We start from the raw sequence: 72,089 nt of genomic DNA, 5'->3' as shown, positions 1-72,089 counted from the left end.
ATGATTAGTCCAACAGTGAGATAACTAATAACTTTATCGTTTTAGGCTTTTCTATTATTACTATTTTTTTAGAAAAATAAAACTTATTGCAATTACTTTATAAATAATATTAATTTATTAAAATAATGAAATATTAAATCTTGCCCTTGAGAAAATCTTCTTATGCTCAGACATAGGGTAACAGAACCTTCAATCAATTTTAAGATCAATGGAACCATACAAGAGAAATCAAGAATAAAAATTTTAAAATTCTTTCTAAAATATTTAAATATCATTGTGGTGTTTAAAACCACCACTATATTGATTGCCTATGTGAAAATATTTCCATGTCAGTCAGTATTGTTTTATAATGATTTTTAACGGTCATTATATTAAAATTATTAACAAAGTTATTTTTTAATTAACAAAAACATAAAACTTATCCAAATTTAAAAGATCAATGACTAAGGTTTGTTGATTGAGCCCAAAAGAACTAAAAACACAATAAGGACTAGTGCAATGCATTTGAAAGAAAAGAAATGGAAAGACTTTTTTTATTAGGTTGGGCCAAAACAAATTAAAATAGAATGGAAAAAAATGTAACATAATTGGGTCAAACCCAATACCTTTTTAAAATGCTAGTTTCTATTCACTTCCTTTTTTTTTTTACTTATACACCCAAGCAAAAATGTAACATAATTGGGATAAAAAAAGAAGACCTTGAACCATTGAGTAAAACTTTCATGTGCTGAATAAACACTAAAAATCTAAAATAGAGATTAAAAAGAAAGTGAAGAGAAACATAGTTTACCAACAATGAACAGTTGAGAACAAGGGACTAAAAACAAAAAAATACTCTATATATTACTTTTTATTAAGGCAAATTGGGAATATGGATAAAAATATTGGTGTGGGTGATGGAGTTATAAGATTGAGTTGGTAGCTAGAAGGAGAAGGGGAGAGAGAGTGGTTGTGGGTTCGAATCTCTCTCACTGATTACAAAAAGTAACAAACTAACAACAAAAATTTACTGCTAAAAATATTAATGTGGGTTATGTAAAGGTAACAAAGTTTGGCGAGTTAGGCGAAAGTTGAGGGGATTAGGTGTATGAGGTTGGGTTTTTTCTAATTATTCAAAGAATGTTCAAGTAAGGAATGCTGCCAATGGAGGGGGAATTGGTTACGGCTAGGAAAGTTGAGGTTGTGAATGTAGTATGTTTGGTTGTGGGTGTCACATAGGATACCTTTGTGAGGTACAATTGCGAGAGTTGGTAGTTGGGAGCCAAGAGATTAGGTTGCCAAGCTCTTTCCTGATTTGGAGAAGGGCTTGCTTGTCTTCTAGGTTGCAAAACACATTTTTTGTGAGCAACCCTTTGTATATTTATTTTTGGAACGTATATAGTACGTTCAACATAGAAATTAACCTTTTGACCTTCCAAGAATATATTAATTTCAAAAAGGGGTATTTTTGAAAAAATATATAAAAAATGTAAAAGGGAGGTGTATTTAGTAATTAAGTATGCATTTAGTGATTGCTAAAGAAAGAATGATTTAGCCCAAACAAGAAAAAAAGAGAAAAAAGTGTTGGACCAAGTCCAAACAAACGAAAAAGAGTGAGAATGCTAAGGAAAGAAAACGAATAATAATAAAAGGAATTAGGGCTTATTTGAACTCTAACTTAAGAAATTACTTGAACTAGATGAGTGGTGATGGACGGAGGTCTAAGTGATTGTGGCAATGACTCTCTTTCTATTTCTCAAATGTTCTCCCTTTTTCTCTTGAACATGGTGGTGGAGTGATGTAGCTCCAGGTGGAACTTGTAGACCTTGGATCTTCTTCATCAATGGATTTCTTTGCTTCTTGAGATCTGATTGCAGCGGAATGGAGAAGGAGAAAGATGAATGGAGACGCCACTTCAAGTAGAAGATGAGTCTAAAAGAAGCTCACCACCATAAGAAGTCATGGATAAGAGCTTGAAGGTAGAAGAAGATGAATGAAGGGAGAGAAAGAGAAGAGCATGAAATTTAGTGCCTCTAAAGAAGTCTGAACTTTGAAGTTTAATTCTCAAATGATCAAAGTTGAAAAAATGTACACACATGGCCTCTATTTATAGCCTAAGTGTCACACAAAATTGGAGGGAAATTTGAATTTCTATTCAAATTTCACTTGAATTTGAAATTGAATTTGTGGAGCCAAATTTTGGAGCCAAAATTTCACTAATTATGATTAGTAAATTTTAGCTATGGTTCAGCCCACTAATTCAAGATCAAGTCCAAGATTTTCTACTAAGTGTGCTTAGGTGTCATGAGACATGTAAAGCATGAAGGACATGCACAAAGTGTGACTATATGATGTGGCAATGAGGTGTAGCAAGCAAATGCTCACCTCCCCCTCTAAAATTTAATTGGATTGGGCTTCTCCCAATTCAATTAAATTTATTTCCAACCACACACATCAAACATTCACTTAATGCATGTGAAATTACAAAACTATCCCTAATACAAAAACTAGTCTAGGTGCCCTAAAATACAAGGGCTGAAAAATCCTACATTTCTAGGGTATCTTACCTATATTATGGAGCCCTAAATACAAGTCCCAAAAATAATGAAACCTTAATCTAATATGTACAAAGATAAGCGGGCTTATACTTAGCCCATGGGCCCGAAATTTACCCTAAGGCTCATGAGAACCCTAAGGCCTTCTCTTGCATCTCTGGCCCAATCTTCTTGGAGTCTTCTATCCAATGCCCTTGCGGGGTAGGATTGCATCATGGAGGCAAGGTGACAATGGTTGTTGGTGCTTGGTTGGATTATTTTAGCCCAGCCTTAATTGTTAGCTACGTGATGACCTATATAAGTCGACATAAATATATTAGGGTTGACCTTGTTAGCATTGATCACATAGGCATCACTTAGTTGAAACTAAATTAATATTAATGTTGGTTTTATGCTTGTAGCGAAAACTTGCGTTCTCTTTTTGCAATTTGTTGTAATGGTTGGTCATGATTGAGAGTGGGATTGAGCAAAAACCGGTTTTGGGAAAAATTCAAACTTAATTGGTTTTGAACGAGTTAAACTAGTTCGGTTTAAACCTGAATTTGCAAACTGGTTTAGTAAACTGGTTAGAAACTGAAATGGTTTTAAAAAACAGTTTTGAACCGGTTTGGAATTGGACTAGTTTCAAATCAGTTTTAAGAATAAAACTGGATTTCAAACTGGTTTTAAAAATGAGTTTAGTCATATTGGGTTTAAAAATTGTTTTCCTTTCTTGTTATAACAATTAACAAAGTTGACATGAATCAAAACCATATAATATAACATGTCAAACTTCTAGAAAGCCATAATTAAGAAACTTCGAAACTAGAATGACAAGAACAAGTTCTACCCTACCTAGGGTAGTTTGATGGTAGGATAAAATGACAAGGATTGACTTCCAATTTGTAATATACTTATAGCATATTTCTACAGTTTCTAACTAAATACCATTTCACTGCTACAAAATAAGACCAATATAATACAACAATTAGTCCTCATTTCAATGCTACCACAACACCATGAACAAAATCATTATATCTATAGACAGAATATTGACAATTTATTCTAGCATGGACTTACATCCAATTTACAAAACCAAAGCCATAGACTAATACATTTGAAATAAATATTCATCTAGAAAAGCCATGAACTGAATAATTATATCTGTATAAAATATTGAGCCTTTGTTATATAAGTTTTCAAGGACAAAATATTGTGTTAGTATGTTTTCCTTGTAGGCCATAATACAAGATTTAAAAACATCACTAGAATTCAGTTTGAGACTGCGCCTCTTCATTACTCAATATCAATTAACCAAGAAACAAACAACACTTTGTGTTAAATGAAACAAGCAACTTACCATTCCCTTAGCATGAATGTAATTTTTTTTTGCATCATATTGTTTGTTCTTCATATTAGAATCCGATAGCTTTGGATCAAGTGGAATTTCCCTAGCCTTACACTTCGTTAAGGATCTTGTAAAAATCTCTAACTAGTCTTGCAACACCATCAATTCTTAAAACTCTTTGCTGAAAATAAGTTCTTAAAAATAGAAAAACATAATTCGCTCTTGCAATCAATGATCCTTAGATATGCAACCTAAAATAAACATGATTACAATATACAATTGGTAAGAGATTTGAATTGGCTTCTTTGTTTTGATTTGGTGTTAAGACAACTTATGTGTCGGCTTCACACACACACACACACACACACACACACACACACACACACACACACACACATTTTTACATTAATTACCCTTCATAAGGTATTTGCACATAGGGAGATAGAAGTTAATGTATTAAATTCATAATTATTTATGGATCTATCATAAGCCATCATGTATTCATATGCATGTATATACGATAAATAAATAGAAAAATATGACAAGTATACTGCATAGAGTTTCTTGGTACTTTTGATAACAACTCTCAAATTTTCCAATGTTTCCTGGTGGTATTCTTGATCACCCCATGAGAAGTCAAACCTTGCCACTAGCACATGGGTAGAAAAGAAGAATGAGGATGACAAAACATATAACTCAGAAGCAGATTATGTATTTTCCCTAAGGTGAAAAAAAACTACCACAAGCAACAATGCAATAGGTTTTTTTTTTTTTTTTTTTGCATTTCTTTCCCTTTTGGAAAATTACTAGGCCATCCAATTTGGTCAAGCACAGTTGATTCTAATTGACTAAGCTATTCTAATTTTTGACACTATAGTAATAAAAAACTAAATAACAAAAAATTTCACATCTTACTACCCTCTATTGAAAGAGGAGAAATAATGAGATCAATATACTGATAAGAAATTACAATATGTAATGCATTAGGTTCCAAATAATGAAGAAATTAAAAAAAAATAGAAATTGTCAAGAGTAGAAGATATACCAACAGAAGAGCAACAATTATGAATCCATGTGAAACTTTTAGATGTATTTGGCTCATATCATCTAATACCTAGAGTTCCTGAAACAAATAACAAAGGAAATATTAGTGAAACTAATGGCGAATGACACAAACCATCAACACAAAAATATGTAATAATACAATTTTATTAAGGCATACATGTGGAAAACTACTAATAATGCAAACTACTAATAATGCATCAAAATAGAAACATGAATCAACACAAGCATTATAAGGTCCAAATCAGGTTCCAAACAAAGATCTTAAACAAAAACTACAAGGTCCAAATTAAGATAACTAACTGAGTACATAACAATCCTAATAACTAAAAGAAACTAAAAACAGTGTTCATCATTCTTCAATCTTCATTCAACATTAAGTGTAAAGGTTGAAGAGGCTGAATAATTAACTTCCAATGCTGGCATGAGGGAAGAAGTTTTGCAACATGAAGAAAACAACTTTTTAATCATAATTCATATATATAATAAGAAAATTAAACAATCTTTTACCTTCTTCAATTCTCTTAAACTCCAAAATTTCTCATTTTCATTTGAAGGCAGTGGTGATGATGTTCTTTTGGCCCAATCTTGTGTACAACCAAACATTTCCACCATTTGGGGAGTAAGAGAGCAACGATATGGACTTGAAACTCTTCCTCCACTACTAAAGGAAGACTCAGAGGCCACAATAGAGACATGTATAGAAAGCACATCTCTTACCATGCTTGCAAGATATTGGAATCAGTCTGAGTTTAGCTACCACCAACTCAAAACATCAAAATCCACCTGACTATCTCTAGCTTCATCCTGGTATTTATCTAATTCAAATTCACTAGATCCAGTTGATCCAAAAAAATAATTGTTTATAGCCATAAGGATCATCTTTGGCCCCTTGACTAAATCGAGCCTCCTGTGAGCTAGCTTCAAATTCATTTCCACCACCACTATACTTTTCAAAAATTTATTTGAAGCTAGATTCCACTTTTTCGTTCAACTTACATGTCACTTCACACCCTTCACCATCAAAACATTGAGTACTAAGTGTAGAAGCAAAGCTTCATGGTGAATCAAAGGTGATTTAAAGGTGTTTTGATGATAACAATGATGACGACAAAAGATGATGGCAAAGGTGATGACAAAAAGCTCAAAGATCAATCAAAGAACAACTCAAGTGAATCAAGAACAATTCAAGAGTTCAAGATAAGAATCAAGAAGAATTCAAGACTCAAGAAGAAAGTCTAGAGACAAGAATCAAGATTCAAGGTTCAAGATCTCAAGATTCAAGACTCAAGATTCAAGAATAAAGAGAAGACTCAATCAAGATAAGTATTAAAAAGTTTAAATAGCACATGAGTTTTTGACAAAACCTTTTACCAAAGAGTTTTTACTCTCTGGTAATCGATTACCAGTAGCAAAATGAGTTTGAAAAAGTTTTCAAATTGAATTTACAACATTCTAATTATTTTCAAAAAGCTTTAATCGATTACAATGTTCTGGTAATCGATTACCAGTGCCCTTGAACGTTGAAATTCAAATTCAAATGTGAAGAGTCACATCCTTTCACTTAAAATCCTTGTGTAATCGATTACACTAATTTGGTAATCGATTACCAGTGACTGTTTCTGAACAAATCAAAAGATGTAACTCTTCAAAAAGGTTTTGACTTTTTCAAATTGGTTTTAAGTTTTTCTAAAAGTTATAACTCTTCTAAATGGTCTTCTTGACCAGACATGAAGAGTCTATAAAAGCAAGGCTTTGGTTTGCATTTTCAATTAATTTATTCATTCAATACTTTTACTTTTCCAATCAATCCTTTACAAGCCTTGAATCTCTTTGAACTTCTTCTTCTTCTTTGTACCAAAAGCATTCTGAAGTTTTCTGGTTTTCCAAACCTTGAAAACTTGTGCTATTCATCTTTTCATTCTCTTCTCCTTTTGCCAAAAAGAATTCGCCAAGGACTAACCACCTGAATTCTTTTTGTGTCTCTCTTCTCCCTTTTCCAAAAGAACGAAGGACTAACCGCCTGAATTCTTTTGTGTCTCCCTTCTCCCTTGTCAAAGAATTCAAAACGACACAATCTGAGAATTCTTTTGATTCTTCCCATTCCTTAATACAAAAGTGTTCAAAGGACTAACCGCCTGAGAATTCTTTTGTATCCCCATTCGCAAAGTATCAAAGGTTTAACAGCCTGAGATCTTTGTCTCAACACATTGGAGGGTACATCCTTTGTGGTACAAGTAGAGGGTACATCTACTTGGGTTTGACTGAGAACAAGAGAGGGTACATCTCTTGTGGATCAGTTCTAGTGGAGGGTGCATCCACTAGGTTCAAAGAGAACAAGGGAGGGTACATTCCTTGTGGATCTTTGCTTGTAAAAGGATTTTTACAAGGTTGAAAGAAATCTCAAGGACCGCAGGTCGCTTGGGGACAGGATGTAGGCACGGGTTGTTGCCGAACCAGTATAAAAACTCTTGTGTGTTTGTTTCCTTCTTCTCTACTCTTTTACTTTCCGCTGTGCATTTAATTTCCGCTTTTACTTTCTGTTAAGTTTCTCTTCTACTCCATATTCTCTTAACAACATAAGTAAAGACCTTAAAAGAGTAATTTTTTAATTGGTAAAAGTTTAGGAATAATTAATTCAACCCCTCCTTCTTAATTATTCTGAGGCTACTCGATCCTACACTAAGCCAATTCATGAATTTTAGTTTGTATGTCGGATGCAACACAAGAGAAATCATTAATAGCATCTTTATACTATCAATATTGCCCCAATACTTATCATCTTTCTTCTTCATTATGTCAACAATCGCTTTCATACTCAAATTCACATCCTTGGAAGTAGACATTTGCTTGATTCTCAATCCAATACCAAAGGCCTCAAACATGTACATAGTGCTAGTAACATAAGTTGAATAAGAAATCCATAAAGTAGCACCATAGAAAACCTTCAAGAATGACAAGATTGAACACACAAATTCTCAATCATTATATGTAGTAGCCATGCCCATGAACTTTTAATCTCTTAGTTCAAATGCTACAAATTCCTTTTGATGCTTTAACCTAGCTTCCAACATCAAGTATGTGGAATTCCATCTGATTTTTACGTCTAAGTGAACAAGGCCTTATTTTTAATGTTTTCATGCACAACACATTTCTTGAATGTAGCCATTCTAGAAGGGGGTGATCTTACATATTTGACAACAACACGAATTTTAGAAATTACATCAATATTCTTTTTGAAACGTTCTTGCACAATCAAATTTGTAATGTGTATGCAACAATGCACGTGAAGATGATCTCCATTCAAAGCTAGACGATTCCAAGACATTAGTCTCTTTCGCAAATATTCGATTGCTTTTATATTTGACGTGACACTATCAACTGTCAATGAAAGAATATGAGTTAGGGCCCAACTACTTAAGCAATCCTTAATCACCTTAGCCAAATTCTTTCCCGTGTGACTTTAGACTTGACAAAAATTTATCACTTTCTTTTGCAACTTTCTAGTTGTTGTCAATGAAATGTGCTGCTAGACTCATACACTATTAGAAAGTAAGTTTTTAACATTGGTTATTTCAGATTTTCAACATTGGTTATGAACCGATGTTGAAACTACCAATGTTAAAAGTATCAATCTTAACATCGATTATGAAAACCGATGTTGAAATTCACTTTACAACATCAATTTTTACGAAAACCGATGTTGTATGTAAGATGCATAACAACTTCAGTTTTGACAAAATCAATATTGTAAGAGCATTACAACATCAATTTTTAAACTGATGTTATTTTGCTACTATACAACATCAATTTTGGCCAAAATCGACGTTGTATGGTGCATTACAACATCGATTCTTCCGAATCGATGTTATTTCTATATTTTTTTTAATATTCTGTCTGTTTTGTTAATTAACCCAAACCTGCAAATTGAAAACAGAACCAATCCAGACAATATCCAAATAGTGCACAATATTATATTAAAATTATTATTGAATAATTACTATCAAATAATAGAAATACTTAAAGTAATGAAACAATAATCTTAATACATAAAATCATTGATAACCTAAGTTGAAAATGCAGCATATCATAAAAATCACAAACAAGACAACCTAAAGGAGAAAATATCTAATTAAGGGCAAACATACCTATATGTTGAATTGGATCCATTTAGACGTCCATAGGAATACACATAAAAAATTATAAAAATCAAATTCAAGGTTTATTCCCATAGGTTTTAATTAAACCATGATTCGTATAGGTTTTAATTATAGCCTTAGAATATATATTTGACTCAGTTAGACATTCTATGCATAAGTCTTAGACATAGACATGCACTTTTACTTCATAATTTGCCTTCTAACTTAATGTTTCTAGTTTGGCATCTCTGAACACTTTTCTCTCATATTTAACTTCTTTTCTCATTTCTAATTGGTCACCAAGAATAGACTTTATAGCCAACACAACCTGATGGTGCTTAATATGCTAAAAATGACTTCCAAACTAGCATTTTGTGTTACATAATGGTCAAACAACGTAATTTCATTCCCTAACTTGGTTGTTTTGGTTTTGTATGTTTAGATACATTCACACCAAATCTAGGCTCAATTAGAATCAACAATTAATGAAATCTCAAAAGTATGCTCCAATTCTTTTTGAGCTTCAGCTAGGCTAAAGAAGTTCATATTGAAGAAAACAACATATTGATAGCATATTAGGATAAAACATTGACAGAGGGCTTAAAAGTACAATCAGGAAGGACATATTAATAAGGAAAATGAAAGAACGAGAATGAAAAATTCAAACCCCAAACATCATAGACTATGAATATAATATTTCCCCAGAGGTTAGAAGTAACATATTCTTTTTTTTAATCACTGTATTTCCTTGCTCAAACAGCAAGAACATTGAATGTAACCAGTTTGCCAACCATGACTGGCAATAATCTAACTAAATGAGCCCAAATACCATAAATTTCCTAGGCATAAAATCTGTCATTGCACATAAAAAGAGACAATTATTTAGCTGGATAGAGAATAAAAAAGAATTGATATATTTAAATAAGCAGCAATGGATTCACTTCCTTTTTTTGGAATAGCCTTGTCATCAGATTTGTAACTCTCAATTCCCTTAAGTGCAGCCTTCTCAAGAGGATCACCAACCTGGGAGAAAGTAAGGAATATATTAATAAAAATAGTGTCAACTGTCTACAAACAATAACAAATATAAAAGGAGCAAACACACAGAGTCCTTCTAACTCTAAAGCCACTGGAATCATGAATACCTTTTGTTCAAGCTTGATAATTATCAGGTAGAAAGCATGAAAAATATCTATAACCTAGAAAAATTAGGATATGGAGTGACAAAATAGTGGAAACAGAAGTTTTATTTTGATTCCAAAAACACAAAATTTCTATATCATCTAAAAATTGATTTACACATTTAACATGACATCAACGAAGTAACTTTTTGACAGTATATCAAAAGTAAGTTGATTCGAAGAAAAATATTGTACCATGGCATATATTACTTGATTATAAAATCGGAATTCAGTTATACTCAAATTAACAATGTGCTAGTGATAAAAAATATATTTCAGTTAATAAAAAAGTATAACACATGTTTATAACAAAAAACATTAGCAATATCTTTTCAAACATTTATTATATTTTAAAATTTTTAATTAACTAGAGTTTTAAAAAGATTTATTAATATTCTCTTATTTTAAAATACTCATGAGAGTATAAAGCAAACTATATTGCTCACCCTCTTGAAAATCCCTGTCTGACACCTCTGAGCAAACTATATATTTTTTTTATAAGTGACTACGTGTATATGCTATGTAATGAAAAGTAGAGATGTAGACACCTACTGCTATTTTGATATAATTTATTTTTATTTATACAACAAACAATAAAAAAACTTAAAGCACAAAGTAGATTGATTTTCTTAAATTTTTTGTATTATTTTCTAATTAAAATTAGTAACATTTATATTAGTCTTTTCTTCACCCAAAAAAAAAAAATATAACTCCATTGTGATCCCTCTTGAATTTTTTTATACAGTATATAACCTTAAAATTGTTTTTTAGAGCAGTAACTTTAATAATTTCTTTTTTTAAAGGGACATTAATAATTTCATGAATTATATATAGTAACTTTTTAACGTAAAACCATGATTATGAACAATGAATGTTATAGGTAAATTATTTTTTATATGAAAATCTGTATGTTCATCATGGAAATGGAGCCCCTGTAGTGACTTTACCACTCCATGAGATCCTAGCCTTTAAATAAATTTTATTAATATAATTAATTTCTATTTTAAAGTTGAGGTTTAAAAGAATAAATGGTGAGATCATGAAACTTGATAATGTGAAGTTTTTTTGTTCACTAGAGGGCCCGTTTCCGCTCAATACAATTGCAAGGTCCAAAAACTAAGATTGAATTTAATCTCGAGCACAGAGGCATACCAGCTTATTTTTTGAACAAATGACCTAAGTTATCTTAAGAAGGGAGGGTTGAATTAAGATACAAAAATTATTCTCAATTACAATTTAACTCTCTTTTTGAATTAACGATGCACCCTTAATATGAATTACTCAAAAGACAATTCAAAAATAAACTTCTTTAAAGCAAAAGATAAATAGCAATAAATAAAAGAAGTTTAAGGGAAGAGAGAATGTAAACTCAGATTTTATACTAGTTCGACTACCCCCCCCCCCCATGCCTACGTCTAGTCCCCAAGCAACCCCCGCTTGAGATTTCCACTATCTTGTAAAAAGCTTTTTACAAACTCTAAACCACACAGGGACACCCTTCCCTTGTGTTTAGATATCCTTATAACTTAAGAGACCCTCGGTCTCTTAAACAGATCTCTTTGAATAAGAAAAAGAAGAATTTTCTCTCTTTAAGAAAAGGATATTACAATTGAAGATCGATCAAGATTCCTTATTGAATTTGCAAGTGTTTTGGCCAAGGAATATTTTGAGAGTGATAAGACAATTTGCTTTTGAGAGGATAAAACAATGTTGTTCAGAAAAACTCTCTGGAATTTCGTATCCCAAGTCACCTATTTCTAGGCCTTTAATGGCCATTCAAAAACTTCTTGAACAGTTGTGACTCTTGGGAGTTATTTTCGAAGATTCCTTACTGGTAATCGATTACACAGTTAGTTTCTAAAGAGTTGTGACTCTTCAAACTTGAAATTTGAATTTTTATGTCTGGTAATCAATTACACAAATGTTGTAATTGATTACAGGCTTTTAAAATTTAAATTCAAATTTCTAAAAGCTGTTACAAACAGTTTTAACCTCTGGTAATCGATTACATACTGTGTGTAATCGATTACAGCCTTCTAAAATCAAATTTAAAATTTGTAAAATTGTTTCAGAAATTAATTTGGCCACTGGTAATCGATTACATCCTTTGGTAATCGATTACCAGATAGAAAATAGCATATTTTTGAAATCTCATAAAGCTTTTGTAAAATATCCTTTAGCCAAACCTGTGCAGCATTAATTAAGGAATCTTTCTAGGATCCTAGGAATGAAGTACATCGTTCTTCTTGAATTTCTAGATTCTTGACTTGAATCGTGCTCATCTTTGGCATCATCAAAACTTCACATCATATATGCTTCTACAATCTCCCCCTTTTTGATGATGACAATAATCTGAAATCAAGATAAACGATATACAATTTGATAATGCGTGCTCACAACCTTTACTCCCTCTTAAGATTAGAATTTATGCCTAAGTTCATGATAAATTCTACCCTTGTTCTCTCCCCCTTTGGAAACATCAAAAAGGCAAAAACGTCTGGAGAAAGGAACTAAGACAACATTAAAATCATAGCACAATTTATCCATAAACTGATTCAATCCATAGAATAAACCAAACAAGTCTTAATCATCCAAAGCAAAGTCGAAAATAACCAAACACAAACCAAAACATAATGGTAAACATCTAAGACAACCGTAACAAAAGTACGAAGCAATAAAAGCCAAAATACAAGGCTAAAGAAATAACCATAAAAACTAAGAAAATAGAACATAATAAACTAAGAGTCGGCCGGGGGATTGAAGCAACGCCTGATGAAGCTCATATCATCTTCAAGCTTAGTGATACGAGTATCCATCCCATCCAAGCGAGTATCCATCGCATCAAAATGCTCACCCACAAATGCTCGAAGATCGCTGAGCTTTGTGAGGACTTTAGTCAACAGAGAAGAAGAAGCATCCCTTTGTGGTGGAGGAGATGGGGTACGTTCATCAGGAATAGGTGGTGGCAAGTCTTGTTTGCGAACTCACTGACCATTAACATCCTTCCGATAACCAAAGGAGGTAACAACACCGGCACCAATGGAGAAAGACCTTTTAACCTTGACATATGGTTCATCATCCAAAGGAACATTGAAATGATGAAGAAAAAGAGTAACAAGGTGGGGATACAGGAGAGGTGCATTGACCCGTAATGCCTTATGCATCCGATACCGAACTAGATGGGCCCAATCAATCTGACGACCAGTTTGAAGGGCCCACAATAGAATCAAATCCTCCTCAGAGGCTTGGGCAAGATTTGAAGACCGAGGAAGCAAAATACGAACAATGATATAGTGCATGATGCGACAATCAAAAGTAAATGACCCAACAAGTAATCTGACGGTCATGTCAGCCTGGTCATTGCAGACTATTCTGTGAGCATCATGACTTGAATAATCAAATTTCCAATTATCCACAAGAGTGCCCTCAAAAGGAACACCTTGACTGGGCAGTTTAGTCAATGAATAAAACAAGGAATGATCAACAACAATGGGAATATTATGCACCTAAAAATAAAGAACACCATTCTGAATTTTCAAATTATTATAGAAAACTTTAACTAATTCAGGAAAGTAGGGAAGTTTGAGAGACATGAAATCAGCAAAAGCAAAGTTTTGAAACACTTGGTAACAATCAAATGTTTCTCCATCAAAAAATTCAAGGTCAAGGTACTTAGGGTCTAGAATGACTCTATTACAAAATTGAGAGTAGTACCTCTGACGCTGATCATCGGAGGAAAATAATGTTGATGACCGAGGAGATGAAAGAGAGGGAGGAATTGGTGTTGGTGGGTCTCTGGAGCTTCCATGGTGGTGGTGGTGGAGAAAGATCCCTTTCGTTTCTTTGATGATTCAGTCATTTGAAGTTGTTTCAGCTGATTTTAATTGGTGGATTTTGAAGAGAATTGAAAAAAATGAAGATTGAGCCTTGTTTGAAGCGATTTGGTTAAGAAATGAGAAAGATATGAGGATTTGAAGATTTGGGTAGGGTTTGCACCGTCACACGAAAGGGGAGAGTAAGAGTTCTACGAAAAAGCAGATATTTATAAACAAGGACGCCTTGTAATCGATTACAGACCATTGTAATCAATTACAGGAGTAACCTGTAACTATTGGAGCCTACTGGTAATCGATTACATACTTCTGTAATCGATTACAACCTTGCTATTCTAAGGTAATCGATTACAGGGAATGGTAATCGATTACCAGACCCTTAAACAAGGCTTTTTCAACTAAAAACTAAATATTCTTAGGTCATATACATACTTAACTATAATAATCAAGCACCAGCAAATATAGTCAATCAACAAGCACAATCAAACATAAACAAATCAAAACAATCTAATAATCAATTAACTACACACAATAAATTATATTACTATTAAAAATTTAAACAAAGATAATCAAGGACAATTATTAAAAGACAAACAACAATTAATATGACTATTAATAACACAAACAACTATAATCAAAGACAATCATTTGAACATAAGGAAGATAAAACTCAATTTGAGTTACCTATTTGTCTAGATCATTGATATCTAAAAGACCTAATTCTCTCCTAATTGCAAAGAATGTTTCTTTAAGGAGAGGTTTTGTAAAGATATCAGCTAACTGATTCTTTGTATCAACGAATTCTAGTACACAATCTCCCTTTTGAACATGATCTCTCAATAAATGATGTCTTATCTTTATATGTTTGGTTCTTGAGTGTTGAACAAGATTCTTAGATAGATTTATAGCACTTGTGTTATCACATATTATAAGAATATGATCAAGAAATATTCCATAATCAGAAAGTTGTTGTTTCATCCAAAGTATTTGAGCACAACAACTGCCAGCATAAATATATTCCGCCTCAACAGTGGATAAAACAACACTATTCTGTTTCTTACTATGCCAAGAAACTAGAGCAGATCCAATGAAATGACAAGTTTCACTTGTGCTCTTTCTATCAGTTTTAGAATCGGAAAAATAAGAATCAAAATATCCTATTAAATTGCATGTGGAATTTTTAGGATACCATAATCCTATATTTATAATGCCTAACAGATATCTTATAATTCTCTTAACTGCACTAAGATGTGATTCTTTGGGATTTGATTGAAATCTAGCACACATACACACACTAAACATTATATCAGGTCTGCTAATAGATAAATAAAGAAGTGATCCTATCATACCTCGATATTTCTTAAGGTCTATTGACTAACCAATTTCATCTATATCCAAATAGCAAGCAGTACTCATTGGTGCAGCCATATGCTTAGCATTCTCCATCCCAAATTTGTGAATCAAGTCTTTGCAATATTTTGATTGATTGACAAATATTCTATTCTTGGTTTGCTTGATTTGCAACCCAAGAAAGAAATTTAGTTCTCCCATCATTGACATTTCAAATTCACTTTGCATGTCTTGAGAGAATTCTTTGCATAAAGAGTCATTAGTGGATCCAAAGATAATGTCATCAACATAGATTTGAACTAATAATATATCATTTAACTTCTTCTTAATAAAGAGAGTAGTATCTACTTTACCTCTAGAAAAATCCTTTTCTAAAAGGAACTTACTCAGACGTTCATACCAAGCCATAGGAGCTTGTTTTAAGCCATATAAAGCCTTTTTCAATTTAAAAACATGACTAGGCTTATCTGAGTTTTCAAAACCAGGGAGTTGATCTACATATACTTCCTCTTGGATAAAACCATTCAGAAAGACACTCTTTACATCCATTTGATAAAGTTTAAAATCCATTATGGATGCAAAGGCTAATAACATTCTTATGACTTATAATCTAGCAACTGGAGCATATGTTTCCTCATAGTCTATCCCCTCTTCCTGATTGTATCCTTTGGCTATTAATCTAGCCTTATTTCTAATAACTATTCCATTTTCATCTAACTTGTTTCTGAATACCCATTTTGTTCCTATAACTGGGTAATTTTCAGGTTTCTCAACTAATTCCCAAACATTATTTCTTTCAAATTGGTTCAACTCTTCCTGCATAGCTATTATCCAATGTTCATCAATTAAGGCTTCTTTCAAATTTTTAGGTTCAATCATAGAAACAAAAGCCATATTATTGCAAATATCTTTAAGAGAATGTCTAGTGGTTACCCCTTTTGATATATCACCAATGATGTCAAGAGGATGATATCTAGAAGCTCTCCATTCTCTTGGAAGATCAGCATTTGCTTTAATTTCATCAATGTGAAAATCTTCATTTTTTCCATCTCCTTTGCCTTTGTGATCTTCTCCATGAATATGCATTTCTTCTAATGATTTTGAAATATCATCTAGTACATCTTTTCTTGGCAAAATTGCATTAGATTCCTCAAAAGAAACATGAATGGATTCTTCAATAATCATAGTTCTTTTGTTATATATTTTAAATGCTTTACTTTGCAATGAATAGCCAAGAAAAATACCTTCATCAGATTTAGCATCAAACTTTCCTAAATTATCTTTACCATCATTTAGCACAAAACATTTACATCCAAACACATGAAGATGTGAAATGTTTGGTTTTCTTCCATTATATAACTCATGGAATTTTCTTCAAGATTGGTCTTATTAAAGTTCTATTCATGATGTAACATGCAGTATTTACGGCTTCAGCCTAGAAATATTTTGGAAGACATGTATCATTTAGTAAAGTTCTAGCAATTTATTCTAAGGATCTATTTTTCCTCTCAACAACTCCATTTTGTTGAGGAGTTCTGGGTGTAGAAAAATTATGCTCAATGCCATGTTCATCATAATGTGATTCAAAATCTTTATTTTTAAATTCTCCTCCATGATCACTCCTGATAGATGCAATTTTAAGATTTTTCTTATTTTGAATAACTTTAGCATGTTTCTTTGTGCATGAAATGAATCACTTTTATGAGTGAGAAATAATGTCCATGTATATCTAGAGTAATCATCAACAATAACAAGAGCATAATAGTTTCCTCCAAAACTCCTAGTTCTAGAGGGACCAAAAAGATCCATATGCAAAAGTTGTAAGGGTTGAATTGTTGACACAATATTTTTTGATTTAAAAGAAACCCTTACTTGTTTTCCTTTCTAACATGCATCACATAATCTATCTTTTTCAAATTTAAGTTTTGGTAAACCAATAACTAAATCTTTTAAAATTAGTTTATTTAAATGTTCCATGTTTATATGGGCAATTCTTCTATGCCATAACCAAGGATCATCATCTTTACTAAGAAAACATTGATCATGGTTTTGTTTTTTATCTAAATTTATCATGTAAACATTATTTTTTCTATAGCCTATATGCTTTATATTCCTATCATGCTTGTTTTCAATAACACAATTATGAGAGTCAAATGATACTAGATAGCCTTTATCACATAATTGATTGACACTTAACAAACTGTGCTTAAGACCTTCAACAAGTAGAACATTTTCAATGGGGGTAGATGAATTCGTACCTATTTTTCCAACTTCAAGAATTCTACCTTTATTGTTGTCGCCATAAGTCACATGTCTGCTTTTCTTGGGAGAAATATGAGTGAATTTCGATGCATCTTCCGTCATGTGTTTAGAGCATCTGCTATCTATGTATCAACTCTTCTTCAAGGAAACCTATATGAACATGTTTATGACTTAGGTACCCAAACTTTCTTGGGTCCTTGTGTGTTAGTTTTAATAAAAGATCCTTTTGGGACCATATCATTTTAATATTATTGCTATTTTTCTTAAAATAACATGTAGATGTACCATGTCCTTTCTTTCCACAATAAAAACAGGTTAAGAAAGGAGAACTATATTTCGGTGTAGATGCAAAGAAATTTTTGTTGTTTATCAGGTTTATATCCTAATCCTGCTTTATCAAAAACACACCTTTGCTTTCCTAATATAATATCTAGATTATTTTTGCCAATAGAAAATTTGGCAAGAGAAATTTTTAAATCTTTGATTTCTTCTATATATTTCTTACAACAATTACATGAATTAGATAATTCTATGTTATCATGCATGGTAGAAGAATGAATTGTATCATTTGATCTTAAAGTTATAACTTCGGTCTTAAGATTTTCTAATTCTTCATTTAATTTTAAAACTTCTTTTTCTAAATTTGAAATTGTTTTCTTAGAAGATGAAACTAGTTATGCAAGTTTAACTGATTCTTTATGTAAATCAGCAAATGCATCTTGTAATTCATCAAATGAGATGGATAAGTTGTTATAAGAAGATGATACCTCTCCCTTGCTTTCATAATTCTTGGCCATCAGACTCAGGTTTATAACTTCATTTTCTGAATCTTTAGATGAGTCCCTATCATTGTCATCCCATGTAATGTAGGCCTTCTTACTCTTCTTTTCATTAAAGACTTTCTTTTTAGATTTCTCTATTCTTTTCTTGAAAATTGGGCAATCAACCCTCTGATGTCCAGGTTGATTGCATTCATAACACTTTAGAGTAGAGGATGAATCTTCTGCCCTTTTCTTTGATTTAAAATTTGATCTTCTTTGATTTACTCTGACTCTTAGAAATTTGTTGAATCTTTTTACAAATAGACTAAGATCATCATCTTCATCTATTTCAATCGAATCCTCCTTATCACTTCCTTCTTGAGTTGAAGATGAAGCTTTAAGAGCAATTCCTTTCTTTTCCTTATCATTCTTCTCATGTTGATTCAATCTCATCAATTCCATTTCATGTTCCTGTAACTTTCCAAACAAAGTAGCAAGAGACATGTTAGATAGATCTCGTGATTCAGTAATGGCTGTTACCTTGAGTTGTCATTCCCTGCTTAAGCATCTCAAAACTTTATTGATAAGATCTTAATTTGGAAATTTTTTTCCCTAAGATGCAAGATGATTAGTTATGTGTGTAAACCTCTTTTGTATGTCTTGTATGGTTTCATTTGAATTCATTCTAAATAATTCATATTCATGAGTCAAAGTATTTATCCTAGATCTTTTCACATCTATTGTTCCTTCATGGGTTACCTATAAGGTATCCCACATATCATTTGCATTTTTACAATTTGATACCCTAAAGTATTCATCCATCCCTAAAGTGGATGTAATTATATTTTTGACTTTTAAATTGTATTGAACTAATTTTCTTTCCTCCTCACTCCATTGTTCCCTAGGTTTTTTTATGGTTGTATTTCCTGCCACCATAGTGGGAATGTAAGGTTCAATTTCTATGGCTTCCTAGATATTTAGATCTATAGCCTTTATAAAAATTTGCATGCGGGTTTTCCAATAATGGTAACCCATGCCATTAAAAATAGGAGGCCTATTTATAGAATTCCCTTCGGGAAATAGATAGTTAGATAAGGCCATATTCTTGAAGTTTCTAAACTTTATACAAGAATGAAGCTCTGATACCACTTATTGGACAAGTGACCCCAGTTATCTTAAGAATGAGGGGTTGAATTAAGATACAAAAATTATTCTCAAATACAATTTAACTCTCTTTTATGAATTAACAATGCACCCTTAATATGAATTACTCAAAAGACAATTCAAAAATAAACTTCTTTAAAGAAAAAGATAAATAGCACTAAATAAAAGAAGTTTAAGGGAAGAGAGAATGCAAACTCAGATTGTATACTGGTTCGACCACCCCCTGTGCCTACGTCCAGTCCCCAAGCAACCCGCTTGAGATTTCCACTATCTTGTAAAAAGCTTTTTACAAACTCTGAACCACATAGGGACACCCTTCCCTTGTGTTCAGATATCCTTACAACTTAAGAGACCCTACCCTCGGTCTCTTAAATAGATCTCTTTGAATAAGAAGAAGAAAAATTTTCTCTCTTTAAGATAAGTATATTACAATTGAAGATCGATCAAGATTCCTTATTGAATTTGCAAGTGTTTTGGCCAAGGAATATTTTGAGAGTGATAAGACAATTTGCTTTTGAGATGATAAGACAATGTTGTTCAGAAAAACTCTCTCGAGGATAAGACAATTTGGTTTCGAAGATTCCTTACTGATAATCAATTACACAGTTAGTTTCTGAAGAGTTGTGACTCTTCAGACTTGAAATTTGAATTTTTATGTCTGGTAATCGATTACACAAATGTTGTAATCGATTACAGGATTTTAAAATTTAAATTCAAATTTTTAAAAGTTGTTACAAATAGTTTTAACATCTGGTAATTGATTACATACTGTGTGTAATCGATTATAGCCTTTTAAAATCAAATTCAAAATTTGTAAAACTGTTTCAGAAATTAATTTGGCTACTGTTAATCGATTACATGAGGATGTAATCGATTACCAGAGAGAAAATATCATATTTTTGAAATCTCATAAAGCTTTTGTAAAATATCCTTTAGCCAAACCTGTGCAACATTAATTAAGGAATCTCTCTAAGATCCTAGGAACTAAGTACATCGTTCTTCTTGAATTTCTAGATTCTTGACTTGAATCGCGCTCATCTTTGGCATAATCAGAACTTCACATCATATATTCTTCTACATTATTCTCAACAAATACCAATGCATGGCAAGAACCTGGATTTTTATTGTTCGCAGAGGCACTTGTATCAGATTCCAAATTTGTAATTCCATTTAACCCAATAATTCTAGAAAATTCCTACAAAGTGGGAACTAAAAAGTTACACCACAAACTATGGTATTAAATGAAAAATAATATCACGACTAGGCATGGCAGCGGAATCCGACCGCATGGGAACCGAATCAAACCTGTCCCGACTTTGACGGATAAAAACCGCAATGACCGGGTTCGGGGTCAAATTTGGGTTTTATAACACCCCATTTTTCGTAAAATAAATTAAAAGGTTCTTTTAGTTAAAAACGAATAGAGTTTTAGAAAAATGGTGAGGTTTTTATAATCAAATAAATAAGGAGAAATAGATTTATTAATTAAACTAATGGTTTGAAAGAAAATAAAAAAAAATTATTTATTCATTTGATGGGAAATAAAATAGAGTTCTTTTTATAAAACAAACAAACAAATAAATAAATAGAGTAAATAATAGGCTGGAGTACCTTACCTATAAATAGATGCATATTTCATACTTATGATACATCTCTACACTTTCTCTTCCCATAAAATTTTGTTTTCCCTTCTTCTTCTCCCAAAACCCTCTCTTTTTCCCTCACACTCGGACTTGTCTCAGTAAAACAAAAATCTTGGACTCATTAACCGTTGGATCATCATGAAATTTGAGCACTAAGTGCAAAACCCATTTTTGAACATTCTCACCATTGGAATTTGCGAAAAATTGTCGAAGGTGAGAGAAATTCCCTTCACATTGTAGCTTTCTCTTTTCCCACAGAGACCCAAAACCTATCCCAGTAAAACTATGATCTTGGACTCGTTAACCGTTGCATCATTGTGAAATTTGGACACCAGGTTTGCAATTAATTTTCTCACATCTTGGTCATTGGGATTTGCAAATTAATGTCTAGGGAGGGAGAAATACTCATCGCACGTAGACAGTGGAGTGAAGGCTTCAATCTCTTCTTCTCTCTAACGCTTACTAACCCCAGCAAAGCAACCCGAGGAAAAACGTGAGGAATCACAGGAAACTGCTAGAGATGCCACTATCACTGCTGAAATACACACGTGAGCCTGTTTAGAGGTAAGGGATGAGTTTATTGCAATTGGGGGTTAGAATGAACATGTGTAGGGATCCTTAGAGGATTAAATTGGGTTTATTTTGGGATGTTTATTAAATTATAAATTTTCCTTTATGATTATAAATATGATATTGTTGTGTTTGACAAACCAATTGATGCCCTGATGCAGATTGGTTGATAAATTGAGTGCTCTTGGTGTTTTCATATTTTTTTACCTATGATTTTGATTCCTTGATTTTGATATGATTATGCGAAATTATTTGAGGGGTTTTACTCCCCATGTTGTGAGAAATATTTTTGTATAAATTGTTTGTATTTTTTATAAGATTCACTAGGTGAACATGATAAATTGTAATATTGAGATCATGAAATTGTGATTAAAATTGTGTAAATGATAAATTGGATATGTGATGAATTGTGGGCAACATGTTTCTTTAAGATTATAATATTGTTATTGAGATTGAGTAAAGTGTAAACTTGAACAAATGTTAAATTGTGAGATACACGTAAATATGTGATGGTGGATTGTGACATTATGAGATGTTAAATTGTGGACATGAGATTTGATTGTGAATAAGTGTGTGATTAACACTTGATGTGACAATTCTTTGTGTTGTGAGCTGTGAATTATACAATAACCCGACTGGTTTTTATCTTGAGAAAAGTGTTTATGCATAGTGTTAAAGGAAAAGTGTAATTTTCCTAGTTAGGAACCAATGTTAAATTGTAGCGCAATATGTTAAACATGTTTGAAACACGACTGTGAGGTCGTGGGTATTGTACAATTCACGAGTAGTATTTGCATGCAAAAAATTGTTTTAGGGGTTGGACTTGAATAAAAAAGGTGAGGCCCTAACAGATTCTTTGGAGTCTAAGTCTTGGGAGTAAAGACACTCGGTTTGAGTGCTCCTTTAAGCTTGTGTTGATCCAATATGGTTGAAGCATTCTCACAAAATAGAGTGACCCTGACTGGTCACCTTATGATTTTCTTAGTGAGAGTGACCCGACATACCCTTGTGTGGTGTGTCTTGTTATGTACTCCTAAGCGCCCCTGGGTGGTTTTTCACTAACATGGTACCACATTGCATATAGGCTTGAGTCTTAGTATAATTGTTGCATAATGTTTACTAATTGTTTATTATGAAATTGATGAGTGTTATTAGGTCTTGACCTGAGTGTGTGATTCATGAGTAATGTGATGGGCGATTGAAAAATGAATTTTAAATGATAAAGTGGTGAAGTGATGTGAGTTGTATTAGATCGAGCTATGTTATAAATACTTCTATAATTTATTTGGATTCTGTCTTTGTTTATTTGTATTTTTTTAAAATGTGATAATTCACTCCCTGTGTGCTATTTGTGTTTGGATGCTGATCCAATCCTACCCCTCAAGGGCATTGGATAGAAGACTCCAAGAAGATTGGGCCAGAGATGCAGGAAAAGGCCCTAGGGTTCTCATGGGCCTTAGGGTAGATTTTGGGCCCATGGGCTCAATATGAGCCCACTTATCTTTGTACATATTAGATTAGGATTTCATTATTTTTGGGCCTTGTATTTAGGGCTCCATAATGTAGGTAGGGTACCCTAGAAATGTAGGATTTTTCAGCTCTTGTATTTTAGGGCACCTATACTAGTTTTGTATTAGGGGTAGTTTTTTAATTTCACATGCATTAAGTAAATATTTGATGTGTGTGATGGGAAATAAATTTAATTGAATTGGGAGAAGCCCAATTCAATTAAATTTTAGAGGAGGAGGTGAGCATTTGCTTGCTACACCCTATTGTCACATCATATAGTGACACTTTGTGCATGTCCTTCATGCTTTACATGCCTCATGACACCTAAGCAAACTTAGTAGAAAATCTTGGACTTGATCTTGGATTAGTGGGCTGAACCATAGCTAAAATTCACTAACCATAATTAGTGAAATTTTGGCTTCAAAATTTGGCTTCACAAATTTAATTTCAAATTCAAGTGAAATTTGAATAGAAATTCAAATTTTCCTCCAATTTTGTGACACTTAGGCTATAAATAGAGATCATGTGTGTGGATTTTTTCAACTTTGATCATTTGAGTAAATTTAATTGAATTGGGAGAAGTCCAATCCAATTAATTTTTAGAGGGGGAGGTGAGCATTTGCTTGCTACACCCCATTGCCACATCATATAGTCACACTTTGTGCATGTCTTTCATGCTTTACATGCCTCATGACACCTAAGCACACTTAGTGGAGAATCTTGTACTTGATATTGGATTAGTGGGCTGAACCATAGCTAAAATTCACTAATCATAATTAGTGAAATTTTGGCTCCAAAATTTGGCTCCACAAATTCAATTTCAAATTCAAGTGAAATTTGAATAGAAATTCAAATTTCCCTCCAATTTTGTGTGACACTTAGGCTATAAATAGAGATCATGTGTGTGCATTTTTTGCAACTTTGATCATTTAAGAATTATACTTCAAAATACATACCTCATTTTAGGCATAAAATTTCATACTCCTTCTCTCCCTTTCCCTCCGCTCATCTTCTCCTTCCTTCAAGCTCTTATCCATGGCTTCCTATGGTGATGAGCTTTTTCTTGACTCATCTTCTCCTTGAAGTAGCGTCTCCAATCATCTTTCTTCCTTCTCCATTCCACTGCCATTGATCTTCAAGAAGCAAAAGACTCTATTGATGAAGAAGATCCAAGGCCTACAAGCTCAACATGGAGCTACATCATGAGGGAATGTGGACTTTGATGGCCTTGCTCTAAGCTGAATATGTATTTTTATAAGTTTTATTTGATAATATTAAAGCAAATGTGAGCCTTTTACCCTTTTGAAATGCTTTTATTTAAATGTTTTTAAAAACTATTAATTAATTTCACATTTTTATTCCTTTTATTATTAGTACATATATGTGTGGGGTAGAGGGTGTCATAAGTTTCCCCAATAACCCAAAACGGGGGTGGGGGTGTGTATAGGATTACTGATATCCGTCCTGACCCTGACCTCGACCCCGACCCGCTCGGAATTATAGAGGAAGAAAAGGTGTCGGTTTGGAGTTGAGTGCGTATTTGTTATAATTTGAAAAACCTAATTCCTAAAACCTAATTTGCGTTGCGGCTCCTCAGTCCTCACTCTACCTACCTCTCTCACAAATTCAATGATTTAGGATTTGGAGTTGCCACTCCTCTACTTCGATCTCCTCTCCGATCTCAATTCTGCCATCAATGAGGACACCAAGGTCTCTCTCTCTCTCTCTTTCTCTCTTAACCATCCATCGCATTACACTGGATCATTTTTTCTTCTTCTTTGCTTGTTTGTTTTTCCACATTATTTTGTTCATTCGATATTTGATTTGAGTTAGAATGTTGCTGAATTACTTTTTTTCTTCTCTTTGTTTGGATTCGTTCATGAATATTTTTGTCTAGTAGATTAAGTTTGAGATTTAAAGACATATTAGAGTCTAATTTCACTAGCTGGAAACTTGCTTGAACTCTAAATTTTGGAGAGCAATATTTGTGGTTCTGTTTGAAATAAAGTTTCACGTTTTTATTTAAGTGTCACCTGTGAATTTATGGAAAAACTACCAATTAATGAGCTATTAGAACTAGAAAACTTTAAATGGGAATTAGGAGTGCCCTAAATTATTAGAATACATAATTTCACAAGAATAAAATTCCTTTATATTTTGCGATCTACTAGTTTCAAATAAATGGTTAAGGCTATTGAAAAATGAAAACTATTGTCATGTCTAAGGTTATATTGTGAGATGTAATTCCCCTTGTGTTGAATGGTTGCGACAGATAGAAAGGGTAGATAGAATCTTAATAATTTTTTGGGTGAATTATCCATCAAGATCAATGATTGTGAAGAGTCTTGATGCTTCTACATACATAACAGACAAGGAAGGTTATTTGAACCTTTGCACAACTTTTAAAAGTAGATTGAAGAGTAAAAAATGTTATGCAAGTAGTCACAAACAATAGAAGTAATTATGTATTGACTGATAAATTTCAGTATTCGTTAAATTTGTACTATAGCCAAGAAAAGTGCCTATACAATGATAAATTTTTCAGAAATTAGCAAAGATATACTTGCTTAGAATAAACCTAGATAAAACTAATCATCATTATCAAGATACAAGAGCAATAATTTGGTAATCCGGAGCATAAGTACAAAAGTGTGTTTCTATTGCAACAATGAGGATATTTTCTCTGCCCTTTATTTGGAAAAAGTGAGTAGACAAGGGATTTATATATATATATATATATCAAACAAAGACAACTTTGATGTGTCTATTTGGTGAGAGAGCAATGTTTTCTTTCATACAACATGGCGGCAGAAATATTTTTGTAATAGTACTTAAGTTGAAATGCTTGTGAGAACTCTTCAATCAAGGACTTATGTGTAATATGAATAAGACTAGCATCATTCAGGTGATGCAAATCTATTCCATGATTAATACATAGCTTGACTTCTCTCACCAAGCCCTTAATGCTTCCTACTTGATGACTGTGACCATGTATTTCACATGGGACAATCCATTTAAATAGACACAAATTTGTTGTGACATTAAGTGCTAAGCCATGATAGGTTATCCAGTGAGACACTCTGATACCAATAACAACCAGTTTCTCATTTCTTGTAATACATTACTAAGTAGAATAAGGTAAAAGACAGATGATTTTAGAATCTTGTTATATTTCAAATTGAATCATGACAAACCCACAAGCATATATGAATGTGTTTTATAATTTTATTTCTCAATTATAGTAGCAGTGTCTGCCTTAATTGAAAAACCATCAATGAGTGTCATATCAATAGGATTTAGAGATTTACCAACCCAAACACCAGTTAAACCTTCCAGCCTAGAAGCCTGAATTGAAAATGATGAAGAAAGAACATAAATAACAACATCTTCAAGAGTTCTAAGGTACCAATGAAGATCCATCTTGTGTCTTCAAAGGTTGATAATAGGGTACATAACTAGTTGTAATACAAAACACATTTAAGTGTTATAAGACACTGCTCAAAATAAAATCAAAATAGGAAATTTCCAAACTGTTATAAAACACCAGACCAGGGCCATGGTATGTAACTTCTCCACCACGCTTAGTTTGATAAATATTAAAGACAACATTTTGGTTTTTTTTCCTCACTAGTGGGTGTGTGCTCACATTGATCCCTCTACCTTTCATACTTTTTCTTCCTCGTTATTTCTTCCTTATAAAACCTTTGCTAATATAGTTGTTTGCATATCAAGTGTATTTAATCTAGTTTACTGCCATGTTGATTTTATCAGCAAAGGTAAATAATAGATATTAAAATAATATAAGGGGTGTCAAAAATCCATATACAAAGACAAAAAACTAGACATATTCTTGTTGTATCTTCCCTTGGTTAATTACTATGTTATATTGCTAGTGAATATAAATAAAGAATAGGTAACCATGTTTACAAAAGAGGAGCTTAATTCAGATTTTTTTCATTGATTGATTTTCATTATAATTTTTAAAAATAAAAAATGGAGCTTAATTCTAGTGTATAATTAAAAAATCTAGTTGTTTATCATACTACTTTCAACATTTATTATACTACTTGTTTGGGAAAAACTTTTTATAATATTAGTGCTTTTTTTTCTTTCCGGGAAAGTAATGGAAGATTTTAGTTTTTCACCAGAAGGAATTTGCCCTATTCTTTCACCAATTAACTAGTCTTCTTCACCTTCACCAATTGATCCAACTCCTTCACCTATTCAAGCTGATCTTACACCTTCTCCTTCACCTATTAATGTTGATCATACTCCTTCACCTCATGAAGATGAAGTTAATAATGTGGAGGCTAAGGAGGAATATGTAGGCTGAAAAGTAAGATTTGACAGCATTTTAAAAAAATTAAAGTCAATGGTTTGGACAAGGCTGAATGCAAGTATTGTAAGAAACTTCTTGGTGGAAAATAAAAAAATGGAACCAAGCATTTGTGGCAGCATAATGAGATTTGTGTTCAGTACAAGATTTTTATTAGAGGGGTGAAGGGACAAACATTTCTTACACCTAAGATGGTGCAAGGAAAGCAAGAGTTAGGTGCGGGAACTTATGATGCAGAATATGCAAGGGAAGAGCTAGCAAAAACAATTATTATGCATGAGTATCCACTATCAATTATGGATCACCTTGGCTTTAGGAGATACTCTGTTACTCTTTAGGTTCACTAGCAAAACCATTTTTTTTTCAAGTACACAAAATATATTATAGATACATTTATTGATTTATAACTAATAATAAATGTAATTATTTCCTTTGATGAATATATTTTTTTATTTTTGAATTATCCTTTAATATATATAACTATTTTTATTTCTTTCATGAACTTTTAATATGTAACTACTACCATTTTTTGGAAAAAAAAATTGTTATCACCATTTTCTTTAACTGTTTTTAATAAAGATAAAGACATGAAGTGTCTCTTTTTCAACTGGTATATTATAAAATAAAATAAAATATAGTGATATTTTCATGTTCCTACAAGAAACACAATTAAGAAGGAGATAATGAAAATCTATGACAATGAACGAGCAACAACTTTGAAGTTGTTCGATAGTCTTGATAGAAGAGTGGCCATTACATTAGACATGTGGACTTCAACTAGTCAGAAGAAGGAGTATATGGCTATTACAACTCATTACATTGATGGTTGTTGGAACTTACAAAGTCAGATTTTGAGTTAATAAAATGATTTGAACTTTTTATATTATTAGGCCTTTTATTTTATAAAATGATTGAATATGATTATATTATATCTCTTTTTTTGGTTGTTTTTTTATATTATATATCTATTTTTATGTTAGGTTCATTTATGTTCCTACTTGTCATACAAGTGATAGACTTTGCAATGTATTGACTGACTGTTTGATGGATTGGAATATTGACTCAAAACTATCCACTATCACCCTAGATAATTATACCACAAATGATGTTATGATTGATAAAATTAAGGATAAATTGCACTTAGGTAGTTTTCTTAGGGATGGGTCTTTACTTCACATGCATTGTTGTGCACACATCCTTAATTTGATAGTAAAAGATGGGTTGGAAGTGGTGAAAGAAGGTGTAGAAAAGATTCGGGATAGTGTGGTATATTGGACAACAACACCTAAGAGGAAGGAAAAAATTGAGGAAATGACTAAACAGTTGAGAATCCATTACACTAAGAATTTGGTCTTAGATTGTTCAACTAGATGGAACTCAACTTACAAAATGCTTGAAATTGCCATAGGATATGAGGATGCATTTTGTTGATTAAAGCAACGAGAGTCTCAATATACTTGTTTGCTAAGTATTTTACAGTGACAATTTGCAAAGGATGTTTGTAGGAGATTGAAGTTGTTCAGTACTATCATTGAATTATTTTCTTCTACTAAATATCCAACTGCTAATTTGTATTTTCCAAATATATGTGAGATTAAGTTGGCAATCAAACAATGGATTTCCTCTCCTAACCCAATGATTCAACATATGGCAAAAAATATGATGATCAAATTTGATAAATATTGGGGTGTGATTCATAATGTGATGAGAGTTGCCACTATTTTAGATCCTAGGTACAAGATGGAGTTGCTTGAGTATTATTATGAAAAATTGTATGAGTATGACTCTTTTACTCAAGTTAGGTGCATTCTACAATTGTGTTATGACTTAGTTTCTAATTACCAAATGAAAATGAACAAAGACTCTTTTGGTAGTAATGTTGGTGATGTTACTGGTAGTGAAGTTGTTGGTGATGCATTATCTAAGTATGACAAATTTATTATAAGGAAAAAAGGGCTAGAAGTTCTTATGTTGAATCAGAGTTGGAATGCTATTTAGAAGAAGAGGTTTTACCAAAAGTTGTTGACTTTGATATTTTAATGTGGTGGAAGTTTAATGGTGTCAAGTGTCCAACACTCCAAGCAATTGCTAAGGATATATTAGCTATTTCGGTATCTACTGTAACACCCTGATATATATATATATATATATATATATATATATATATATATATATATATATATATATATATATATATATATATATATATATATATATATATATATATTAGTAATTATATTTGATGTTTGATTATATTTGTTGTGTTATTTTATCCGTAATTATTTTCACGGAGGTAAGTTTAGTTATTAGAAGGGTGTTAGTAGTTAAAGCGTTATCTTCTCAAAGAAGCCTCTTGAGAAAGCTTCTCAAAGAAGCCACGAGGAAGCTTCTTGAGGAAGCCTCTTAATGAAGCTTCTCAAGGAAGCTACATGAAGTTGCCTCAGTAAAAACGCTTCCCAACCTTCGTTAACCATTGGATCTTCTCGAAATTTGGTATGCAGCTTCACAAGACACTTGTCCATGATCTGACCGTTGGGATCTTTGAGAATATGTTTGTAGTGTGTGCAACATTTCCATTCCTGAGAGCATTGCTCACTTGTGCGTTCTGAGCCTTGTAGTTCAAGTAGCTTTGGAAAAACGCCATTTCTTCTCCCTTCTTTCTTCCAAAACCATTTCCAACATTCCAAGCTCTTTCTCCATCACCCACAGCCACCATTAGCCACCACAAACCGCCGTTGTTCTCTGTTGAAACCCCACACCGAGAGGAACCCATCAACCGAAGCGGAATCTTCCAACTTGGCTTGCGGTTTCGGTAGAGAATGAAACCCTAATTTGACCTTTCATTTTCCTTCAAGGTAACCATGGTTCTACGGTTGTTTCTTGTTAGTTTCAGCTTGTCTTTGCATCTTTTCTAACATTGGAACCGCCATTGCATGTTTTACGCTTCCTTTGAAAAACCCTAGAGAAAGAGACTTTGTAAACGTTATCCTTTCATGAAATGCATGTTATTTTCATAACCTACACTGAACCCTGGTCACATTGGCATGGTCGGAATTTCCAAATGATGTCCCTTTGTAAAACCCGAAATGCTCTCAGCACTTTTATGTAGTGACGTGGGTGTTTGACCCAGAGCATTGTTATTAGCTTTGTTTTCTAAAATCCATATTAAGTTTCTTTCGTTTTGGTATGGTAGAGGATTACATGGAACCAACGAGCGAAGAAGAAAAAGAAATCTCCAAGTGACGTGACAAGGAACCTGCGTTTTAACACCATAGTTAGGGTCAGGAAACCTAGCTATGAGGATAACTGCCTGTCCCTGTTGCATGCTGATTTTTCTTTTATAGAAAACAATGTTTTTAACTAATGGGATGCGATGAAATTGTTATTGATATGCATGGTGGTTTTTCAGGAAAAACTATGTTTTGACGAATGGGATACGATATATATATATATATATATATATATATATATATTGTGATGAATGATATTGTTGTCTTTATTTGATTTGTGTTGTTTGAAGACCTGTGAGTGTGAATCTCAAGCATGAAAGAAATATATATGTGCAGAATGCAATTTGTTATTGATGTTGCTATTGAGAATTTTAATTGATATGTGATGATAATGATAATTATGTTGATATTGATTTGAGATGACGTTGTTAATAAAGACCATGTCAACATGAATTGTTGTTATTGTTGATGAATATGTGAATATGAAATGAGGTTGTTGTTGTTAATAACGTCATCGAGATGAGATGATATTTATGTTGAGAATGATGTGTGACTTAACGTCACTCCCCGAAACCTACTCCCAAGTTTCAGAGATACACAGCATTCACACAGCAAGACCATAACAGGTTCACTAGAATCCAACTTTTGCTCTGATACCACCAATTGTGGCGTCCCCAAAATAATGACTGGTTTAATAGTAATGATTTAATTAACAAAAACCATGGTAAATTTTTTTTTTCTTCTTTTTCTTTTTCATTTCTTTCTCTTTTCACCAAAACAAGGTTTCGAAGGAAAATCCTCACTACAGAGTCCTGAATGGCCAGTTCACAACTCTATTCGGAGTCATTTCTTTCTCACCGCTCATAATCTCTAAACTATTTTGCTTTTTCAAAAGAAAGAATGTACCAGCCATTACTTTAGGTCGTCACGTGAAAGTAAAAGAATAAAATACGGTCGATAAACTCTTTTACAAATAAAGTTGCTAACACTTTCTTTTCAAATAACAAGATCGATCACAAAAGCATTCATCATTTAAAGTTGTCCAAAAATATGGGGGTTTTACAAAATACAGTGTCATCCAGAGCAAAGGTGTCCATAGCGGTGGCTTCAGCCACATGTATACAATCATCAAATGCCTATACATCAGGTCTACCCATACAAAAACAAAAGAGTAAACCTAACAGTTAGTCCTAGATACACCCACCCTCAAAAAGTATATGAAACTAATCCAAAAAGCTGTCCACTAGGATGAAGAGCCTCCGCTGATCGCCATCTCCCTCGGGCCGCTATCCTCCGTAGAGTCTGCCTCAGATGCCGACATGACTTCCTCGGGAGAATCCACCTCAAGAAGTGGATCCTCATCACCCTCTAGAAAGTCAAGGGCATCCACAGCAGGCTCAGGAGGTAGCTCCTCCAGGTCCTCCTCAGGGTCTTCCTCGGATGACGTTACCTCGATCACTTGAACGGGCTCCACTAGACGATATGGTGTAGGCGTGGGTAGTATCCACTCCACAGTGCGCTGAAGCGTCCGTGCAGGTTCATCTGGATGCACCAAAGAAGTAGCCGTGAATCGAATGGTGCCCCGAAATCGGCACCTCGTGTTGCCTTCGAGGGTCTCCCAAGCTCCCTCTAGGCACTCCATCTCTACTTGATCACGGATAAGCTGCGCCGCCATCACGATCTACAAGAAAGAGAGAAAGGGGTAGACTCTTTCACAAGAATCTAACTATGCTGCACACGATGCGTCTCATAAACACTACATGCAATAAAAAGGTGTATTTTAAGGCTTTCCATCTCTGGTAATCGATTACACAGCCTTGGTAATCGATTACCAGAGGCTAAACTTGAATTACACAGCCTCAGGACATGAAATATGCAATAATACACTGTGTAATCGATTACACATGCCTGGTAATCGATTACCAGTGACCCATTCCTCTGTGTAATCGATTACACAGGCTGGTAATCGATTACCAGAGGCTTCCATCAACTCCCAGTTCCCTTTTTAAGCTTGGTAATCGATTACACCACTTGGTAATCGATTACCAGAGGCTTCCTTAGCTTCCTGACCTCGTTTTCAAGCCTGGTAATCGATTACATCCCCTGGTAATCGATTACCAGAGACCATCTTAGCCTCCTGTCTTCATTTTTAAGCCTTGTAATCGATTACCCACCCTTGGTAATCGATTACCAGAGGCCATATCTCACATATTACACAAAATTCACAGCTGGCCAGCCACCACAAGCCTCCTTGCTTTGTGGTCTTGTTTTCCTTTTATCTGTTGACTGCCAGGAGCTCGCCTGCTTAGGTACATCACAGGTTCTCACTGACCGACTATGCCCGGGTTGGGTCGGGATTGGTCAAGCTTGGTTTTGGGCAATAGCACCCCACCTGACGTCCCCAAGGTCTCCTGACCCCCGCGACATATCTCCAGGTACCACTCTGTGGTCAACAATAAAAGCAGGAAGTTTCACCCTTCAACACTTCCTCATCTCAAGCTTGTAGGATTATGGGGTACCCATCACATGTGGTACTAGGTGGCGGTCGGGCGATGGTGCACAACAAGTTTTCCACATCCACAATGCGCGCATAAACCCACCATCCCCTGTTGCCCACCTCCAACTGAGCTCACGTACTCCCACGTAGCCCATATCCTCGTTTCTCTCAACACCGGGTCCCCATCAATCCTCCCAAGCTTCCCCAACATCAAAGTAATACAACATTCACACAGCACAAGCTACCACAGCCAAGCAAAACAGAGCAAAGGCAGAAAACTCTGCCAAAACACCAACCAAAAATCACAGCTTTTCCCACTCAAAGACCCCAGTAACAATTCCTTCGATCCAATTCGTTAACCGTTAGATCGACTCCAAAATTTTACTGGAAGTCTATAGTGCATAAGCCTACATTTTGACCGTTGGGATCTACTAGCAAACATCCAGAACTCATTCTGCACTAGACTTTCCACAGCCAACCACACACAAGCATTTTTCTGCATTTGTGCAAAATTCTGCTGCACAATTTCACAGCAAAAATTCTGCATAAGTGCAGATTTCGAAAATCACCCTTCCTCTCATCCAATCTTGCCCAAATCAAATCCTACAAGTCCCAAATCATGTATCAAACATTTCTAAACCAAAGCCAAGCTTCAAACCACAGCAACACAAAATCTGGGTGTCCAAAACCCCTCAATTCAATGGCTTTTCTAGGTTTGAAAGGTGGAATTTAGAATGAGGTAAATTTGGAGCAAACTCTCACCTCACACAAGTCTATAACATCAATCTAAACTTGCTCAAACTGGATTTACACCTAAATTTCCACCGAATCAAAATTTGACTCCTCAACACCCAATTTTGCCCTAGAAATGGCTCTTGGTTCACTTTGGTCATTTGTTTTTCTCTCTAGCTCAGCCTAACCTTTCTCACATGTCCTAAATGACATTTCAAGCTAGTATTAACTCACTTTAACCTCCATTTACCACAGAATTTAGACTTAGCCTTCCAACTCTCAAAGTCTCACTCTTTTTCCACTCATAACATCACATTCTCACTTTCTAACCCTAGGTTAGTTCTACCCTTTGTCTCTAACAGATTTCTATCAGCAATTTCAGCATATAAACATCACAAACATTATCTCAAAAACCCTAAAACAGAATGGGTATGTCTAACTCATCCAAACATGGCAATTTCAACAAGTTTTCAGCAAATGCCTTCACAAATAATCATCACACAGCAGAAAACTAACAAAACCACCCATCATATCTCCCAAAACCCCATACCCACGAAATTTAAGAGAGAAAGAAGTCCACCCAAACCTGAAATTTCGAAGTCCCACTCGTAGCCACGCACTTCACGACCCCGAAAATGCCCTTCTTTCGCGATTTGGAGCAGAAATGAGCACCAAAGGTTGGAGCTTTGTTGGGGTTTCAATGGAGAATGGAGGAGAAGGAAAAAGCAACGTGAGGAAGAGGGAGAGAGAGAGCTGTTCTGAAATTGGGCTGAGTGAAGAGAGAGAGAGTTGCTTTTTTTTTGGGTTTTAATAAAAGGGTTTTCTCTTTTCTATTATTTTATATAAGCAATGCCACATGTCTCCATTTGAGTGGAGCAAAAAGGGCCCACTTTCTCTTTTTGACTGTGACCCATACTCAGTCCCAAAAGTGAGAAAAATCTGACCTTTGAAACGCTACAATCCTGCCTCGGTTTGCGTGCCGTTTCTCTGATTCCAGTTTCTCGCGTTTCTCTGCGTCCGTCGGGGCCAGTTTTCGAAAGCAAGCAATATATATATCAAAACGCTCAGAATAAAACCCCGAGCGTGGTTTAGAGGTTGGTTTCGTTAAATTTTAATTCGCACGCAAAACGATGATTTTTAACTAATTAATTAAGAATTAACCCATAACCTCCCAGTTATGGATTTCTCTCCCTTAATTAGTCAAACCCGCGTATCTTGCCCCCGCTATTCCTACTTCTACCAAGAACATATATGCATATACACTGAATAATACTTATATATATATATATATAATCATTCAAAATACATCGTTTCCAAAAATTCCGGGTAGAAATTTCCAGGATGTTACATTCATACGTCGTATGTAGTGTATGTCATGGGAGGTAGAGTGCACTGAGCTTGTCGGATGGCCCAGACGTGGGTGACAAGCGTGGTTAGAGAATCTAAGCATTTCTGAGGGGATGCTTAGGCGCTTTAATTGGTCCATGGTCTTTGGCACTTACTTTTGGCCATGTTCATAGCTTATACGACACAGGAAATAGAGTAGTTGTGGCAGAGTGTACTTTGTACTGAGGGGGCTTGTCACCTTAGGGAACTCCTTTGGGCTCCCAGGCTGATCACCTATGGGAGGGGGGCAGTTACGTGCACAACCGGGTGGTCTTGACGAACTCTGCATGGTTCCCTAAGTGAGAGTGTCGTGTGGACACACTTAGGCTATTTCCTGAGATTTGGTTGTTGGTACGTACCACATTGCATCTGAGAGTTGAGTCAGGTGCATGCATCATTCTGTGTAGTTTTGATTGGATCCGTGGATGGATGATGAGAAATGGTTGAATGTGGATGATGAATAATTGTTGGATGTGAGTGTTGAATAATGAATGTTGTGTAAGCTCATAATGATTGCCTATGTTGCTTGCTAATTGTGGTTATTTGGATTTGGTATTGGTTCTTTTTCTAATGAACTCACCCTTGCAATTTTGTATCGTGTGGTTGATACCTGTGATGATCGTGAATATTGTTCGTTGGAGCAAAATGTCGGTGGTAGGGTGCAGTGAGTAAGATTATGGTGAGGAGTCGCCGAACCGACGTGATGACGTTGACATTATTTTGGGAGAGAATTGTGTTTTGTAATCAACTCCTCTGTAGTTGGTTTTAAGTTTTATTTTGTTGAGTTAAAGATGTAAAACTTGGATTTTAATTATATTCATGAACAAATTTAATTTTCGTTTATGTGTATGACGTGTACCGAGTTACTGTTTCTATATAATTATGTATATTCACTTAAGTAATGGCGTGTTGTTGGATGAATGTATGATGTGACAAAATTACTTCTATTTTCATAAGCAAAATTAAGGTAGTTCTTTTTATAAAAATCGAAATTATCTCATATTAGAGTGTTGATATCGTAGCGACGAGGCAGGTCGTTACATCTACCGCAGCTTCAGAATCTGCATTTAGCAGTGGTGATCAAATATTAATCCCACATCGTAGTCAACTTCAATGGACTACTTTAGAGGCTCTAATGTGTGCTAGAAGTTGGTTGTGAAGTGTTGAAAATACTGGTAAAGTTTTATTCATATATTTTGTTAAATTGATATTTGTGTTTATTCAACAAACTAATACTTGAAATGTATTTTTATAGGTTCTATGAGCTATAAAGTTGTTGAATGTGCTACTGTAATGAATGCAATGGTTTCAGATGATGAAGGTAAATAATGTTCTAAATTTCATTTTTGTTATTATATAATATAAGTTTTTGTTCTAATTTTTGTTTCTTTTATGCAAGTGAAATGATGGGTGCTGGTGTCACTAATTTGGAGGAATGATCAAGATCTATTTGTTGAACTATTTAAGTTGTTTCTTTTTTTATTATGTAATTTGAAAGAATGAAACATGTTTAAGTTGTTGAACAGAATCATATGCTAAACAAAATGAAACATGTTGAAGGACAATCAACATAGAATATTAGTATCTCTTTTTTTGCTAAACAAAATCATATGCTACTTATTGTTCGGACAACATATATTTAGATGGTACTATATTTTGGGAGAAAATAAATACGCATGTCCTTAATTCCTCATGCAATACCCAAATTTTATGATTTTAATTGAATTAATTGATTTGTTTTAGTAATTTTTAAAATTATGATAATGGTCCCATATTTTGAATTTGGCTTTGTTATTGTTTTTTTTTTTTTTTGCTACGTAACTGCCTTTTGGCCCCATTTTGTTTCCATTTTTTTTCAATAAGTTATAGTATTTTTTCTCTTTTTTTAAAAAAAAATTAATTAATACTAGCGGGGGTGGGGCAGGAAGGGGGAAGCCAACCCCCAATGGCGATGACGATGGGTACATATTTTTTAATCCCAGCGTGGGTAGGGGATCGGTCACAAAGTCGAGGGTGGGGGTGGGAAATACAATACCTGTCCCGGTCCCACCCCGTTGTCATGCCTAATCATGACTCATATGGACATACCATGTCATTAGATGTAAGTGTCCATGTCTTGTCAAAACAACATATATCAACCTGTAAGGCAAGGTATGTACAATATGTTACATAAAAACCAATTTCATATGATCTAATATAGCTAACAAAATAAAAGGATGTACAAGAGTAGAAACATAGTGACAAGCCTCCAAGTACCTTTCTGACAAATGGTATTCGAAAAGGCTCTGTGCAAAAAATGTCATGCCGTGCCAGTGCAGTCAGGGAAGTATTAACAACTATTGATAATTCCATTGGTAACTCAGGAGGAATCACAAAAGTAATAATAAGTGAACAACTTAGCATAAGTTTATACTTGCTCCTTATGGGATCTTCTAGCCCCTGTAAGCATAAAAATTAACAATTTACCAAGCCATATCACAATTTACCATTAAGACCAAACCATATCAATGTTCACCATGCATTTGTATGGAACATTACCTTAACAAGAACATAACCAACACATAACTAGCAGCAATAAGAGCAAATACAACTAGGAATAAAATAAAGAATCCACTTTCCTAGCTATTAGCAGTCACCTATAATATGTCAATTTAGAAACCAGGAGAAAATCATCAAAATGACACTGAAATCACAAACTCAGGTTTAGTAAGGTCTGGATCAATACAATAGTTATATACTCAATAAATAAAGACAGGAGGGAAAAATCAGTGTGGCAACACTATAGCTCAATAGTGAGCAAATGACAAACTAACTAAATATTAACAGAAGATTTCATCATGTTAATAATCAGTTTGAACAAGTTGTTTAGCTTCTTGGGTGAAATCAAATATCATTACTTTTAGACCCTAAGTCCAAATTCTAAGAAACTTTATTTTGTAGCCATTACATTAATGCATATCACAAAATAAAAATAATGAATTAAGAAGAGAAATAGACAACCCACTCCAACAAAAGAAAATTCCCATGAACTTAAGGTGGCAATTGAAAAATTATTTCAAATTACATAATGCACTTGCTTTCAAAAGAAGTTCACAAATTGTCAATCTAGAAAGTTCATACTTTCTTTTAAATCCAAATTATTCAACTCAAACTTATACCATATCAAGTTGTGTCTTATGCCAGGAAGGATAAATGAACCAAGACACTAACACAAATTATCTTCCAATTTTTTATTGATTGAGCTCTAACCATCTTCCCTAATACTAATCTAGTTTTTCCATACATAAACTCAACATAGTTTTCTCTATCGAAATCCCGTATCACAACTATTTCCATCTTCCAAATGAAAGAAAAAAAAACATAAAAACTCAACCACACTTCAATTCAACAATTCAAAACATGTTAGACACTTACACTTTTCCGTGAATGAAGCGACACAACTTCTTTTGCACAGGAGAACTTCACTGAAGTAATCTTGCATGAATCTACCTGATCAATATTCTTAACCTGAACACAAACAAAACAAAAAAGAAATTACTAAATCACAATATCATATCTTCATCATCCCTTCCATTTCTACCAACGGGGAGCCTATGGTGTTTTTTTTCAAGCTTTTCCTTCACTGCAAGAACCAATTACAATTTATATATATATATATATATATATATATAAATTGCGCAATAATAAAAAAGATGAGGAATTGAGGATATCGATATTGATATTGAATTTAATTATGTTAACCCGTCAAATAAAAATCAAGCATTTAACTGTGATTGTGCACTTAAACGCAAATAAAAAAAATGCGCAATGCGGTGGATGAATTTTTTTTTTGAAGTTGCTACCTTGCGCAAGTCGAAAAACTGGCCTTCTTTCTAATATTCTCTCCTCCTTCATTTCTCTCAAATACTTCCAATAACCTTTTCCTTTCCAACAACCAAATGCTACATCCTAGTTAACTAGCAACTTAAGGTCAAGACACTATCCAACACCAGATCAGATTCCAACCTAATAGAAAACATTGGGATTGCTACGCTAGCACCACGCCAAAGATTGTCTCATTCTTCCAACTTCAGTGCTTATTGTCAGAATCGTTGCTACCCTCGCACTTCTTGCAAAACTTGTTTTTATTTCTATTAGAAAAGTAATATTCTTAAGGACCCGTGATAAACTTGCATGCATTGTTGCTTAGAATTGTTAGGTAATTGTGATTATCACCTTTCTTCATTTTGTAAATTTGAAAATTCAATTTATTGATATCTAGTGTCACTATATGGTACCTGTGTGAGGCTGCTGTGAGGAGTACTTCCACTTGGTGGTAGTTGTACATAACCTTACACTCGATCACAAACAGATAGGTTGTTTCTAGAAATCAATTAACTATTCTTTAAACTCTGAGTCTATGAGTTCAGTTTTCAAATTAGAATCCTAAAAATACAAGAGACCTAAAAACAGTCTTATTATATTCAAGTTAGAATCAATAGCATGAGTGAATATTATTTATCTTGGGACTCGTGTCATGAGGTTTTATATTATAGTTTTCAAAAACATATATAGGTTGCAATCAGAACAAACAGTTGGGTTCACATCTGAGTTGAGTTGCATTTATGCTATGTAGGCTAATAGATTTAGACTCCAATCCAAAGTTGTCTTGTCATATATTTTGAACTTTGGTCATTCCTAACTATGTAGGCTTTATAAATTGAAGTAGAAATATAATGTAAAATCGTATTATTGATTCACTAGCAAATGCTAATTGTAGAAGTAAAGCTTCCAAGATTATTTTGATGATGGGAAAGATTATTAAAGATCCATTCAAACAAGATTAAAGAATCAAGAAGATTCAAGTGAAGATTCAAGAGAAGACTCAAGATATACAAGAGCCTCAAGAAAAGCATCAAGATAAGTATAAAAATAATTTTTCAAAGAAAAAATTGAATAACACAATTTGTCCAAAAGAATTTTTCAAAGAAAAATCTTTTACCAGAGTTTTTACTCTCTGGTAATCGATTACCATGAGGCAGTAATCGATTACCAGAAGTCCAAAACAGTTTTATAACTGTTTTACAAAGTAGTAATCGATTACCATGGGCATGTAATCCATTATCAATGTTTTTGAACGTTGAATTTCAAATCTCAAGAGTCACAACTTGTGATAAAACATTTTCAAACTTGTGTAATCGATTACACAACATTTGTAATCGATTACCAGTATTTCTAAACGTTGATTTTCAAATCTAAACATGAAGAGTCACAACCTTTGATAAAATAAACTGTGTAATCGATTACACCATAATGGTAATCGATTACCAATGACTAGTTTTGAAAAATAAATTGCCAAGAGTCACAATTTTTAAAGTGATTGGTTTTTGAAGAATTTGCTAAGAGTCACAACTTTTAAAGTGACTAGTTTTGAAGAGAGTCACAACTTTTAAAGTGACTAGTTTTGAAGAAATTGCCAAGAGTCACAACTTTTAACATGGTTCTTCAAGATCCATCAAATGACTATAAATATGTGACTATGACACGAATTTCAAAAGACGAACTGAATCATTCTCAACATCTTTTTAAGAGTTTTTGTTCAACACTTGCTTTGTCAAAAAAAGTTCATTGGGCAAAAACTTGTGCTATTATATTTTCTTCCTCTCCTCCATTCTTACAAAAAGCTTTTCAAGAGACCTACTCTTGGTGACTGTTTTCAAGAGAAGGTCTTCTTGGTTGCAAACACTGAACACAAGGGACGAACGTTCCTTGGGTTCATTGCAAGAAGCAAGATTTGCTTCTTGGTTGATCACTGGACACAAAAGACCAATGTCTTTTGGGTTCATTGCAAGAAGTGGGTATAACTTCTTGGTTTTTATCACTAGACACAAGGGACCAACGTTCCTTAGGGTTCATTGCAAGAAGTGGACATAACTTCTTGGTTGTAATCACTGAACACAAAGGAGGGAAGTCCTTTGTGGTTCATTGCTTGTAAACGATTTTACAAAGATAGTGAAAATCTCAAGCGGGTTGCTTGGGGACTGGATGTAGGCACGGGTTGTGGCTGAACCAGTATAAATTCGGTTTTGCATTCTCTTTTTCCTTAATCTCCTTTACTTTCTGTTGTGTTTCTATTTCTTTAAGTTTACTTCTCCTTATTTTTTATTCGAGTAACTTACAATTAAAGAAAGAATTGAATCTAGGGAATATCTAAGAAAGGGAAATTTTCAATTAGGAATAGTCAATGAAATCTTAATTCAACCCCCTTCTTAAAATTTTTGAGGTCACTTGTCCAACACTAATGATCTTACCAAAATTTGGAAACATGACACATCAAGGTGGATGTGACTAAGTGGGGTCCCGAACTTCACATGTCGGCTTGGAGAGGTGTCTTTGACAGGAGGGGGAGACTTGCAAAACAAAGGACTTTGACGCTTAAGTAAGAATATGTGTGAGGAAAATAAAGCAAGTATATGTTATAATGAGGCTCGTAAGAGCAAAAGAGAGAGGGGCACAGGCTTGATGCCGTGTGCTAAGTGTGAGAGCAAGTTGTGTAAATGGGCTTGATGGAACCTGGATTTATAGTAGCTGAACGTGGGTGTGGGTGCTGATTCTTGTTTGTAGGGGTTGTTATAGCCTTGTAGATAATTCTTGACTTATAGATAATAGCTGAAAACTTAGAGATAAACACTTGAATTGTAGATAAAGGTAGAAGATAATCATACCTTGTAGATAATATGACATTATAGATGATTTAATATATGTCAATAAATAAAATATTCAAACACATTTGACTATTAGTTAGGTTAGAGATAACCTGTTTGTTGGGGGCCCCGGCTGCTAAGGGTCAGACATCCGCTTTCCTGCAACAGAACTGACATGAAATGTTAACACGCGTCTCTGAGTGCCAAGTGGGATGCCATATAGATTTTATGGATCTTGAACAATACAACTAATTTTTTAATTTTAAGTAAAACAAGAAAAATATATTGGTTATCCTTTTATTCTATTTTTTTCAAAAATGTTGAACATAGACCGATTCATTAAAGTTATTATCTCTTTGACTCTCTGAGCTGCTCATAATTTTTTCTTTACACATGTAATCAACCTATTATAGTGACACTTTTTATATGTGGTGTTTTTCGGGCAAAGATATTAGATATTGAAAAGTGCTTAGAGGTTGTTGCTACATTGAAAGCTAAGAAGGGTACGGGTGAGGTTCGTTTGGAGCCTGATTTTCTTAAGAGATTTTTGTAGTAAATATTATTTTGGTTAAAAGATACTTAAAAGCTATTATCTTACAAAATTATCTAGGTATTAATGGTCAAATTAACTGTTATTAGACAGCTGAAATCTGAAATTTCATGCATTATATTCTGTCAATACATATAAAATTGTCCGGACTCTATGCCATATTTTTTGAGATGTTGATACATTTATTATTTTATTTAACATGTTTCATTTTTTGTGATGTTGATACATCTAGTTGTTCTGCATTTGAAAATAATTTTGATATATAAGCTGTAAAAAGAATTATAATAAAACGTATATAAAAGAGACTTGCATCTTTATAAGATAGTACAATTCAGAAACTGGTAACTGAACCAGTTTTATTATAAACTGGTAACTAGAAACTACGGTATGTGATCAGTAGAAACAGAAAAAGTTTGATTTAGTTAAAACTCAGCATAACACTATAAAAGATCCCAGCCTTATCAACAAGAATTAGTTTCCAAAAAATTCGATTATCGGTTGTTGTAAATTATATCTCAGATTACTGAAACAAAAAAACAAAATTCAAAGTTAGCATGCATTCTTTAATTTGCAAGAAATGTAGTATTCATAAGATAATCAAGTGTCAAGGTATTAAGGAAATGAAGATTTTCCAGCAAGAAATACCACCGTTGCACCAAAAACGTGCCCAAAACAACATACCACCTAAACAAAATAGAATATAATTTTACGATACCGCTCCCCATAATTCCTAAAATGAAAGCAGCTACCTACTCCTACTCTGTTTCTCAAAGTTGCTTTGAATACACTAATTAAACTACCAACCCCTTGAATGGCCTAACTCCCATAAGATGTTTGATACAAATTCAACACGAAAAAAGAAAATTCTGGTCAGAATTTGGACCAGCAAATTCAACATGAATAAAGCAAAGCCTAAACAAGCAAATTTAGTTTCCTCGTGTTTATTAATTAGTTTCCTCTCAACCCCTTTACAATGTAGGACAAAATCTAAAAAAGCAAGCTTTGAGTCCTAATTGGTCATTCTCAAATTGTTTTGAGAATGTTTGCTTATAATTCCATACTCCACTATATCTTGTTCTCGTTTCACTTCAACTATATTGCATACCAAGTTCCATAAAAAAATCACAATCACAAAATAGTATGCACTATGCATTATAGTTCCCAAATGAAACAAAATCAAACACCTTCCTTTTCCCTCGATCATACAGGAACAAAATGTATCTATAAGGATATATGGCAGAAAAATTCTTGCTTAATATCTAAACTGGCATTCTCCCTTAAACTCAACATAGAATGCAATCAGTAAATCAACATGTCATTGACTAAATTACGAAAACAGGTTAGTGCCAAACAGCTAGGTCAATAGTTTAAATCAGTCAGCCAAAACCAGTTTAACAATCACTGACTATTCTCATACATTTCACTACCTAAAAGTCTTCAATTTTCTCAAGAACAATTACAGTTGTAAAATAATGTAATTACACACTTTTAATAAGTATGGCTTCTAACAAATTGAAGTTCAAAAGGGTCTTGGAAACAATGATGAAATTCCAGTAGACCAAAAAAATATTTATTGCTCAAGCAAAAAACATAAATCTTTTAGATAAGCAAAACTCAAAAGCAATTCAAACTGAAGTTCAAGGTCTTCGATGCAAAAGAAACCAAATGCGATCAATGCAAATCAAAATTCAAAAGGGTATTCGAACAATAGAAAAACAATGAAATGTTAATGGGTCTTCGACACCATGACATTGACGGATGAGGGTTCGTGGTTAGACACCTTGACGCTGACGGATGACGGTCACACGAGAGGGTCACACGAGAGAGAGCGAGAGAGGGTCAGGTCACCGTTTGCTTTTGGAGAAATAGAGAGGGTCAAACCCAAACCGTTTTCAAAACAGGGTAGGGTTTTGTTCTAACCTGGTTTGGACACAAAACTGGTCAGGTCGGTTACAATTTGGTTCGGTCTAATTTGATTTTTTTTTACACTCCTAATTGAGAGACGACAAATAAGTATTCGAGTGTAAGCTATGCAAGTGCAAGATTAAATGTTATATTGCATTGTATCTCTAATTGATAAATACTACTCCCTCCATCCCTTTTTATGAGATATTATTTTGAAATTTCTTTATTTCTTTTTATAAGATATTTTTCTAATTGTCTTTTATATTATTTATTTTTTACCAAAATATCCTCAATAAATTTAGTTCATCAATAATAAATTTTATGAATTGTCTCTTTATCTCTCTTATGGGAATTGGAGAATGAAAGAATTTAGTTTTAAAATTAAAACTCTCCTACTGTTATTATATCTCGATGTATTAATTATTTAAGGATAAATTTAGAAAAACAATACATTTATACATAAATTAATCAATTTCTTTATTAAACATAAATTAGTCAACCATACCTTATAGAAAAAGAACAAAGGAAGTATCATATATGTAGTTTGAAATATGATATACTGTAATTTAACTAATCCACCACATTTCGGACTAAAACATACAGTTTTGTTGAGGGATTAAAATCAAAATTCACTACACAATTACAAGGATTAAAATCTTAATTTAAACCTTTTATAATGTAAATTACATTTCACATGGATTTTGTCTTTTTTTTTTTTTTTAAAGAACACATGGATTTAGTCTATTCATTTAATCCTTTCAATATAAAACCTCACAAAGTCGAACAATTAAAATATCATTTAATAACTACTGTAGATATATGATAAGGATAACCATCTTACACACAATAAAGACAACAGTAAAAATGCTTTTAAATATTAGTATCTATATACTTATGGATGAAATTCAACTATGAGAATATAATTTTTTTTATATATACAAATACTACCAATTTTGTACTAACTCAATGTGCAAAACCAGTTGTATCTTACAGTGTCGGATTCTCTATATCCTTCAATATGGAATGGCATTTTAAGTGATATTTCAATGTGCAAATCCAGTTGTCACTTTAAAATGATAACTTTTTTAAAATTTTATTAAGAGTTAAAATCCATCTAATTAATTATGCATGAAATTTAATGACAATAAGATTTTTTTAATATATTACCATTCTTGTACCAACTCAATCAAGTATTTACTACTAACTCATACATGCATAACGTAAATTTTACAACTTAAATATTACCACAGTTCCGGATTCTCCTGTATCTTCATTTAAGGAAAGACATTAATTTAATGTGCATTTCAATGAGCAAAATCCAGTTGTCACTTGCACAAAAAGATAATACCATCAACAAAAGGCTTACAGGAAAATAAAACCACTCATACCAAATTGGTCTATATAAAGAGATTGCTGGTGGCAATAGAAACCACAAACAATTAAACAAATTAATCTTCAATTCTCTCAATTTTCTTTTTGTTTTTCCCTCTTTTTTTTTTTTCTTTTCTGGTCATCATCATGCCCAGAACAAAGGTGAAAATCGCCTTCATAACCAACGATGCTGCGAGGAGGGCAGCATACAGGAAAAGGAAGAAGGGAATTCTGAAGAAGATGGAGGAACTCAGCACCCTTTGTGGAATTGAAGCATGTGCTATAGCATATAGCCCCTATGATCCCGAGCCAGTGATTTGGCCATCCGAATTGGGTGTCCATCATGTGCTGGGAAAATTCAGGACCATGTCTGAATGGGAGAAGAACAAGAAGATGGCGAACCAGGAGAGCTTCCTAGGGCATATGATCGCGAAGCACAAGGAGCAGCTGAAGAAACTCGTGAAGGAAAACAAGGAGAAGGAGATGACCGTGTTCATGCATCAATGCCTTGATGAAGGGAGGGTTCTGCCAGATAACAACTTGACGGCAGACGATTTGAACGATCTTTCGTCGATCATCGAACAGAACCTGAAGGATGTTTGTAGAAGGTTGGAAACGCTGAATGTTATGGAGAAGACACCACCACACCAACAACCCCCCCAGATCCAATCATCACCAGTGTTGGATATGAGTGCTAACCATGATCAAAAGCAGAAGAAGTTTATGGATTTGCTTAATGGTAATGAGGATGAGACAACAACAGTGCCTCCATTTGAATCAGATGCTAATCTCCAACTCCAAATTGGGTTTTAGGCTAACCTGTTACCTTGAAAAAATTAAGCACGTGTGTGCTTGTTAGTCTTTTGGGAATCATGTTTCAGTTCAATTTGTCTATGCTTTGATTTTTAATTTTAATTACTGTCCTAGCTTGTGTGTCAATGTGAAGACACAATAGTAAGTAGTCATTTAATTACTGTCTAGCTAGTCTTCACATTTTATTTTCGTGCCTGGAAATACATGTTGATTTGGTTTGACATGTTTATCCTGCTTTCAGGACTTGGTTGTTCATTTAATCATTATGGTTTAATTAAGAATGTTTCGCTTGCAAAACGTACTTGTTAATTATATATCTTTTTTTAAAATTCGAAGTCGAATATTATTAAACTGGGCACGAAGTATAGTCCATCAAAAGATTATTACATCAATAGGTATGTTGCATACCCAAGCAAATTAAAGGATCATTACACCATGAGGCAAAATGAATTCCATTAAACAGAGACGAATTATAAGCAATCCAGGACCAAGTCTCTGTACTTGTTTGCTGAATAAATTTAGTCTTTTTGTATGTAGTTACGTCATGTTTGTTGTAGCCATATCCCAAGTCCTTTCTTTCATTTCGTATAACTCTAATGTAAATAGTTTACGAGTAATCAACTTCATACATAATAACAAGGTTTTGTTTAATTAAATCGAAGTCGCAGTTCTGATTACATTGCAGACATATCAAAATTAAAATAAAAAAGTTACCAGAAATAATATATGAAGCTAATGCAGTTACGAATATTTACAGAATTATGACATTGTGGTAAGATTTTAATTGCTGACTATAGTTTAGAACCTTCAAAATACACTAGAGATTATATATATACGCGCTGCCGTTTATGTGACTAATATGCACGCTATGTTCACTATAATAAGCCTTTGTCATTTTCTTTAATTTATCTATTATCTATTAATTATATTATATAAAAGAAAGTTTTACACATGGGCTAATATCACGCATCCCCTTATTCTCTTAAAATTAAATACAATCAATTTACATTAATGTAATAATTAAATTCATGTTAATTATTAATAAATTAATTAATTTTTTAGTTTAGAATTTAGACTATAGCTATCTTCCACGGGATAGACCTTTGTCATTTTTTTAATTATCTATTATATTATATAAAAGAAGGTTTTGCCACATCAATGTCATGCATCCCCTTATTCATTCTCTTAAAATTAAATGCAATCAATTAACATTAATATAATAAGTTCATGTTAATTATTTAATTAATAGATACATGTTAATAAATTTTGTTGATTTAAACCACATGTATTTTTTACTGTAAGTAATTTTGTTCGAGTCGGATAGAATTATTATAGGTAATAAAATTTTTCCTTCAAGTATTTAATATACTTACATACTTTATATTTGAATCTAAGATCTCTAGTTAATAATTTCATGCCAGTTGATTCACGTTCTTAATTGTAATAACTTAATATAATTAATTAATTAATTAATAATAATACATTAATTATTAATCAGATATCAATATATAAATTTGTTTGATCAATTTATATTTTACAAATTGATATACTTTACGTGATTGTTTACATAAAATAAGGTTTTATTTATGTGCCTTTTCCTTAAAATATTTTTACACGAATAATTAAATTGTTTTTTTAAAAGTGATTGTTTACAAAAGGTAAGATTTTATTTAGAGTTAATTATATTTTTGGTTCCTGAACTTTTTTGAGTTTTCACTTTTAGTCCCTAAACTTAAAATTGACTAATGTTGGTCCCTAATCTTTTGCTCCGTTAATATTTTTATTATATTTTTTTTTGTTGTCCTATTAAACGATGATGTAATAACCAATGAGAATGACATGTGTTATACTTTGTAAATAATTTAATGGATTTATTTTTTTTTGTTGTCCCATTAAACGATGATGTAATAACCAATGAGAATGACATGTGTTATACTTTGTAAATAATTTAATGGATTTATTTTTTTTTGTTGTCCCATTAAACGACGATGTAATAACCAATGAGAATGACATGTGTTATACTTTGTAAATAATTTAATGGATTTATTTTCTGACAGCTAAAACTCCCAGAAAATATTTGGCTAGATTTTTGAAAGGCATGAATTGTTTCTTTCCCCTCACCTTCTCCCACTTCTTGTATCACACAAAACTTTCCAGAATCAAGGACAGAGAAAAACATGCTCAAAACATCACTGGCATAGAAAAACAAAACAACTTCAAATAATTTACACTTCAACTTTCACGAGAATACTATGAAACTACGCGAGTTGGATTTTTGAGAGTTGAGGAGGACTTATCGAGAAAGAATATTGATGTGCACGTCCACCAAAACGATACCATCTCCCTTGTTTTTAGCTCGAAAAACCCTATATCTGCAATGCTTAACTGGCAATGGCAAGATGCCATGGTGAAGAAGAACATTAGGATGTTCACATTAGAAATTTCAGAGCAAAAGATAAATTATGCTTATTATTATGTTTGTTCTAATTTATGCTTGTTTTTATTTTTATTTTTTAAGTATTTATTGTAATGTTATGTTTGCAATAATTAAAGGGGAGGGGGGGGGGGAAGATGAAGATTAAAACATATTTTGGATAAATAGCCATTTTCGCCCTTGGATGTGAAGAAGGTTAATAAATTCATCCCTGAATGTGACAAGTAGACTCTTTCATTAACGGTAACGGACGAAAGTTAACGGATGGATGAATTTATCGTCCCTAAGAATGATACTCTCTCTCTCTCAAAGAACCATTGTTTCAATTTGTGCCTAGATCTTCATTCACGCATTGGGTTTTTATAAACTGCTATGAACTTGGGCCTAATGTGACTTACTCACTTAAGCGCGGATAATGCCTCACTTAAGCGAGGTCTTCTAATTCCTTTCAAGGTATTTTTTGACTCTCTCCTCTCAAGTGTGAATAGTACATCGCTTAAGTGTGAATAGTGTCTCACTTAAGCTAGGCTGATCTTAAAAAATTTCAAGTTTTGTCTCTTCTCGCTTAAGCACACAACAAGCCGCACTTAAGCAAGGGATCCTCAACTTCATTTCCTGACTTAGTTTCTTGTGAAAACTCCACAAAAACATCAAGAAATCCTAAAAACTAACCAAACAAAAATCCTAAATGATAATTCCTAATCTATCCTAATTTTGTGTTAAAACAAGGCTCAATGTATAAAAATGTTAGATAATCGCCTAAAATTATGTGTAAAATTAAAGCATATTTGATGATTATCCCTTGGACTTGGTTAAAGAAAAAGATTAAATCATTTGATTATTCCTTCTTAATGTGTTTGGAAATGGCGGGGGCAAGAGATATTCAAGATTCATTTGTGGGAAGTTGCAAACAAAGGGATCCTTACCAACTAGGCTCGTCTTCAAAGGGGCATGACGGATTCTGACCTGTGCCCGATTTGCAATATGTATGCGGTGTCCATCTTGCTTTTACACTGTGGAAGCATGTTTTTTGCGAAGCTAATCAAGTTGACGATGCACTTGCTAAGTATGGTCTGTCTATAGACAATAGTCGTATCTTTGATGTAGCTTCGGCGGCCTTTTTTAGAGGCTTTTAATATATCTCGCGGGGGTTCCCCCGGCTTCACCAAAAAAGAAAATGTGGTCTTTGAATCCGGGAGCTAGTTTGATAGACAGGGAAGTCCTATAAGCTTATCGGGTCATCTTTATTTTGGCACTATCGTGTGAGGATTTGTAGATGCTTGGTTTTCTGGCCTTTTTGTTATCATGCAGCGGTGCTTTCTGTGGTTGGGATATGTTGATAGTGGTCTCCGTTTGTACTATGCACAAGCTACCTTTTTATGGGTGAGAATAGTTAATTGTATATACTCAGTTGGGATAAATATGCTAAGTTTGGGACTTCGGGTTAATTGGTATTTATTGCTTCATACATGCGATAAATATTCATTTAACCTGGGGATGAGATATACTTTATTATGTATCTGTTTTAATTAGGTACTACTGGTACCATTACATTAATGAAATTTTATTTTCCGGTTTAAAAAAAATTACTTAAAATCATTTTGTGTTAGCTAGTTATAGTCTACTAGCTAGCTTTTGGTATATTATGCTATAAGACCTGCTGCCTAAATATACAACACCACAATATTTACAAAATTGTAGGTCTCAACAAAAAATGTCAGACAATTGAAATAAAGCCCAGCTTGCAGCGTCAATGAGAAATTTAGTCCATGTCCTCAATTGGTAAATCATTGGAAGGAATTGAAAAAGCAAGAAGAAGAATGGCTAATTAAGAAAGATGATCAATAAAGAAAATTAAGTTTCTGTGAACTAGTTACCAAGAAATAGAAAAACTAGTGCTATCAAAGGTTTATTTTGGTAGAAACAAAATCATCAAACATATTGTAACAATAAATTAACCAGGTGAAACAATAACAATAAAAAAGGCGTAAATATATTTTTTGGTATATCATATTTATCACTTTTGTTTTTGTCATCCAAATTTAATTTTTCTATTTTTAGTCCCTCAATTTTAAAAAATATTATTTTTAATCTCACAAGTGATAAAAAATTATCATAAATTATGCATCCAATCTGCCAAATTTCATTCAGATCAGAGCAACTAAAAAAATATTTGTCAAAATTAAGAACTAAAAAAAATAAATTTAAATATTAAGGATCAAATTAAAAAATGATCTAAATTTAGGAAAAAAACATATTTAAACATAAAAAAGTAAGAATTTTTTTCGAGCTTCTGATTAATTTCCAGCTATAGATATCATATCGTCTAATTATTAAAGACAAGAAGTGGGTTGAGCAGTTCTGTAAACCTTGGATGCCAAGCCATCAACTTTTTGTTGAAGATTCAAAAATATTTTTTATTGTTCAGAAAACTCGGACTCCAGCTCAGAAACATTTGGCCCGAAATAGTTTGATTAAAAAGTCAGAATATTAGTACATCTCATGAGATAGAATTTCTTTTACTAGCAAAAGATAAACCATTTCCATAAATGAACTTCCAATTATACATGTTTTATGTATTTATATATAACTTTGAATGAATATAATTCAACTGCAGAATCCAAAGTGTGAGCAGGATTTATGTGAACGTTACTTAAGGAAACAGAATAAACTTAATACTATAAAAAAATTCTCAAATAATGGCACCGTTTTTAATTTTTTATATGTTTAAGAAAAACAAGACTATTGGCAGAAATAGCGAATGTACACTTAAAGAGAGATAAAATATCCTCCAAGAGGCAAACAAGAGGTTAAAAACAATGATAATGAAAGTGTAAATAAAGCATCAAATCTGTGCAGTCTCTTGTATAAAATGTTTATGACCCCATATCATTTATAGCCTGTATCCTGCCCTGACATGAAGCACTTATAGCCAATTAAGGAACAGTCGGAAAATTAAGAAAAAAAGAAAATTCAACCATATCAATCTTCTTTTTGAACCAGCAGGCTGAGACTTCTGGCCAGAATCTGAAAATCATCAATATTTGTTGTTATCCAATCTTAATCTAGCCTGCAATAATGTAAAAGAAACTAGCAAAAGTATAACCTTTTGATGACGTAGATTTCCTTGAACCTCTTCAGTCTTTATTTACTTTATATTTTATCCTGACAAATTAGACTAATTAATTAAACGCTTATTTTAAATCTGAACCATATGATCTTTGTCCAAAGTTTATACTGCATTGATTACGTTAATCCATGAAAATGTTGACTGCACCAAATTTGGTTCCTACGGGAGATATATATGTATATCTTTTTTATCTTCAAAAATGAATTTAACTATAATAAACTGAAAATGTAAATATTTTTTTGATTATTATCTAAAATAGACAATCATGTAACGGAATATTATTGAATTTTGTAGCCATGCATATGGTCTTAACTTTTTGGTAACTGTGAATTAAACGTGACATTCATTTAGATTGATAGTTCTTGATTTATATAATAATAATAATAGTTATATATAACAACTTAATCTATGTTTGAGTTGAATGTTAATGGCATTATTTAATCACAAATAAAATAATTAAATATTTTATCACAAAAAAAAATAATTGAGACATTTATTATTTTTAGTTAAGGCTAATTATTTGGCCTGGTGGTCCGAAATAAGGTCAAGCTGAGATTAAAACATGGAAACCTAAAGTAAGTTTGAACTAGGTCAGACCAACCCGCATTAATATTTCGTTGAAGAAAATTAAAAACACAAGTTAATATGATTTTTTTAATGCTAAGACTTTGGTCTATTTGAAATGGGGGGAGTATTAAGAAAGAAAAAATGCTTCTAAAAATTATGTTTCATGAAATGGTCACACAAATAATATATCATTTAGTAATCTACTTTAAATGAATAATAGGAAGAATGTTACCCTAATGCCAACGGTCAAAATGAGATTAAAAATTAAAACCTATCTATTTATCCATTAAAGCCAATGATGGAATGAAATTTTACAACTTAAAAATCACTATAGCACTGAATATTCTCTATATTATTCATGTATGAAATGACATTCAAGTGAGATTTCAACGTTCAAAACCAGTGGTCAATTGTGTTGAAATGGTAATATTAAAAATTACAATATATATCCATGTATCCAAGAAATTCAAAGATGAATATAAGAATTCTTTTTATATTAGTACCATTCTCGTACCAACTCATTCAAGTAATTTACTAACTGATATGTAATATAAATTTTACAATTTAAAAGTCATTAAAGTTCCGGATTCTCTATACCCTGCATGTAAGGAATGACATTTGAATGTTCAAAATCAGTTGGCACTTTCACACTAGAACAGAATGCCAGCAACAAATAATTACTGAAAAATCAAACCAGAAATGTATCAAATTAGTCTATATAAAGATATTGTTGGTGGCAGTAGAAACCACAACACAAGCAACACTTTTCACTTCTCAATTTGTTTCTCCTTTTTTCTGGTCACCATCATGGGTCGGAAGAAGGTGAAACTTGCATTCATAGCCAACAATACCAAAAGGATCACAACATTCAGGAAAAGAAAGAAGTCACTGATGAAGAAGGCGGAGGAACTCAACACCCTTTGTGGCATTGAAGCGTGTACTATAGTTTAAGGCCGTGAGGAACCCGAGCCGGAGGTTTGGCCATCCGAATTGGGTGTCCTAAGTGTGGTGGAAAGGTTCAGAAGCAGGCCTGAATTGGATCAGGGTAGGAAGAAAGTGAACCAAGAGAGTTTCGTTTCCCAAAGTATAGTGAAGGGTCAAGACAAGTTGCAGAAAGTTGTGAAGGAGAACAAGGAGATTGAAATGTCCTCGTTCATGACTCAGTGTCTTAATATAGGGAATGTTCAACCTTGTAAGAACATTACCACAGCTGATTTGAATGTTCTTTCATCTATGATTGAACAGGATCTGATGGACGTTGATAAAAGAATGGAAATGCAGAATTGCAACCAGCTGGAGGCACCATCTCAACTCCAGATGCAAACAACACCAACATACAAACCTGATATGCAAACCCTAGCAAACCAACCTGGTGATCAGATGCAAACCCTAGAAAACCAACCTGATATGCAAACCCTAACAAACCAACTTGGTGATCAGATGCAAAACCTAGCAAACTAACCTAATCAGATGCAAACACTAACACCTAAAGAAATGACACTGCTGAATTATGGCAATGGGTCTGATATGAATGTTAAACCTATGCCAAAGCAGGGATATATGGCCTTGCTTAATGGTGATGATGATGATGAGACAACAATGTCTACATTTGGAGAACTCTGAACTGGATTTTGGCCTTGCTTAATGGTGCAATTAAGTCATCATGTGGCTTTGCCATCCCATGTTTATTTCTTAATTTCTTCCAGAAGTTGGTTGAACAATATGGTTTTATGAGTGTTTCGATTTTCAAAATGTATTGGTTAGTTTAATAAATTAAGTCTTTTGGTGTGTGTGGTTAATTACCTCATGTTATGGTACCCATATGAAAAGTTCTTTGTTTCACTGCGTATTACTCAATTCTAAAATAGTTCATAACGTTGTCAAGTGTCACCTTATCATATAATAAGGTTTTATTTTAAATTAAAGTCGCAGTTTTGATAGCAGGTTATATAAAAATTAAATTGCAAGAAATATGGAGCGACTGCAGTTACAAATATTTTCAGTATTATGACATTGTGATGAGATTTTAATTGCGGACCAAAGTTTAGATTTTAGAACCTTCATATACATACGAGATTTAATATGTGTGTGGTGGGACGTTTATGTAAAATGGCATTCATAAAAAACAAACAGCACCTATCTTTTTTACAATCAATAAGACTAGTTTTATTTTTTTAGTTTTAGTTTAGTACGTTCTATACTTGTGTTATATAACCCTCATTAAGCTCCAGGGGGCCTGCTTTCCTTTCGGATTTCTGATGAAATTCTAAATTTTTTATTGAACACTTCAGCCATAGGTGATTTTTTAATATTAGTTGGACATAGAAATTAATAATAATGATAAGAAAAAAGCATATAAAAACTGATAAAGCATTGTGTATATATTAGAGATGATATAGTATTTTGGCGCAACAATGAGATAATAATTGATCGTTTTAGGCTTTTACGTTTTTTAATGATCTTTATAAAAAATAAAAAAATTTAGTAATTATCTAATAAAAATATTAATTTATTAAGAATAATTATATATTTTTCCTTAAAATATCTCTCTTATTATTTGGTAGTGGATTTGCAAAAAAAATGATATAGTATATGTGGAGGCACCACCATAGTGTGGCAAGTGCTTGAGCTGGGGGGATTTATGCTTCCTCCAAGGTTGATTTTCGAACTTCTAAAAGTCATTAAATCTTTCAACAAGGTTTTAAACCTTCAAGCAGGTTCGGCCTTGGACCTTGTCTTAAGATGCAATGGCACAGGTTAAAAAAGACTCAAAATATTAAATAAATTAAATTATATAATAATATTTTGTATATTATTTTATTTTATATTAATAAATAAATTAAAATTATTATTTTATTTCGTGTATTTTTTGTTCAAATTAAATTGTGATATATCACTGTTTTGGTTGCTAGTTATTTTTTATGATGTGTTATATTCATAAATTTATAATAAATAAATTTTCAGTGCACCATAATACATCATAATATATATATATATATATATATATATATATATATATATATATATATATATATATATATATATATGGTTAAGTTTATTTTTTAACAAGATAAGAAAAAAAACTAAAATTATAATATAAATAAAAATAAAAGTTAATTAGTATATCAATAAAGAACAGAAATATATGTAAGCTTTAATATAAATGATATTTTTTCGATGATAGACGATAGCAATGGAGTTAGAGCTTTTCTTTGAGGGTCAAATATAAAATGAAACTAAATCAAATTAAATTAAATATAAAATTAATATTTTGAAGATATATAAGTAAATTAAAACTGTAAAAATGTGAGGGTTCCCCCAAGTTTACATAAATCCAATAAAATCAGACATGGATGGGTTTAAAACTATAAGCTTTCCTCTATTAGATCTGAACCCAAATTTGTCTCACCTTCAATGGGATGAGGATGGTGAGTGCCTAATAGATTGCTTGTTCTATTGTCATACTTATTTTATACATAAATATTTATGTGTATGTAATTTTATTTGAAGACATGAACGAAAAACCATAACATGATACTAAATTGAACAAAACATATTATATATCTTTTTAAAATTTATTAAAATGATTTTATTATTTTAATGCAATAAATGTATCATTTTTAATTTAATTACGTATCTATTTGTTTTATGCAATATTTATATTTTCAAATACAAATATAAGAGGATGTTATTTATTATTTTGTCCCGGATCCATAAAATTTTAAGACTAACCAAGTCTACAAGAGCTCATTCGGGCAGCAAAAGTAATGTGAAATTTTGCCTACAACCAAAACCACATGGAAAGCATAACGAAGTCACAGATAAGAAAAACCAAGGAAATCCACGTAAAACAATATGCTATGAAACGTATTGCATCATTTAAGCTTAGATTTAATTGTTGAAATATTTAAAGATTAAGAAACTTAAGAAAAAGATTGTTATGAATAGAGCTTTGTCTAACATAGATTTTGATAATAAATTCATAATTATAAGAGAATAAACGATCATTCACTCATCTTAAAGCAATGCTATGATAAAATAAACTAATTATATGGTAAATTAATGTGAACACCCAACTTTAATTTTTTCCTTTATTTATATTTATTTTTTTTACCTTTTTTAGTTTTTTTTTTTAAAAAAATACAAATTCTTCCAACTTTAGTATCATATTTTATTTTGGTATTCTTTTTAGAATCTTAATTATTTGGGGTTCTAACTTCTAAGCCCAACATTTCCCCCTCCCTTTTTTTTAGCTTCGCGCCTACATGCAAGGTTGGCTCAAGGCTATGGTCATTTTTTTCTTCAAAATCATTTTAATTCCAGAAAGCACTGAAATTTTAACACTTCTAAAAGTTACTTCCGAAAGTGTTATAATGCTTTCGAAAACTAATTTTCAGAAGTGTTATTCATAATGTTTTTCGAAAGAAAAAATAGTTGTATGTATTTATGAAGTGAGAAGCAACGCTTCCTAAATACCATCGTCTCGGAGTTTTCCCTCTACACTTTCGTAAAGCACTGCCCCTTAATTAGTGCTAATAGTCCTCCCCTACACATGCACCCCCTATTACCGCACGTGTTGCTCCATGCTTAACTCCTTCTGCATTAACGACTTCTTCGTCCAGATCTAGATCTGCCCCTAGTACTTCCAGTGCTATCAATTTCCTCCCACTACAAATACATCTCCATCTGTATTTTACACGATTTTTATGAACGGGGACCTCAACCTTGGGAAAAGGAAGGTAGCATAAAATTTATCCCTTAAATTTAAGCAAAATTTTGTTTTCCTTAGATGCCCTTCCAAAGGTGCAATTTACGTACTAAAAGGAAGTTGCTAGCCCCATTGAAAAGTTAAGAAAAAAAAGAGAAGAAACCATTCGATAGAGGGAATGAACTTATACTAGGCAAATTTTTTCTCCTACACATGTGAGTGAGAACCACGAGTATATACATATCTAAACTGTCTATCAGGTACCTATGAATGCGGCCACTATGAGTGACCAATATTTTATGTATTCCACTACCTGAAGACATGCATGTACACTTCATAATTTCTTTCAATTGGCTCCATATTTTCTAAACTAAAAATTAGGTTTACTTAAATCGCTAAAATTTACCTGTATTTTTCATCAATTAATAATAATAGTTTACTTTTTTTTTTTTTCCTTTGACCCAAAGACAAGTTATGTTTTCTCCCAACTTAGGGCATTAAACGTTATACAAAGAATTCTTGCTATAATTGATGTAGGAAGTGATTTCCTAGATTGTTGTCGAAACAAATCTAAAATTTGGAAAACAAGAAATGTAAGAATATTTTTTAATTTGCACCACTGCATTTGGATGCATGCCGTCTCTGGATCGCCATTTAATAATATTTATTATTTTATAATAATTCACATTTTATTTAACCAACTAATTTAGTTCCTTGATGATAAATAGCTGAATTTATGCCTTCCTTATAAATACTATATCATTTAGTAATATACTTTAAATATATAATATGAAGAATCTTACTCAAATTACAACTCGTCAAAATTTGATAAAAAATTATAATTTATCTATTTACCATGAAAATCAACGATGAAATTCAAAATAGATTTTCTAACTTCAATATCATTCTAGTGCTGGATTCTCCAAGCTATTCATTGGATCATTTCTAATTTATAAACATCATAAAACCAAACACTTTTTTTTATATGGGCTGTGATAAATTCTCACATTTATGCATTCATATAAATTCCCACACACACATACATACACACATATATATGTTTGTGAAATGGTCACACAAATTATTTATTATTTAATAATAAATCATAAATGTTTAATATGAAGAATCTTACACTAATGACAACGGTCAAAATGTGATTAAAAGTTAGAATTTATCTATTTCTGCATGAGAGTCAACGATGAAAATTCATAATAAAATTTTAAAACTTAAATATCATTATAGTGTTGGATTCTCTATACTATGACATTCAAGTGGCATTTCAACGTTCAAAACCAGTTGTGAATTTAAAATGGCAACTGTTAAAATGCAAAAATAAAAAATTACTATATATCCATGTATGCATGGAATTCAAAGATGAAAATATGATTTTATTTTATATACTACTATTCTCGTACCAACTCAATCAAGTAATTTACCCACTCATACCTAATGTAAATTTTACAAACTTGGATGTCATTAAAGTGCCAAATTGTCTATATCCCTTACATATGGAATGCCATTTGATGTGACATTTGAATGTGCAAAACCAGTTGGAACGTTGAGGCAAAAAATCAAACCATGTAAGCACCAAATTAGTCTATATAAAGAGATTCTTGGTGGCCGTAGAAACCACAAGCAACTCTTTTTACTTCTCATTTTGTTTCTCCCTTCATTCTGGTCATCATCATGGCCCCGGGAAAGCTGAAACTCACATTCATAGGCAACGATTTTAAAAGAAAAAACGTATGCAAGAAACGGAAGCAGTCACTGCTGAAGAAGACAGAGGAACTCAGCATGCTTTGTGGCGTTGAAGCATGTGCTATAGTGTATGGCCCCAATGATCCTCGGCCAGTGATTTGGCCATCCGAATTGGGTGTCGAAAATGTGCTGCGAAAGTTCATGAGCATGCCACAATTGGAGCAAAGCAAAAAGATGGTGAACCAAGAGAGTTTCATTGCACAAAGAATCATGAAGAGTAAAGAAAAGTTGCAGAAAATTGTGAAGGAAAACAAGGAGATTGAAATGTCCTTGTTCATGGCTCATTGCTTTAAGACAGGAATGTTTCAGCCTGATATCAATATGACCACAGCTGATATGAATGTTCTTTCATCGATAATTGAACAGAACCTGAAAGACATTGATAAAAGGATGGAAATGCTGAAAGCCAACCAGGTGATACCAAACCAGCCCGATGTTGAAACATCAACATTGCAACCCCAGATAATGCATACACTGACATACCAACCTCCTATGCAAACATTTGCATTCCAACCGCAGATTCAAATATCAGAATTCCAAACCCAGATCCAAACACCAGAATTCCCAACACAAACATACCAATCCAAGATGCAAACACAAACATTTCAACCCCAGATGCAGTCACCAGCATTATTCCAACCCCGGATGCAATCACCTGCATTTTTCCAACCCCAGATAATGCAAACACCATCATACCAACCCCACACACAAACACCAGCACTTGAAGATATGACACTGCTTAATTATGGCAATGGGTTGGGTATGCAAATGCAGCAGTTCAATGGTAATGGGTATGAGACAACAATGCCTGCATTTGGTGGTGCTAACTTCCCTCTCTAAGCTTGCTTTTGGCCTAACCAGTTACCTTGAAAATAGCATGTTTGAGTATGGGATGATATGTTTCGGTAGCAGTCCTTTGGATTTGGGATGATATGTTTGAGTTTAATTGTATTTTTCTTTTGCTTGGTTTGGATTTTTACGGTCCTTGTGTGTCAATGTGAAGTCATTCTTGTCTAGTGATGTTCGCATGTTTATTTCCTACTGCCAGAAGTTGATTGATGAATATGGTTTATGAGTCTTAATTTCACTTTTCAAAATGTATTGCTTAGTTGCATCAGTAAATTAAGTCTTTTGGTGTGTGGTTACCTCATGATGTGGTACTGGGCATATCAAAAGTTCCAATTTGTTTCATTGGGCATTATACAATGAATACTATATTTTATTTTAAATCAAAGTCGTAGTTCTGATAGCAGTTATCTAAACTAAATTACAAAAAAATTACATGAAATGCAGCTAATGCAGTTATAATATATGTGAGGTGCGACATTTATGTAACCAGTGAGGTAACATGGCTTTGACAAATTATGTAAGCTAACATGGCTTTGACAAATTATAATCACACTCCAAGAGGTGCAACATCATTGCCCAAAGGACTGATTTTCGCCCCTCATCTTAGGATAAATTGTTATTTTCGTCTTTGAAATTGTAAAACGATGACAAATTTATCCTTTAAAGATAAAAAATGAAAATTTAGTCATAAAAAATGTAAAAAGTACTATAAATTTGCCCCTCCTTTAACATTAATGGATTCACTTACGTGACACTTAGGGACGAAAATGTCACAAAATATTTGCTCACATGGCCTTCATTGGTTCTGGTGACACCTTAATTCTTGAACATATATCTTAGTGCTCCGGATCTTCATCCACCACCTTTCGGATCCTCTCTTTCATGTTCATAGAGAAGGTTGAGGACATGGTCCTTGCTCAACGATTCCAGAAGCTTTGAGATTTAGTCTTTGCTTGTTGTTGTTGTTGGTCTTTACCGTCACCATCTTCTTCCTCCTCCTCCTCTTCGACTTCTTCTTCAACTTCCTCTTCATGTTTGTTAGGGGAATTTTTGGATGTTTGTTGGTGTTGCTTGAGTGGAGGCTCGGTGGACAGAGAAGATTTGGGTGCTGCCTTTCACTTCCTCCCCATTGGCATTACTCGAGTGGATTGGAGTGTAGGGCTTAGTGGAGTGTGGTGCGTCACATTAGGGTTTTCTCTAATCAAGTTGAGTTGACCATTTGATCAAATTTGTGTGATGCGATGTGGACTATTGGATTAAGATGTGTTGATTGCTGAGGAAAGTGCCAACCAATGAAGGTCATTGAGCAAACATTTTTGTGACATTTTTGTCCCTAAGAGCATGTAGGCAAATTCATTAACATTAATGGAGAAAAGTTAACAGAGGAATGAATTTGTTGTACTTTTTACACTTTCGGAAACTAAATTTTATTTTTTCATCTTTTAGGGATAAATTTTTCATCATCCAACACTTTTAGGAAAGAATGAGTATTTACCCCTCATCTTATTACCATTATCTATCCAGAAAATTAAGATTTTATTTATTTGTCCACTACTAGAAAATAAGGTTTTAACATCAGTTATTTAAGACTTTCAACATCGGTTATTAATTGATGTTGAAAGTACCGATGTGGAAAGTAGTATCATTAACATCGGTTTTTCAAAACCGATGTTAACTAATAAATACAACATCGGTTATTTAAATAAGCGATGTTATATGATACGAATTATGAAAAAAAAAATTATAAATCTATAAATTAACATCGGTTTTTTAAAAAACTGATGTTGTAAGTAACATTTAACATCGGTTTTTTAAAAAACCGATGTTGTAAGTGACATTTAACATCGGTTTTTTAAAAAACTGATGTTGTAAGTGACATTTAACATCGGTTTTTTAAATAACCAATGTTAAATGTGACATGTGACATCGGTTTTTTAAAAACTGATGTTGTAAGTAACATTTCACATCAGTTTTTTAAAAATCTGATGTTGTAAGTGATATTTAACATCAGTTATTTAAATAAGCGATGTTATATGATATGAATTATGAAGAAAAAAAAGTTATAAATCTATAAATTAACATCGATTTTTAAAAAACTGATGTTGTTAGTGACATTTAACATCGGTTTTTAAAATAACCGATGTTAAATGTGATATTTGACATCGGTTTTTAAAAAACTGATGTTGTAGGTGACATTTCACATCGGTTTTTAAAAAAACTGATGTGAAATGTTACTTACAACATCAGTTTTTTTAAAAACCGATGTTAAAAAAACTGATGTTGTAAGTAACATTTCACATCAGTTTTTTTAAAGACCGATGTTGTTTTAGAAATTTATTTTTAACATGATGTCTGTTTTTTCAATAAATCCCAAAAATAACCTGCAAATTTTAAAATCAGACCACACAACATATAATTTTCATTCTGTTTTGAAACAGTTTTTACCAGAAAATTCAATAAGAAATTTACTAATTACTATGAATTTAAAACATATTTAATGTTGAGACATGAATTGTAAATTAAGTAAGTAAATATAAACTACAATTACAAGATTGTCTAAACATCCTAAGTTTCATTTTTCACTTTCAAATAGTACTTTGCCCACTGGTTGCGAAGTGCCTTCAATCTTTCTGGTTCCAATGGTCTAGGATCAGTGAAATACTGCATGATATAATAAAACATAAGTTAATAATATATTAGCAATCATAATAATATGAAATTTGGTGAATTAAAAATTACCATTTCCCAATTATTCTGGAAATTTCCTAAGATTATAGTTGACATCCAATGCATGACGTAATACCCACACTCAGTGCTTCCTTTTTGTCTATTACACTAAATATATTATGAAATTTAGATATGCAACGTTCAGTACAAATTAGTCTACACAATACTAAAATATAAGTGAAAACATATTGTTTAAATAACTTACTTTAACAACAATCCACCTAGCAGGAGTCTTGGATTTACTTTGTTGAGTATCGTCAAGTCCTTTCAAAGCACTATTGAATACAAACATAGATTCTTATTGTACATTTAAAATTTTGATTTACCTGACTAATGCTAATGCAAATATATTAAAAAACAACACTGACCTATTAATTATGCCTTTGAGGTAGTTGTCTGGCTTATTATGCAACGAACAAAACCAAATGACAACATTTTCCTTAGGCAAAATGACGACCATTTGCCAATGTGCACTGCAGTGGAGACCAATATATGTTATTATACTATTATACATTATTTAAATTCATTTGTTGAGTTTAAGTTACCCATTCAAGTAGGCTCCTAGGTACACATCTCGTTTTGAATTTTGCATCCAGTTCTTAATGTAATTTTCTGATTCAAATTGTGATTGGCCAGATCTCTGGATAGACTGTGGCTCGAGGAATCCATACACATCGATATTCCCAGCTCGCATACTTGTCTCAGTCATATGCCTATTATTGTTAACACAAAGTAAATTATGCATGAAGGTAAAACAATAAATTAGGTAACTAACAATAATCTAAATTGACTTACAGAATCCACAACTGTATAACAGATATGCTGAGACATTGACCACCATGTGCAATTTCAGACAGATCTTCATGCTTTATGTACAAGGGAAATTTTTCATTAAATAGGCCAAACAAGGTAGCATCCCACATAACCTGCAATGGCTTCAGAAAAAGCTGTGGAATGGTCAATGTCATTAGATATAGCGGATCATCGACCTCATCATCCGGCCTATCTGCAGGTTTCGCGGGTCTCACAGCTCCCTGTTTATCCAACATAATTAATTGACATAATTTAATCACAGTAAACATTTTAATTGGAAAAATAAGCATTTAATGACACTAAAATACCTGTTCTGATAAACGCTTGACTAGATGTGTCGGCCAAGCAAGGAATGTGTTAAGAGCCTGTCCCACGACCTTAACCTCTTTAGTGGGTACAGGAATGGGAGCATCTACATCTCTAATCTCCTCAACACCAACCTTAACTTGATCATGCAGCAAAGGAATGTTGTGAATTGTTGTAGATCCCTCATAAACTCTTCCCAGGGCAACCAGGCGAGAAGGATATTCTTCAATATACAACCCACATTTGTATGAGTCACCGGTGTCTAGATCGTTCCCTGAGGGATCAACACAACTCTCCTTTGTGCTGACACGAGCAGCTGAAGGACCAACATCAGGTTCAGGAGGCAGTGCGAGTCCCTGTGATTGCATTTGGCTGAGGGATAACATTAGCCGTCGAGTGACTTTTTCTGTGATTGAATCCTCTAGTTGGTCCTTGATTTGTTGCGTCAACTGTTGCAGGTATTCGGGAGCAATGGAGGAGGTCCTTGAAGCTGATCCAAAGTATTGTTTGATGGTTATACCGGCTCCTACAGCACGCACACGACCAGGGTGTTCTGGTCGCCCAATGGCAGCAGTCAGTATATCATGACGTCCATGGGTAACAAAGGAACCCTGTGAGGCCTGCTCCTCAAGCGCATCCTGTGAAGAACACATTTATTCTATACTTAATCACACAATAAAAAAAATAATTACAATTATGAATTGAAAGTGACTTACAATCTTGTCAGCAATTTCCTTTGCTGCTTCAGATGTCATGTCACCAGTTTTCTTGGTGCGGGCTAGCTTCCACTTCACGTGTCGTTTGATGGGAGATGGAGGATCAATGACGGTGTCAGTGCTTCCGGATTGAGTTGCTTCCTCTAGTTTTTTCTTTCTCTTCTCATCCATCAACTTTTTTTCTAAATATTCATAACCCCCACGAGACATCACGTGAGGGGCAGTGTTTTGTTTTTGGACAGCTTGTGCTTTTTTTCGAACATTCTGTAAAAATGAAACATTAATGAAACTCATGATTACAATGTATTATAATAAGTTCATTTAAAGTTAAAAAAATGAAAATCCCAAATTAGTTACCTCCCATGAAGGGTCTCTACGGCTCTGGCAAAATTGGGTCCATTTCTCCTTGCTAATGCCGTACATTTTGCATACAGTGTCATCAACACTATCCTTGTCAGCTGCAAGTGCCCATTTCGACGTCAAATCAGACTTAAACTGTCTCCACCGCTCCCCCACAGTCTGAAGTATTTTCTTTTTTGTCCTTAAATCAGATGCTTCAGGGATATCAAATTCAGCCTAACAAAGAGTAAATTAGGTTTTATTAATACTAAATTCAAATATTTGGCTAACAAACAATATGGAACATGAAATAATACATGATACCTGAATATCCTCCCATATCAAATCCTTCTGAGTAATAGGGACATGCTTCCAATTTTCGTATGTGACATCCACCTTATCACGAGCAACGATCCCTAAATATGTTCTAAATTTCTTGCTGTGGGGACCGTCTGCTTTGCCAGTAACAGGATCCACATGGACAAGGGGTCTCTCTGCCCCAACTGGTCTAGTCGCCAATAATCTTAGGCGTGAGGCCTTTCTATTCCGCTTCAATGGTGGTGACGACGAATGCGATGTTACACCAGTAGAAGGAGGAGGAGGCGGAGGAGAGTTTGACTGTGTAGCCATTTGGCTGTGAAAAAAAAAACATTAATTCAATATGTTATAAAAAATAAATGCGTATGAATGTAATTAAATGAATTGAAATTAAGTACAAAATAAAAAAAAATTACATTAGACGATGTTAATTAATTCTCCTTCATCGTGATCATTACGATTAGCATGAACATCGTCAGTTTCTTCTCCGATGACATTAGGTGACAATTGTGTGGACAAAGGACTAACATAAGTATCAATGTATGAATAATCATCTTCAACATTGACACCTATTGTTTTTCCATGTAAAACCACTGACCACCTTTGATCACAAGGGTCTTCGACATAAAATACTTGTTTCGCTTGTTCTGCCATAATGAAAGGATCATTCTGGTATGCGAGTTTGTTAAGATCCACCAACGTAAATCCCACATCATCGGTCCGCACACCGATATTACTGTCAACCCACTTACATTTGAAAACACAGACAGTGAATTTGACATAGTTAAGCTCCCAAATTTCTTCAATGAAACCAAAGTAAGGGATGAAAGCTACACAAGGATTGTCATCATGTACACTAGCGAAGTGTTGAGATTCAGCCCTTAGGGTAACCCCACTGTTTTGCATTGTACTTTTTTGGTCTTGTGCTTTTGTATAGAAGGAATACTTGTTTATATCATATCCTTGCCAAGTTATAACATTTCTTTTAGGTCCATCTGCTAGCTTTCTCAACATTTCAGAAGCATTATCATCAGCCAAGATTGTGTGTTTAAACCAATCTAGGAAAGTCTTGTTATGTTTTTTCAACACTGAGTTCTTCGACATTTTTGGATTACTTTGTTTGACTAAATTTTCATGACGAACTATGTATGGCAAAACTTCATTACTATTATTCAACACATACAAGTGAGCTTGTTGCAAATCTTCTACACTTGGAGTGATGACATGCAGTCCTCTTGAACCCTTACCTCTTACTCTTTCGTCATGCCGAGACTCGGGAAGCCCAACAGGTTTAGCTTTTTCAATGTACTCTGAACAAAATTCAATGGCTTCTTCTGCAATGTACCTTTCAACAATAGATGCTTCAGGACGGTGTAGATTTTTGGTATACCCTTTTAAGATCTTCATGTATCGCTCAACCGGATACATCCACCGCAAATAAACAGGACCACAACATTTGATTTCTCTGACTAGATGAATAATTAAGTGAACCATGATGTCAAAGAATGCAGGCGGAAAATACATCTCCAACTCACACAATATAATAGCAGCCTCATTTTCCAGTTCGTCTAACTTCACAGGATCAAGAACTTTGCTACATATAGAATTGAAGAAAAAGCACAGCCGAGTTATGGCAAGCCTGACTTTGTTAGGCAAAATGTATCGACCTTTTCTTCCATATGCAAGTCTTATTTTTGTCTTTCTTTTGGACCTTTCCAAATATTGTATTTAGGTGTTGAAAATGCACAAGGCTCTTAATATTTGAAGAGTATCCTTGTGGAACTTTGACCCGTCGTAGGCATTGACAAAAACTGAACTTTCGTCGGTAAGGATGATGAGGTTTAAGAAAACGTCGATGCCTAGTGTAAACTGTTTTTCTTCCATGTTTCAGTTGTATGTAGCTTGTGTCTTCTTCACAGATGGGGCATGCACGATGGCCTTTAACACTGTAACCGCTCAAATTCCCATATGCTGGAAAATCATTAATGGTACAAAAAAGCATTGCACGTAAATTAAATGTCTCATTTCGAAACCCATCAAACACTAAAACTCCTTCGTCCCACAACTTTGTAAGGTCTTCAATCAAGGGATTGAGATAAACATCGATGTCATTTCCTGGCTGTCTTGGGCCCGTTATCATCATAGACAACATCATGTATTTTCGTTTCATACACAACCAAGGAGGCAAATTGTAAATCACTAGCAAAACTGGCCACGAACTGTGTTGCGTGCTTAAACTGCCATATGGATTCATTCCATCAGTGGCTAGTCCAAGCCTAAGATTTCTTGCCTCTTTGCCAAAATCCGGATACAAACGGTCTATCTTCTTCCATTGCAAGGAATCAGCCGGATGACGAAGCATTCCATCACAGTTTCTCTCATTTGCATGCCATGTAAGGTCTTTTGCGTCGTCTCCATTAGCAAACATACGCTTAAACCTTGGAATGATCGGAAGATACCACAACACCTTCGCTGGGGGGCCCTTGTTTGAGTTTTCATCACTACTACACTCCTCATCATCCTTGAGTTTGTACCGTGATACCCCACACCTAGGGCATTTCGACATTTCTTGAAATTGATGTCTGTATAATATGCAATCATTCGGGCAAGCATGAATCTTCTGATACTCCATACCCATAGGACACAATATTTTCTTTGCTTGATAGTAACTTTTAGGCAATGTGTTTTCCTCTGGAAGCATGTCGTGCACTACTTGAAGCAGTGAACTAAAGCTTTTGTCACTCCACCCATATCTGGCTTTGATATTAACCAGACTTAAAACTGCCGACAACAGCGTCAACGAATTCTTGCACCCCGGATACAAAGGTTTCTTTGAATCAGTTTGTAATGTATCATACATAGGGGCATGTGCTTGCTGAAAAGACTCTTGTCCAAGGTCACGAATCATATCCTCCAAGCGATCTCCCATTTCTACATCAAACGGTTCGGATTGTTGCCCACTCTGCATGTCTGTCATTTCACCATGCCATATCCACGTCGTATAATTCCTCTTAATTCCATCACACAACAGATGCTCTCGTATGTCATCCAGTATTTGTCGTCTTCCATTCAAACAATTGATGCAAGGACAATAATATTTTCCATCTTCATCCGGTTGACCTCTTTCTGAAGCAAATTGTAAGAATTGCTCGACGCCTTCCTCATATTCTGGGCTGATGCGACTTTCATTCATCCAACTTCGATCCATCTAAGTAATAACTCGGTCATACTCTCAAAGTTATTCGATGCATGAAAATCTCACTTTTTTATTAAAGGTGTGGCCCTATCCCATTCGGCAAGACCGTCTTTTATGGTAGCTTCATACATCAGGGTTAATTCTATTTTGTTAAATTTGACAAAATTTTGGCAGCATTTCGCATTGGTCTCTAAGTACACGACATGAAATCGGTGAAATTAATTTCCCGATAATCAAGTATGCACTCAGAGAACAACTAGAAATGCATTACCAAAATTTCATCAAATTAAACAAAATAATTTTAACCTTAACACATGAATCTACCATAAAAATATCAGTCTCCCCAAACTGTCCAAACGGACAATTCATATAAACTGCTCTGCTCTGTCTCCGTGTGACACAATTTTCATTATTCATATAACCAAACTCATCCAATAATAGTAGTACACTCGATCGGAACATAAATAACAAAAGGGTAATAGTAGGAATTCAGAATACTGTTAAATTATAAGATGAATCTCACAAAATTAATAAAATAATAAGATATGAATCTCACTAAATAATTAATAAATATAATTTTTTTTAATGGGTAGTAACAAGTAATTTTATTGTCAGCTTGTGAGAACAGAATAATAAAAACAAAAAAAGTACCGTCAACTTTAGTTGAGTTGTTAGTCTTCAATCTTAATTACCCACGACTCTTCTCATCTTCCAAGTTCCAACTACCTGTGCAATGCATGCCGTCAATGCTCAGAATAAATCATAATCTGCTATTTTTGTATTACCCTCTCTCCTTAGTATTTTTGAAAAAGTAAAGTGTATTATAAGTCCCCTTAGTAGCATATTGATTCAATCTTGTCCAACATTATCAAGATACGCTAAATCAATCCCAGTGATATATTGATTAAATTTGAGCTATATTTTGTCAGATTTTATTTTAGCGATTCCATTTTAAAAGGCAAAAGAGAACAAATACACAAACAAATATCTTCTTGGTGGTGGGGCCAGTCTGCAAATTTATTAATAGCCTAATGAACTCTACGAAGTACACTAAAGATCATGAACTAAAAAACATAAACAAGTTTATAGATTTTGTCACTAGTATGGCAATCATACAAGTTTACTGATTAAGGTAGAAGTAACTTGTGATATCAGGGATTTAAATCCTGAAGTGTCTACTCTGGAGATAATACTGTGTAGATTCCTAATAAAAAAATAAAACAAAAAAGATGTGTTATACTAAAGTAAAAAAGCTTTTCAGTCATAATAGCCTAAACATTGATTATATAGATTTTTTAAAATTTTACTTCGGAAACCAGTGCCATCTTAGTGCCAGTTGTGTATTTTTTTTTTTGTTAACCAAACTCTATTGTACATTATTAAGATAAAATTTTGACAGAAGAATAACACTAAAAAAATAAATAACTATATCTAGTTTTATCTTCAAATAAATCCTTTTGGCATTTAAGCTAATAGGAGGGAGTGGTTAATGTGTCCTGACCAAGTGAAAAAGGAAAGCCAGGCCAAGCTATACTCTTGGACAATGGTATGGCTGTGCAATAGTGCATGTTTGATTTTCAAGCTTCTCATAACAAATGTCTTCCAAACTTCAAATATCAATCAGTATTCAGCAAGTTCAAACATCAAAACCACAACTATTAAATCCCACAGTTAAAATTACAATCAACAATACACAAAAAAAAAAGTCCTTAAGAACTGACACGCAATCGATTTGGTAACACTAAAAGGAAAACAAGGCACATTCACTTCAATCACAACGTAACATAGGTTTTCTATCCAATTAGATTAATACAGTTCAAACCAACCAAACCTAAAATATTACATCCCCTTTTCTAATTTCTCGTTTCAAAACAAAAAATATATATATAATCCTATACAAACAACGACTCCGTAGTATGATGAATAGAGAATGCGTAATGTAATAAGGAAAAGGAAAAGTGAGAAGGGAAGAGAAGAAGCGTACCGAAGAAGAAGAAGAAGAAGAGAGGGTTTGAGAGAGTGAGAGTAAAAAGGGTAGAAGCGAGAGAGGCGCGATTCTGTGTAGTGACTGATGGGTTTTGTCTACAATTGTTCTTTTTTGACCGTGTCTAGCACTCTTTTAGTTTAGAACGAACGAAATGTTACACTTTCAATTTCATGATGGATCCTACATCATCAGCACCCCCAAATACTTAATGATTACACGTGAATTAACATATTTTGGCTTTAATTAATTCGATGATGAATGTCATCAGACTTTTTTTATTCATAAGCAGTCATTTCTTAAATATGTGTCATGAAACACGTTTTCTTATTGTATTTATTTATGAGTTTATTTTAATACATTATTATTATTATTATAAAATATATTTTAATTAATTAAAATTATTTTAAATATAATATTATAATTATTACAAAATTCAATAAATTTTAATTATAAAAAAACATGCTTAGCTAATAATATAAAAATCATAATTAAATTATTTATTTATTCATTCATTCTTTTACACCTGGCCATTAGAATTAAATTTAAACCTTAAGTAAATTGTTTAAGTTCATATTTATAAAAACAATTCAAGCATGCTCTTTGAGAATCAATTAATTGGTATTGTCAGAATCTATGTGCAATTAAATTTACGTAGGTGTGCATAAAATTCATGTAAATATACGAGAAATTTATTATGGAATAAGCAAGTAAACAATTTATCTTCACATTTAATAATTTCAGTGGTTTATTTCATAATAAAGTTGTGTTTATTATTTAAGTTAAATTTTCATACACTATTAATGCAAATATATTTTAAACTATTAAATAATTATAAATTATGTTAAATATGATAATTAATGTAATTATTATAAAAACTACCAATTAAATTATACACGACAATCTATGTAATTAAATAGAAGTATTTTTTTTAACTGCCAGAAATTTTAAATAAATTATTTTTGTTAATGAGTGTTTTAAAATATTAGTTAAAAATTATTTCATGTTTTTTTTTCAATTTTTTTTAATTTAGGTCTTAAAATAATATTATTGAAAAAGTTCTGATAATTAATCATTTTAAAGAGAATATTTTTTTTTTCATTTACTCAAAATCTGTGGACCGTTTACACCAGATTTTAATGGAAGTAATATTTAAATCTCTCACGCGCGAGTGGCTGCTTTCTCTCCCCTTTCTTCAAGAATTTGGATTACATTGGTAGTTAATTAATTACTAGTACAATGTATGCCCAATAAAGTAGTCGAATTTAGTTAACCCATGTGAATTTTCATAATTATTACGACATGACCCAAACAATCAATGTGGCTGCTCCTAGAAGGAATTGTTAGAATAAAAAATGAACCCAATTAGACGTTTAATAGACTTAATCATGATCAACATCATTAAC

The 72,089-nt window shown here is 33.1% G+C and overlaps 5 protein-coding genes and 1 pseudogene across 5 annotated transcripts; 3 read left to right on the top strand and 3 right to left on the bottom strand.

Moving 5' to 3' along the window:
- Positions 1–26,099: 26,099 nt before the first annotated feature.
- On the bottom strand, positions 26,100–27,002 carry LOC100816762 (octanoyltransferase LIP2p, chloroplastic-like; annotated as a pseudogene).
- A 10,581-nt stretch (positions 27,003–37,583) lies between these two features.
- Positions 37,584–40,118, bottom strand: LOC102664256 (probable manganese-transporting ATPase PDR2). Its single transcript, XM_006591667.1, has 6 exons — positions 40,089–40,118; positions 38,931–39,023; positions 38,766–38,852; positions 38,055–38,081; positions 37,773–37,955; positions 37,584–37,655 (listed from the first exon to the last, which is right to left on the bottom strand). Exons 1-6 carry the CDS (start codon positions 40,116–40,118, stop codon positions 37,584–37,586), a joined length of 492 nt encoding a protein of 163 aa, XP_006591730.1.
- A 5,973-nt stretch (positions 40,119–46,091) lies between these two features.
- LOC100816242 (agamous-like MADS-box protein AGL80) lies at positions 46,092–47,099 on the top strand. The gene has a single exon (XM_003537298.4). It carries the CDS (start codon positions 46,173–46,175, stop codon positions 46,836–46,838), a length of 666 nt encoding a protein of 221 aa, XP_003537346.1. The 5' UTR covers positions 46,092–46,172; the 3' UTR covers positions 46,839–47,099.
- Positions 47,100–53,776: 6,677 nt separating this feature from the next.
- Positions 53,777–54,430, top strand: LOC100815178 (agamous-like MADS-box protein AGL80). Its single transcript, XM_014763609.1, has 2 exons — positions 53,777–53,904; positions 53,986–54,430. The coding sequence occupies exons 1-2, from the start codon at positions 53,777–53,779 to the stop codon at positions 54,428–54,430; spliced, it is 573 nt and encodes a 190-aa protein (XP_014619095.1).
- A 4,933-nt stretch (positions 54,431–59,363) lies between these two features.
- On the top strand, positions 59,364–60,275 carry LOC100814653 (agamous-like MADS-box protein AGL80). The gene has a single exon (XM_003537296.1). It carries the CDS (start codon positions 59,364–59,366, stop codon positions 60,273–60,275), a length of 912 nt encoding a protein of 303 aa, XP_003537344.1.
- Positions 60,276–63,333: 3,058 nt separating this feature from the next.
- Positions 63,334–66,227, bottom strand: LOC121173069 (uncharacterized). Its single transcript, XM_041006846.1, has 7 exons — positions 65,920–66,227; positions 65,510–65,819; positions 65,204–65,422; positions 64,847–65,110; positions 64,133–64,768; positions 63,816–64,045; positions 63,334–63,337 (listed from the first exon to the last, which is right to left on the bottom strand). The coding sequence occupies exons 2-7, from the start codon at positions 65,813–65,815 to the stop codon at positions 63,334–63,336; spliced, it is 1,659 nt and encodes a 552-aa protein (XP_040862780.1). The 5' UTR covers positions 65,816–65,819; positions 65,920–66,227.
- Positions 66,228–72,089: the final 5,862 nt, after the last annotated feature.

The sequence above is a fragment of the Glycine max genome, chromosome 11 (assembly GCF_000004515.6).
Source record: "Glycine max cultivar Williams 82 chromosome 11, Glycine_max_v4.0, whole genome shotgun sequence".
NCBI classification, from domain to species: Eukaryota; Viridiplantae; Streptophyta; class Magnoliopsida; order Fabales; family Fabaceae; genus Glycine; species Glycine max.
This window is presented reverse-complemented; position numbering and strand designations above follow the sequence as displayed.

What these genes read in the sequence shown, in the direction of transcription:
- LOC100815178 (XM_014763609.1), top strand. Translation starts at nt 53,777, where the DNA reads ATGGGTCGGAAGAAGGTGAAACTTGCATTCATAGCCAACAATACCAAA. An exon ending in ACCCTTTGTGGCATTGAAGC is followed by an intron (nt 53,905 to 53,985) that starts GTGTACTATAGT and finishes TGTGGTGGAAAG; the next exon opens with GTTCAGAAGCAGGCCTGAAT.
- LOC100814653 (XM_003537296.1), top strand. Translation starts at nt 59,364, where the DNA reads ATGGCCCCGGGAAAGCTGAAACTCACATTCATAGGCAACGATTTTAAA.
- LOC102664256 (XM_006591667.1), bottom strand. Translation starts at nt 40,118, where the DNA reads ATGCAACTCAACTCAGATGTGAACCCAACT. An exon ending in GATTAGTATTAGGGAAGATG is followed by an intron (nt 38,082 to 38,765) that starts GTTAGAGCTCAA and finishes TATTGCTGCTAG; the next exon opens with TTATGTGTTGGTTATGTTCT. An exon ending in GAATACCATTTGTCAGAAAG is followed by an intron (nt 37,656 to 37,772) that starts GTACTTGGAGGC and finishes CTTGCCTTACAG; the next exon opens with GTTGATATATGTTGTTTTGA.
- LOC100816242 (XM_003537298.4), top strand. Translation starts at nt 46,173, where the DNA reads ATGCCCAGAACAAAGGTGAAAATCGCCTTCATAACCAACGATGCTGCG.
- LOC121173069 (XM_041006846.1), bottom strand. Translation starts at nt 65,815, where the DNA reads ATGGCTACACAGTCAAACTCTCCTCCGCCTCCTCCTCCTTCTACTGGT. An exon ending in TGATATGGGAGGATATTCAG is followed by an intron (nt 65,423 to 65,509) that starts GTATCATGTATT and finishes ACTCTTTGTTAG; the next exon opens with GCTGAATTTGATATCCCTGA. An exon ending in AGGAAATTGCTGACAAGATT is followed by an intron (nt 64,769 to 64,846) that starts GTAAGTCACTTT and finishes TGTTCTTCACAG; the next exon opens with GATGCGCTTGAGGAGCAGGC.